This window comes from Mercurialis annua, linkage group LG3 (genome assembly GCF_937616625.2).
Source record: "Mercurialis annua linkage group LG3, ddMerAnnu1.2, whole genome shotgun sequence".
In the NCBI taxonomy this organism is placed as follows: domain Eukaryota; kingdom Viridiplantae; phylum Streptophyta; class Magnoliopsida; order Malpighiales; family Euphorbiaceae; genus Mercurialis; species Mercurialis annua.
Window position 1 is genome coordinate 25,958,405 of NC_065572.1, and position 72,089 is coordinate 26,030,493.

At 33.3% G+C, this 72,089-nt stretch overlaps 4 protein-coding genes across 6 annotated transcripts; all 4 read right to left on the bottom strand.

Annotated features, from left to right (window-relative positions):
- Positions 1 to 27,858: 27,858 nt before the first annotated feature.
- LOC126675125 (uncharacterized) lies at positions 27,859 to 33,355 on the bottom strand. Of its 3 annotated transcripts, XM_056105254.1 has the most exons (10): positions 33,331 to 33,355; positions 33,008 to 33,174; positions 32,827 to 32,891; positions 31,238 to 31,583; positions 29,883 to 30,127; positions 29,597 to 29,809; positions 29,038 to 29,130; positions 28,818 to 28,925; positions 28,408 to 28,739; positions 27,859 to 28,062 (listed from the first exon to the last, which is right to left on the bottom strand). In XM_056105254.1, coding segments are annotated over exons 4-10 (1,326 nt in total). In that variant the 5' UTR covers positions 31,572 to 31,583; positions 32,827 to 32,891; positions 33,008 to 33,174; positions 33,331 to 33,355; the 3' UTR covers positions 27,859 to 28,061. The 3 variants fall into 3 exon arrangements, with proteins under 3 accessions (XP_055961229.1, XP_050225674.1, XP_050225675.1); XM_050369717.2 differs by having other exon boundaries at positions 32,827 to 33,174; XM_050369718.2 differs by lacking the exon at positions 33,331 to 33,355 and having other exon boundaries at positions 32,827 to 33,305.
- A 12,077-nt stretch (positions 33,356 to 45,432) lies between these two features.
- LOC126675127 (uncharacterized) lies at positions 45,433 to 47,720 on the bottom strand. The gene is made up of 4 exons (XM_050369721.2): positions 47,579 to 47,720; positions 46,658 to 47,465; positions 46,441 to 46,524; positions 45,433 to 45,754 (listed from the first exon to the last, which is right to left on the bottom strand). The coding sequence occupies exons 2-4, from the start codon at positions 46,737 to 46,739 to the stop codon at positions 45,606 to 45,608; spliced, it is 315 nt and encodes a 104-aa protein (XP_050225678.1). The 5' UTR covers positions 46,740 to 47,465; positions 47,579 to 47,720; the 3' UTR covers positions 45,433 to 45,605.
- On the bottom strand, positions 46,781 to 49,127 carry LOC130014745 (uncharacterized). The gene is made up of 7 exons (XM_056105029.1): positions 48,815 to 49,127; positions 48,157 to 48,745; positions 47,753 to 48,064; positions 47,579 to 47,666; positions 47,192 to 47,465; positions 46,855 to 47,075; positions 46,781 to 46,807 (listed from the first exon to the last, which is right to left on the bottom strand). The coding sequence occupies exons 1-7, from the start codon at positions 49,125 to 49,127 to the stop codon at positions 46,781 to 46,783; spliced, it is 1,824 nt and encodes a 607-aa protein (XP_055961004.1).
- On the bottom strand, positions 47,734 to 57,329 carry LOC126675126 (uncharacterized). The gene is made up of 4 exons (XM_056105255.1): positions 57,121 to 57,329; positions 50,569 to 50,725; positions 48,157 to 50,419; positions 47,734 to 48,064 (listed from the first exon to the last, which is right to left on the bottom strand). Exon 3 carries the CDS (start codon positions 50,133 to 50,135, stop codon positions 49,176 to 49,178), a length of 960 nt encoding a protein of 319 aa, XP_055961230.1. The 5' UTR covers positions 50,136 to 50,419; positions 50,569 to 50,725; positions 57,121 to 57,329; the 3' UTR covers positions 47,734 to 48,064; positions 48,157 to 49,175.
- Positions 57,330 to 72,089: the final 14,760 nt, after the last annotated feature.

A 72,089-nucleotide genomic window follows, 5' to 3' on the forward strand; every position in this document is an offset into this window, starting at 1 on the left:
CCAAATGTTTTACCTTTTTAGCGATTTAAGCCAAACGTTACAAACATTATAAAACAAATCCAAGAGTTTCACTTTTTAAGAAATATAAGCCAAACGTCTACAAAAGTTACGAAACAAATCCAAGCGTTTCACCTTTTTAGCAATTTAAGCCAAACGTTTACAAACATTACGAAACAAATCCAAGCGTTTCACCTTTTTACCAATTTATGGCAAACGTATACAAACGTTACGAAACAAATCCAAATGTTTCACCTTTTTAGCGATTTGAGCCAAACGTTTACAAACGTTACGAAACAAATCCAAATGTTTCACCTTTTTAGCGATTTAAGCCAAACATTTACAAACGTTACGAAACAAATCCAAACGCTTCACCTTTTTAGCGAATTAAGCCAAACAATTACAAAATGTTAAGAAACAAATCCAAACGTTTCACCTTTTTAGCGATTTACGCCAAATGTTTACAAACGTTACGAAACAAATCCAAACGTTTCACCTTTTTAGGGATTTACGCAAAACGTTTACAAACGTTACGAAACAAATCCAAACGTTTCACCTTTTTAGCGATTTAAGCCAAACGTATACAAATGTTATAAAATAATTAGCGATTTACGCCAAACGTATACAAACGTTACGAAACAAATCCAAACGTTTCACCTTTTTAGTGATTTACGCCAAACATATACAAACATTACGAAACAAATCCAAACGTTTCACCTTTTTAGTGATTTAAGCCAAACGTTTACAAACGTTACGAAACAAATCCAAACGGTTCACCTTTTAAGCGATTTAAGCTAAACATTTGCAAACGTTACGAAACAAATCCAAATGCTTCACCTTTTTAGCGATTTAAGCCAAACGTTTACAAAATGTTACGAAACAAATATAAATGTTTCACCTATTTAGCGATTAAAGCCAAACGTTTACAAATATTACGAAACAAATCCAAACGTTTTACCTTTTTAGCGATTTAAGCCAAACGTTTACAAAGTTTAGGAAACAAATACAAACGTTTCACCTTTTTAGCAGTTTAAGCCAAACGTTTACAAGCGTTGCGAAACAAATCCAAGCGTTTAACCTTTTTAGCAATTCAAACGTTTACAAACTTTACGAAACAAATACAAGCGTTTCACCTTTTTAGCAATTTAAGCCAAACGTTTACAAACGCTACGAAACAAATCCAAATGTTTTACCTTTTTAGCGATTTAAGCCAAACGTTACAAACATTATAAAACAAATCCAAGAGTTTCACCTTTTAAGCAATTTAAGCCAAACGTCTACAAAAGTTACGAAACAAATCCAAGCGTTTCACCTTTTTTGCAATTTAAGCCAAACGTTTACAAACGTTACGAAACAAATCCAAGCGTTTCACCTTTTTACCAATTTATGGCAAACGTATACAAACGTTACGAAACAAATCCAAATGTTTCACCTTTTTAGCGATTTGAGCCAAACGTTTACAAACGTTACGAAACAAATCCAAATGTTTCACCTATTTAGCGATTTAAGCCAAACATTTACAAACGTTACGAAACAAATCCAAACAATTCACCTTTTTAGTGATTTAAGCCAAACGATTACAAAATGTTAAGAAACAAATCCAAACGTTTCACCTTTTTAGCGATTTAAGCCAAACGTATACAAATGTTATGAAATAATTAGCGATTTACGCCAAACGTATACAAACGTTACGAAACAAATCCAAACGTTTCACCTTTTTAGTGATTTACGCCAAACGTATACAAACATTGCGAAACAAATCCAAACGTTTCACCTTTTTAGTGATTTAAGCCAAACGTTTACAAACGTTACGAAACAAATCCAAACGGTTCACCTTTTAAGAGATTTAAGCTAAACATTTGCAAACGTTACGAAACAAATCCAAATGCTTCACCTTTTTAGCGATTTAAGCCAAACGTTTACAAAATGTTACGAAACAAATATAAATGTTTCACCTATTTAGCGATTAAAGCCAAACGTTTACAAACATTACGAAACAAATCCAAACGTTTTACCTTTTTAGCAATTTAAGCCAAACGTTTACAAAGTTTAGGAAACAAATACAAACGTTTCACCTTTTTAGCAGTTTAAGCCAAACGTTTACAAACGTTGCGAAACAAATCCAAGCGTTTAACCTTTTTAGCAATTCAAACGTTTACAAACTTTACGAAACAAATCCAAGCGTTTCACCTTTTTAGCAATTTAAGCCAAACGTTTACAAACGTTACGAAACAAATCCAAATGTTTTACCTTTTTAGCGATTTAAGCCAAACGTTACAAACATTATAAAACAAATCCAAGAGTTTCACCTTTTAAGCAATTTAAGCCAAACGTCTACAAAAGTTACGAAACAAATCCAAGCGTTTCACCTTTTTAGCAATTTAAGCCAAACGTTTACAAACGTTACGAAACAAATCCAAGCGTTTCATCTTTTTACCAATTTATGGCAAACGTAAACAAACGTTACGAAACAAATCCAAATGTTTCACCTTTTTAGCGATTTAAGCCAAACGTTTACAAACGTTACGAAACAAATCCAAATGTTTCACCTTTTTAGCGTTTTAAGCCAAACATTTACAAATGTTACGAAACAAATCCAAACGCTTCACCTTTTTAGCGATTTAAGCCAAACGATTACAAAATGTTAAGAAACAAATCCAAACGTTTCACCTTTTTAGCGATTTACGCCAAACGTTTACAAACGTTACGAAACAAATCCAAACGTTTCACCTTTTTAGCGATTTAAGCCAAACGTATACAAATGTTATGAAATAATTAGCGATTTACGCCAAACGTATACAAACGTTACGAAACAAATCCAAACGTTTCAAATTTTTAGTGATTTACGCCAAACGTATACAAACATTGCGAAACAAATCCAAACGTTTCACCTTTTTAGTGATTTAAGCCAAACGTTTACAAACGTTACGAAACAAATCCAAACGGTTCACCTTTTAAGAGATTTAAGCTAAACATTTGCAAACGTTACGAAACAAATCCAAATGCTTCACCTTTTTAGCGATTTAAGCCAAACGTTTACAAAATGTTACGAAACAAATATAAATGTTTCACCTATTTAGCGATTAAAGCCAAACGTTTACAAACATTACGAAACAAATCCAAACGTTTTACCTTTTTAGCAATTTAAGCCAAACGTTTACAAAGTTTAGGAAACAAATACAAACGTTTCACCTTTTTAGCAGTTTAAGCCAAACGTTTACAAACGTTGCGAAACAAATCCAAGCGTTTAACCTTTTTAGCAATTCAAACGTTTACAAACTTTACGAAACAAATCCAAGCGTTTCACCTTTTTAGCAATTTAAGCCAAACGTTTACAAACGTTACGAAACAAATCCAAATGTTTTACCTTTTTAGCGATTTAAGCCAAACGTTACAAACATTATAAAACAAATCCAAGAGTTTCACCTTTTAAGCAATTTAAGCCAAACGTCTACAAAAGTTACGAAACAAATCCAAGCGTTTCACCTTTTTAGCAATTTAAGCCAAACGTTTACAAACGTTACGAAACAAATCCAAGCGTTTCATCTTTTTACCAATTTATGGCAAACGTAAACAAACGTTACGAAACAAATCCAAATGTTTCACCTTTTTAGCGATTTAAGCCAAACGTTTACAAACGTTACGAAACAAATCCAAATGTTTCACCTTTTTAGCGTTTTAAGCCAAACATTTACAAATGTTACGAAACAAATCCAAACGCTTCACCTTTTTAGCGATTTAAGCCAAACGATTACAAAATGTTAAGAAACAAATCCAAACGTTTCACCTTTTTAGCGATTTACGCCAAACGTTTACAAACGTTACGAAACAAATCCAAACGTTTCACCTTTTTAGCGATTTAAGCCAAACGTATACAAATGTTATGAAATAATTAGCGATTTACGCCAAACGTATACAAACGTTACGAAACAAATCCAAACGTTTCACCTTTTTAGTGATTTACGCCAAACGTATACAAACATTGCGAAACAAATCCAAACGTTTCACCTTTTTAGTGATTTAAGCCAAACGTTTACAAACGTTACGAAACAAATCCAAACGGTTCACCTTTTTAGCGATTTAAGCTAAACATTTGCAAACGTTACGAAACAAATCCAAATGCTTCACCTTTTTAGCGATTTAAGCCAAACGTTTACAAAATGTTACTAAACAAATCCAAACGTTTCTCCTTTTTAGCAATTTAAGCCAAACGTTTACAAACATTACGAAACAAATCCAAACGTTTCGCCTTTTTACCGATTTAAGCCAAACGTTTACAAACGTTACGAAACAAATCCAAACGTTTCGCCTTTTTAGCGATTTACGCCAAACGTATACAAACGTTACGAAACAAATCCAAACGTTTCGCCTTTTTAGCGATTTTCGCCAAACGTATACAAACGTTACGAAACAAATCCAAACATTTCACCGTTTTAGCGATTTAAGCTAGCGATTTAAGCAAAACGTTTACAAATGTAACAAAACAAATCCAAATTTCACCTTTTTAGCGATTTAAGCCAAACATTTACAAACGTTACGAAACAAATCCAAACGCTTCACCTTTTTTGCGATTTAAGCCAAACGTGTACAAACTGTTACGAAACAAATCCAAACGTTTCGCCTTTTTTAGCAATTTAAGCCAAACGTTTACAAACGTTACGAAACAAATCCAAACGTTTCGCCTTTTTGGCGATTTAAGCCAAACGTTTACAAACGTTATGAAACAAAGCCAAATGTTTAAAACGTTACGAAACAAATCCAAACGTTTCACATTTTTAGCGATTTAAGCCAAACCTTTACACTAACTTATGTATATAGTACCGCGAGGCCAGTTCATACCAGGTACAGTAGCTAAAGCCAGCGAGGTTTTGAACAGTTAGTGTAAATATTTGTATATATATATATATATATATATATATTGTGTATATTTGCTTCTGTTGTGTCGTGGTATTTGTTTATTATTTGCGAAAAATTTATAGTGGTTTGAGGCTTGCTACGGGTTCCGGAGCTACCACTCCCGTTCCCCAGCGCCGGTTACTGCTCAATTCTTTTGGGTCGTGACAATGTTGGTATCATAGCAGTTGGTCCAGTTACCAATGCAAGTTTGTTTCAGTGTTTATTTGAGAGCAGTTAGTCCAGTTACCACTGCAAGTTTGTTTCAGTGTTTTGTCTGAGTGTCTGTTTGATTTGGGATATTCTGTCAGTAAGTAAACCTAGGAACTATTGCAGCAAAAGAGTCGGACCTTAGTTGCTTGTATTTGTTTGATATGTGTATTAGCAGTATGTGGCATAGCGCGCGAATCAGGGTTATTAAGCTAATAAGTTATTAGTATCTGCGTATACGAACGACTGAGGCAACTAAGTGTTTACTACTTGCGCTAGAATTACTAAATGGTTATTTTCTTGCGAACTACATGCAGTTGGATTAAATGCTAAATGATTACAGTATCTTATCAGTTAATATTGGGATTGCGTGTGGAAATGGGCTCAGATGCTCGCTTATGTTTGAAATTGTTTCTTTTCAACATGTCTGGACAGAACAAGAGCTCAGTCACATGTTGCTGAAGAACGGAATGAAGTAGGCGAACCATCTGGTGTCCATCAGAACAGATTCCACGCAGATATTAGAAGATCGCTAGAAATTTATCAGAATGGCTATATGTCTGTATCAGAGATTGGTAGTTCTTCTGGAGCCAGAGGTAGAACCCATTCGCCAGAAATAAAGTATAGTGAGGAAGAAGAGGATCATGAGGAAGATCCGGAGGGAGATCCGGAGGAGGATCCTGAAGAGGATCCAGAGGAGGACCCAGAAGAGAACCTAGAGGAAGAATTAGAAGAAGAGGATTTTGAGGAAGAGGAACTGTTAGATGAATCAGACATTGAAGAATACAAAAGTGAGCATTTCTTGTCTAGGGTGTGGAGATACCGCAATTTGAGAGAAGACGCAGAAATAGCAAACGATCAGGCACAAATAGCTATAAACCAAGTTAGGAGGCAGATGTTCTCCTTCTCTCCGAGGAATGCTAACAGTAGGGCTGTATTCTTCTGATTTTCTACGAATGGTTGAGGGAGTCCCCGATCTGAACGAAGATAACAGAACTATCAACCGTAGATACGTCAGAGGCTTAGGACCTGAGTATGGTGAGCTATATGAGTATGTAGGTGAACATTTTGGGACGCTTACTATGATGGCCCGTAGGATCGAGACTGACTGTCAGTGGGAGGGCGATCCCGTTCGACCCTTCTATTTTGGGCGTGAGTTTCATCCTAATTACGTCAACCCATCCTCTGGTATTAAGACTAACCCCCACTTTATGCATAGAGGCGGAGGCAACTCCGGTAGAAGAGTTAGGGGCTGACACACTGGCGTAGTCATTAGGGAACTTAGCGTTCCGCATCAGGCACCTCAAGGTATTAGCGATTTATATGCTTTGTGTATTTGTGTTTATGTGGTTGAATTACTGTATATATATTTTTGTTGCATTGCATAATAGAGTATAATAATTAGGATATACCTATAGGATAATACTTCAGATAGCGAAAAGCTATAGGAAGAGATGTCGCCGGTGACGTACCTAATAAAAGAACATATAAACATGATTTACGATAACAATCATATAATAAACAATACATAATACATTATCGCGAACGTGATTCCTATATTACGTTCTAGAAGTCGTAAAGGAAAAGATGGGCTACTAAAAAGGGAATCAATGTAGAACATCGGTACCTGCGTTTGTATATGACATGATACAGTGTATCGAAGCAGTGGATGTAGTGATTACAACAATAGGGAACTTTGACTCGAATTGAGTAATCGGAGATATGGAAAAAGAGGTGATATGACAGAAGAATAGTCAGGGAAAACGACAGTAGGTGACATCAATATAAAAATTTGAAATGTACTCAATAATAATAAAGAAAGCCGTTAATAGTCGCATAGTGTACAAACTGGGATAAACTTATGTTTTACGAAAAGTATGATTTTTTTTAAGATTTTTCAAAATAAAATTGTGCTCAGTCATCGTATATGACATCGCATAATCACGATAGGACTGCATAAAAGAATGATTTTCAAAATCTTAGATCATGCATCATATCTTTACAAAGATAAAGAAAATGCAATTTTGAGCAACCCTTTAGTGATGAGAGGTGTCATCACTCTGAGCTACAATTGTATGGACGATTTCAAATGATTTATGAAAAGTAGTTTAAAAAAGCTGGCCAGCCAAAGGATGTTTTGAAATCTTTGTGTTCAGTAAGTGAACTCAGATGTGAAACTCTGGATCGGATAATAAACGATTCTTAATAAATGAGGATAATACTTGTAAAAGAAATCCCAATAACGGAATTAAGCCATGTTAACGATTAATTATAACAAAGCTAACGAGGCTAAGGTAAAATGCAAATAAGGAGTTATCGCCGGAGAGCATACGCAGTCAAGGTGCGATGCATTGGCAATGCCTGAGGATACAATATATGTCCTCATGTTAGAACAAAGGATGAAATGACATAGAGTCATGTTAGACGAAAGAAAGGAAGTAAAGGATACGAAACGACGGAGAAGACGATCTTGTACGGTGTGAAGGTTCAAAGTTAGATGAATCAAGAGATAAACGATGTTATATGACTGATATCAAGTGAAGCTACTCACATCAGTATTAGAATTATGAGTGCGTTAACAGAAAGGGGAAAAGTAAAAGAGAAGAACCCAAGTATAAAGATAAAGACTACGTATATAGACATACGTATCAGTAAATGTAAGAATGGGGAAGAACATGGAAGAAAGTATGATAGAAAATGCATGTATTCCCGAAATCTAGCAAGATGATTAGAAAAGTGGAAAGTTCTAGAAATATATTAGAAGGATTGTCGGAATAGAACAGTAGTAATAAAGATGTTATAAACGGGGAGAAGACGTAATGGATATAATAAATAAACAATAAGACGATACTTCATTGCTATTGGACAAATAGGAGTGTACTATATATAGGAAGTCACGATGTCATCAGGACGAAAGTCGGTATTAATACAAAAAAGGCTAAATTCCTTAAGACAATTAAAGCTACGTTATAAGTATTAAAGAGGCATAAGGTGCATAGGATAACAAAATTGAAACTATTCACTAATTTGGGAATTACAAAGTCAAGTACAATCTAAATGTTCAGAATAATCGGAAGACATTTTAAGAAGTAGATGAAAGACATAATAAAGATAAACTAAGGAACGATCACCATTAGTGCTAAGATAATATTTTGAAGAGTGAAACTATTCGAAAGTAAAAAAGTAGAAGTATAAGATGAAAGAGAAAGTTGTTTATATAGTGAGAAGGAATTATGATAGAGGAAGTGATGAAAACCTATAGGATTGTCGGATTTAGGAAAACTTGAGTACAAAAGAAGATAAGTTATTAACGATCTATTAAATCAGTTAAAGATTAAAGGTAATGATGAAGTTACGCGAAAGTTAGTTAGTAATAAGAATTCTTAAGAAAGCTAGATGTTAAGAAACATATGAAATTCTTATGAGATCAACGTAAATAAGGAATCGTGAAGTAAAGGAAAGACAACTTTGACTGATAAGTCAATAAGAGACTCGAAACAATATTTAAAGGAGCAACTAGAGGGAAGTAAAGAGGATAAGAATACGGATAGTATCAGCAAATAAAAACAACTGTACAAGCTACACGATCGAAAGTAATGTGAAGCAGCACGTTTAAGGCAATGGTAAAGGCTGAAGGATCACGAACAACAACACAACACGAAGTTCACAGTAGCAAAAAGGAAGGGAAAAAGAAGACTAAAGGTAATAGAAGGTATATCGAACTTAACTTCTATAAGAAAGAGCGATTATGGTAGACGGAGTATAACCCAAAAAGGGATGATTAAAAGAAGCTAAATGTCTGAAAGTGAAAGAAAGAGAAGTAAGAAATAGAGTTAACAACTTAAGAAAGGAAGAAGATAAGGGAGGATGACAGTAAGGATATGGTCATAAACTTACAACTATATAAGCAAATGCTCATAAATGTATGAGTAAAGCAAATGTTTCATCAAGAGAGAAGTACTAAATCGATGAGATACTAATCAAAAGATTATACGACGCTAAGGATAATCTGAGGAAAGATCCTGACTAAAAGGGCAGTGATGCAAGGATTGCGATATCCAAGATACATCTAAGGTGACGCTACTTTGAGAAGATTCTCAGCTACGCGATGGCAAGGAGATACTATAAGCAGAATAGATAATCGATTAACAATAAGTACAAAATCACAGCTATAGGTGAAGAGCTAAGAGTTAAAGTAAAAGAAGAAACTATGACTGACGCGTAGTAATGGACGTCAAGAAAAGCATAAGTAAAATTTTAAAGTTTCAACAAGTCTTATGAAAATTCGAGGACGAATTTTTATAAGGGGGGAAGAATGTAATACCCCAAAAGATTAAATTATCTAATTGGACCACGTGTCCAGTTTTGAGTTGCCGGAATGGTAATATCGTAAAGATTTTTGAGGAATCAAGATAAATAAACTTCAAGTAGGTCAGTTTCGAGAAGTTAACGACGAGGTACTTAATATTATATCCTAGTTGGAAAGTAGGAATTGGAATTAAAGGAAAAATGTCAAGAAATATTCCAAAATGAAGTTCAGGGACTAATGTGATAATTTAACCACTATGTTTCGAAAATAGAAATTTATAGATTTTAACGGAAAAATATTTATATCGGATTCGCATTATTTATTGGATATAAATAATATGTATAGGGTGTAATTCAAGTGTTTAGTTAATTTAGTTATGGACTAAATTGTATAAAAGAAAAGTTTGAAATATAAGTTGTAACAAATAAACAAAACAAGGGTTAAAGAAGCACTTTAACCTTAATATATAAGGTTATGTTTATGAATAATGAAATCAGAAGAAGAAGAGAGAAAGGCTCCAGAAACTTCATTCACCGATCGAATATCGTCGTTTCGTCGCCGTTTCTCCGTTCGACGTCCGATTCGAGCGATTTTCGCGTCAATCTCTTCAGAATCTTGTCCTCTATCAATATCAAGCTTTGTTTTAAAGTAAAGCTTCGAGAATTTTGGTTAAAATTCGAAATATATGGCCGTTTTGGTGAATTTTGCGTATTAGGATTGAATTTGACGTTTTTGAGGTTATTTTGACGTTTTGGTGAAAACGGAGTTACGGGTTTTGAATAGGAAAGTGTTATAAGCATGACGGAATGGACGAAAAGCCCCGGAAATCGATTTTTTGGGGGCTGCACTCGGTGTGCGATCGCACACTACACTGTGCGGACGCACAGTGACCTTGTGCGCCGCATAGTGGGTCCATGGGGACCAAAATGGGATTTTAGCCCTAATTGAGCGGGATATCAATATTTTTGAATATTAGACACTAAAAACGATTAAGGACCCCGATAATTTAAAAGTAAAGTTTTAGCTCGACGTTTTCGATAATTAAAGATAACGAGAAACGTTAAGAGTGTTATATGATTTTCGAATACGAGAAATAGAGTTCGGTATATCGTGAATACAATAAAGGAATATCGAGTTCACGAATAATATTAAAAATGAAACTAAACCCTAGAAGTTGAAAGTACTATACGTAAAACACGCGATTCACGTCTAATTATTAAACGTTAATTATTATGTATCAGACGTGTAAGCGAGCAAAGAGGTCAGTAGACGTGGGATCGCGAGAGCATATCATTTCATCGATCACGTCATTGATTGGATTGCAGTTTTTGTGAGTTGCACTTTACTTTCGCGTATTATATATATATTAAAGTTATTTTACATAGATATGTATATTGTTTATACGCATCGCATGATATATGTTTCTATCGAATTTATATACGAGAGACCAGTATGCAATCCGAAGAAACTAGCTACCTATTGGATGTCAGTAGGCTGTGTGATCACCAGTATCGAGTCGGTAAAGCGTGTTTGCATTTGAGAAATGATATGATATATACATGTATGATATGATATGAATATGAATTTCGAAGTAGGATAATGAATTCGATATGAGCGAGTACTTGGCTATGGTGTAGTCTGGAGTCCCCGTATCTAGTGAGTTGGACTCACACTTTAGGATTAAGAATTGGGTCGCGATCGACGAGGCAGAGTGTGAATACTCCCGGGTCGGACCAATTGGATCAGTATGATATGATCATTCGAAAGTTGTGTCGCATGCTAGGATATTAGTTTCGGACGAATCAAATACATGTTTATATATATTACTTTTATATTATTGTTTTATTGTAATGCGATGCTATGTTTTATAATAATATCGTTAGTTAAAATGTAAACTCACTCAGTATTTTTCCAAAACTGACCCCTCACATTTGATGTCTTTCAGGTTCTTAGCATCTGGCCCTAGTTAGAAGACAGTTTTGGAATCCATAAGTCAGCTATATATGTATAGTCCTCAGACTTCTGTGAGTGATGCAGTAGTGGTGCAGTGTTGACAGAGTCGTAGCTTACACAGCAGTACATTTTGACTGTACATAACACTTGCTGTCTTGTTTATATTTTTGTAGGTTACATGTATTATATTTTGTTCACGGCACCAGATGCTGGTGATATGTCTAATACACTAACTTATGTATATAGTACCGCGAGGCCAGTTCGAACCAGGTAAGGTAGCAAAAGCCCGCGAGGTTTTGAACAGTTAGTGTAAATATTTGTATGTATATATATATATATATATATATTGTGTATATTTGCTTCCGTTGTGTTGTGGTATTTGTTTATTATTTGCGAAAAATTTATAGTGGTTTGAGGCTTGCTACGGGTTCCAGAGCTACCACTCCCGTTCCCTAGCGCCGGTTACGGCTCAATTATTTTGGGTCGTGACAGTCATAGTCCTTCAGTATCTCTAACCACCTCCTCTGTCTAAGATTCAACTCTCGCTGATCAAAGATGTACTTCAGACTCTTGTGATCAGTGAAAATCTCACAAGTAGCACCATACAAGTAATGCCTCCAAATATTTAGCGCAAAAACCACAGCTGCCAACTCTAAATCATGAGTAGGGTAATTTACCTTATGCATCTTCAACTGACGGGAAGCATAGGCAATCACATGTCCATGGTGCATCAGCACGCAACCCAAACCAATCCGAGACGCATCACAATACACTATGAAACCGTCAATGCCATAAGGCAATGCCAAAACAGGAGCTGTAGTCAAAATCTCCTTGAGATTCTCAAAGCTCGCCGCGCAATTGTCTGTCCACTCAAATTTAACACCCTTCTGTGTCAGTTTAGTCAACGGTGCAGATATTCGAGAAACATCTTGCACGTACCGACGGTAATAACCAACTAAACTAAGAAAACTCCTGATCTCGGTAATTGACCTCGGCCTCTGCTAATCCATAACCGCCTAAATCTTCTTTGGATAAACCTTGATCCCATCATTCGACACCACGTGTCCTATAAAGATAACCTGATCCAGCCAGAACTCACATTTTGAGAACTTAACATACAACTGATGATCACACAACGTCTGTAGTATAGTCCTCAAATGGTAAGCATGCTCCTCCTCACTTCGAGAATAGATCAAAATGTCATCAATGAAAACAATAACAAATTTATCCAGAAACGGCTTGAACACTCTGTTCATCATATCCATGAACACTGCTAGTGCGTTAGTCAGACCAAAGGACATAACCAGAAACTCAAAATGTCCATAACGCGTCCGAAAAGCAGTCTTAGGCACATCTACTTCACGAATCCAAAGTTGATGATACCCAGACCTCAAGTCAATCTTGGAAAAACATTTCGCACCCTGCAACTTGTCAAACAAATCATCGATGCGAGGAAGAGGATATTTGTTCTTGACAGTAGCCTTGTTCAACTGTCTGTAGTCAATACACAGTCGAACAGAACCGTCATTCTTCTTCACAAACAGAACTGGAGCACCCCATGGAGAAGTACTCGGTCTGATGAACCCACTACCCAACAACTCTTGTAACTGGTACTTCAACTCCTTCAACTCTACAAGAGCTATCCGTGTTAGTAGTATGTGCCCTAGGGCCATTTGATCATGTATATCTGTAGAACTAATCCCAATGGCAAAGATATATATGTTCTAATTGAACTAAGTGTCTCATCAACTAAGTGTTCATTTATTCCTTGCACCACGTCATTTGATGCACGCGCATCCTGAGGAGGAAGTGCAAACACTCTGGCATGACCCTGCGGCTGCTGCTTCGAACTCTGCCCCGTACCATAACTGTTGGAACCTCTGCCACCGTTACCACGGCCACCATAATCTCTGCCACCAGAACCACACGCTGAGAATATCCTATAGACGGAGTAAACACATGTCTCTATTGCTGGTAAGACGACTGCGCTACACTAGCACTAGACATCTGCTTCCTAGATGTCAGACACTCCCTGGAGAAATGACCCGGATGTCCACAAGTAAAACAAACTCCTGGAGCTAACTGGCACTGACCAAAATGCTTACGACTGCAATTCTGGCAGAATGGAAGGTTAGATCCTTCACTGTACCCGCGTCATGAACCACGGTTATTTCCACTGCTGCTAGAACTGTACGGAGCACTCCTAGCACTATGCCTCCCCTTGCTGTGCGTACGTCGACTCCCCCTATTAGCCTGAGAAGAACCCCTGTAATAGTTTACACTACCATGCTGCGTTGGGGCCTGCTGCCCCCTAGTAGGAAGATCACTCTTTCCCTTCTTTGCCTGGAAGGGGTCAGAAATCGTCCCAAACTGAATCAATGAGCTCTCTAGCCGACGAGCACTATCTACTACTCGAGAGAACTCCCTATCTGTCCCTATCAGCAAAGAGACAAAGTCCGAGCCTAAGCATCTAACATAACTGTCATTCACCCGCCCTTGATCACCCAGTAGATCTGTTGCGAAACGACCCAAACGAACAAACTCAGTAGTATAATATGTCACTGATCTACCCCCCTTAGTGAAATGTAGCAGCTTCTCTCTGAAGCTCTCAGTAATAGAGAAGGGTAGATAAAAGTCTCTGAACTTGACCACAAACTCAGCCCAAAGTTATCGTAGCCATCTCTGGTTTGATAGCATCGCGATACCAGTCCTTAGTTGGACCCTTCGGTGACATCCCCACAAGCATCACTGATTGACGATCAATAGCCTAAATCCTCTGACTGTTGTACTCAAACTCCTCCAAAAAGTCAAGAGAATCTCCACTGCCATCAAATGAAGTTGGAGTCAACTTCATGTAGCTCATCACCACCTCTTTGTCTGTCAGAACATGGTCGACACCAGCAAGTCCACCAATACCAGCTACAGCACTAGCCTGAGGTTGTGTTGCTGCGCTAACTGACCCAGTACCGTACATTGATTTTACAAAAGATCCTGATTTTTCTGCATCTTGACAATCCCAGCTAAGAAAGTAGTGAAGTCGAACGCCTGCATGTTCGGTGCCTGCTGCACATCTGGTACCTGTTGCACTCTTGGTGCCTGAACTCCTGCTGCAACACGTCCCCTACCTCTAGCTCTACCAGCACCAGCTCCTCTACCTCTACCAGCACCTTTACCTCGACCACGTCCAGCATTAGCCTGAACCGGTGCTACATTCTGATCGACTTCCATGGAAATCGCATTATCGGCCTCAGCGTCTTGCTCTGCCGGAGCACGAGCACGAGTACGAACAACGTTGTTCATATCCTAAGGATTGAACAAGAACAATTTAAATAACACATAAATTTCATACCCAAGTACGAAACAAAGCAATTAACAAATAAGATTTTCCGAGAAATCAGCAACATTACATGTTCACCCAAGTGAAATAACATTAACAATTATAAGCATCAAATCAACATAATATGACTGACTCGACGCAATCCTATTGGTGTAGGCAGAATGTTTTAAAATCTAAAGATGAAGTTTCAAGACAAGACATGAACCTATATCCGCAGTAGTTCCTAAAACACAACAATATTTAATAGAGTAAACACATAGCATGCAAATGGCCTTGGTTTGAAACCAAAGCTCTGATACCAAGATTGTCACGACCCATTTTCATGAATCGTGATCGGCGCTAGGGCATGGGTAATGTAGTACCAACACCTGTAGCCAGCCTTCCTTATATCATACAATTCAAATAAACATGCAGAAAACCAATGCTCGGGGGCAACCGAGACTTCAGCCTAGTTCTAGCAGTTTATGATATTCAACATGAAAGAAATCATGCTTATCCAATACTGAGTTATAATTAAGGCATAACATAAACCAGAGTAATAATGTAACATGCCAAGTGATAAATAATCCAGTCCAACCAATTCGACAAACAACTAGAATAAAATAAAGATGTCTAGTTACTAATACGGTCTAAGGATAAAACAGTTTCATAGTTTTACTAAAATAAATGGAACCTCCGCAGAAACAAGAAACGGAGATCAGCTAACTCACTCAAATCATAACCCTGAAAAAATTGGGAGAGCAACGGGGTCAGTATACTGACATGAGTTTATACCACTATTTACATTTATTAAGTGGAAAACCATTAAAAATGATTAAGACATTTAATAACGATATTAAGATTAATAGTTGGAACCCTAATCCACAATTACTAACTATAACCATAATCCAATAGGTCTAGTCCCGACAGCTGAGCTACACCGAGTTACCACTGACCGCACTTAGTCCATATCCAGAGTCCCGAGAGCTGAGCTACACCGAGTTACTCTACTGGTCCCGAGAGCTATGCTCACACCGAGTTACAACATTTACACAAATACCTTACCCAGATCAATACCGGTGCGCACGCAGTCCTAATGATGCCCATTAGGTTGCATGTTCCAACTAAGAGCCATAATATAAATACAGTTCAAAATATACGTACAATATATATTTAATATTAAAATAACCATATACTTAATAAAGCGGTAAATAGTAAGTACAAACTCACTGCTTGCTAATCCACGTGATAAACTGGCAAGCAACTACTCCGGGTTCGTCTCCTAAGCACGAAACGTCGACGGGTCTAAACAATAAATAATTATTAAAAACTGACCCTAACTCTAGAGAGTACTAGACACAACATAGGACTATCACAAATAACATGTCGAAATAAAACAAATCCAGAGCAACACAAACTACCCAAAATACCTAATAGGTAATAACGCACAATCAATACAAGTTTATTGAGTTCTTGTTTTAAAAATCCAATTTATAAATATTATTTAATAAACTTTAAATAATAAAAAATTTCCAAATAGTGGGTTAGTCGAGTTACCAATAACTACCAAACTAATCTCACTTGTCGGGTGACCCAAGTCTAACCCGACTCAAAATGTTTATCAAATATAAACCCGAGTTTATATTTATTAAGATAACTTGATAAAATAATAAACCGTTAAAACAGAACTCAATAGCTTCGAATTCAAGTAACCCGAGTTACAAACCAAACATTTAATTAATTAATTAAATTTAAAAACGTTCAAGGGCTAAATTGTAATTTAGCCAATTTCATGCCAAATTGATATTCGAAATTAAATATAATTATTTTTGTTTATAATTCAAAATAAAATATAAAGTTACTAACCATCAACTTAATCAAATAAGTTTTAAAAATCATTCAATGGCTAAATTGTAATTTAGCCAATTTTCTTGATATTTGAAAACAAATATAATTACCCGAGTAATTATATTAACTTAAGTTTGTAAAAACACTTATCGTTTACAATTTACCAATTTATAAATTAAAGCGAAAGTGAAAGTTATTATCAACCAAAATCAATAGTTAAAAACTAGAAGGATTCATTTTGATTTAGCGAAAATAATTTTATGACCACAATGTCCATTTAGCCATCATCTTCATTTTAAACAAACAACTCCCTCCATTACACCAAGAAGTTACAGCAGCAACATTTAACCTTAAGCAGGAAGATTCAAACAACAAAGCAACATTAATCATCGAGAAACGACAACCTAGAAGCTAAAACAAACCCTTAAGCATGATCCTAGGCATTATGTTTGATCTACACAACAACCACATAATGAACAAGAAACTGCAGAATTTATAGTGTGAATTCGACAAATCAAAACGGCGACAAACGGATAGATTTATCACAACACTATCAATTTATTTATGAATCACAACATTCCTAAAGATCTAACATCATGAAATATAACAAGATCAAAGCAAATCGAAAAAGAATGGATCGACAGTAATAAAAAAGCATGAAACAGTTTACATGAACAAACAATACGGTAAAACGACGGCGATTGAAACGATATTGATTGCGTACTGTTTTGCGAAAACCAAATTGGGATACATAGAGACGTGAGTCTAGAATATTTGGAACGAAACGGAATTGGTTTCGATCTACAAACGAACAAGAACGATCCAAATTACGGAAAGTCGTTTAAAAGCTAAAACTGAAATCAATGAAGACCAAACTTACGGATAGAACACCAAGGTTTTGGAGAGGATTGGCAGCGATTTATCTCATAAAATTCACGAGTTTATGACGGCTAGGGTTGATGAATATGTGAAGAATGAAATTAGGCTTAGAATTGAATTAAATAGGATGAACGAAATTAACATGTGCAACAAAAATAGGCGGTATGTGGTGCAGCTGCTGGTCTCGAACGAGACAAGCTATGTTGCACTGGTCTCGTTCTAGACTTAAGGGTCTCCAACAAGACCAGTATCCTATCAATGATTTCGTTCGAGACCAAAGGTCTCGAACGAGACCGGATGCATTCAGCACAGGTCTCGTTCGAGACCTGTGCTGGGTCGAGAGGGGGAATTGGCTTTGGGCCAATTCCCTTGGATCTAAGGTAACCAATTTCTCTTGGGCCCAAAAAATAAGGAGACCAACCCAACTAGAGTCCAATCCTGATTACAAGTTACTCAAACAAAAAATCAAGTCACGAATTCACAAGTGACCCGTAATTAATACCGGGAACTCATAACAATAAAAATAAAAAATTTACGGGATATTTCAGAAACAAAACCAAACGTTTAAAACGTTACGAAACAAAACCAAGCGTTTCACCTTTATAGCAATTTAAGCTAAACGTTTACAAACGTTACGAAACAAATCCAAGCGTTTCACCTTTTTAGAAATTTAGGCCAAATGTTTACTAAAGTTCCGAAACAAATCCAAGCGTTTCACCTTTTTAGCAATTTAAGCCAAATGTTTACTAACGTTCCGAAACAAATCCAAGCGTTTCACCTTTTTAGCAATTCAAGCTAAATGTTTACAAACGTTCCGAAACAAATCCAAGCGTTTCACCTCTTTAGCAATTCAAGCCCAACGTTTACAAACGTTACGAAACAAATCCAAGCGTTTCACCTTTTTAGCAATTTAATCTAAACATTTACAAACGTTACGAAACAAATCCAAACGTTTCACCTTTTTAGCAATTTAAGCCAAACATTTACAAACGTTACAAAACAAATCCAAACATTACCCCATTTTAGCGATTTAAGCCAAACGTTTAAAACGTTACGAAATAAATCCAAACGTTTCACCTTTTTAGCGATTTATGCCAAATGTTTACAAACGTTATGAAACAAATCAAAAGGTTTCACCTTTTTAGCGATTTAAGCCAAACGTTTACAAACGTTATGCAACAAATCTGAACATTTCACATTTTTAGCAATGTAAGCCAAACGTTTACAAACGTTACGAAACAAAACCAATCCTTTCACCTTTTTAGCAATTTAAGCCAAATGCTTACAAACGTTATACAACAAATCCAAATGTTTAGAAACATTACGAAACAAATCCAAACGTTTCACCTTTTTAGCAATTTAAGCCAAACGTTTACAAACGTTACGAAACAAATCCAAACGTTTCACATTTTTAGCGATTTAAGCTAAACGTTTACACAGGTTATGAAACAAATCCAAATGTTTCACCTTTTTAGCAATTCAAGCCAAACATTGACAAACGTTACGAAACAAATCCAAGTGTTTCAACTTTTTAGTAATTTCAGCAAAACGTTTACAAACGCTACGAAACAAATCCAAGCATTTCTCCTTTTTAGCAATTTAAGCCAAATGTTTCGCCTTTTTAGCGATTTACACAAAGCGTATGCAAATGATACGAAACAAATCCAAGCGTTTCTCCTTTTTAGCAATTTAAGCCAAACGTTTCGCCTTTTTAGCGATTTACACCAAACGTATGCAAACGTTATGAAACAAATCAAAATGTTTCACCTTTTTAGCGATTTATGCCATAAGTGGTATTGGTCACGATTATTATTAGAGACAGGGCAGGGCTGGACATGAGGTATCGCTCGGTAAAACCCTAGTCTATAATACCGATTCGTGATGGTTTTCGAAAAGTAATTCAAATATTAATGATAAAGTTAAAAAGGTTTTCTGAAAATGTTTTATATAATATAATATATTTAATTTGCAAAAAAAATTCATAGTGGTTTTAGGCTTGCTACGGGTTCCGGAGCTACCACTCCCGTTCCCTAGCGCCGGTCTCGGCTCAATAATTTGGGTCGTGACAATTGTGGTATCAGAGCAGTTGGTCCAGTTACCTCGGCTAATATGTGATTTCAAACAGTTGGTTCAGGATACGACTGTTTTGTGTGTGAGTCTACCTAGGAACTACTGCAGCACATAGGGATTCGAGTCATGTCTTGATCAGTCTTCGTTTGATTTTAAGATTTTAATTCTCCTTCCTACGATCTGAGTCTGTTAGTATGATCGATATGATTGTTAGACGATATACGTATGCGAAAGTATTCTGCTTACGTAAGAATGATCGATATATTAAATGATCGTTGCGTATGATCATGTACGAGGTGGACAGTCGACATTATGCAACGCGATGACGAGGCTAGTGAAACGTGGATCTAGAGAAATGGAAGAATTTCCCGAGTTACAGAGTTCAAGGTTTAGAGAACTTACAAGGTGAAAGATTCGTGATTTATAAAGATTAACTATTTTAATGATTTTGAAAGTATGATTGTGCCTAGATTCGATATAGTAATATACTATTGCCATGACATGAATAGAATTGCATCACTACATACACATTAAATGAAAAGAATAGAAACTGAATTCATACATTAGTAGGACATGCATCATATGCATTATGCTCAGATAAGGGGTAAGTTATGGCAACTTTTTGGGGATGAGAGACGTCATCACCCTAGTGCACAATTATACTAAAGCTTAAAGAATTTAAACATGAATTTTGTAAAAGAATTAGTTTCTTTGGATTTCAAAGATTTCGAAATGGTTGCAACTATAATTGTTTTAATGTGAGTAGACCTAGACTGGAACTCTGTAACGAAGGGGAAATGTTTGAGATCTACCTACAAGCAACTCTCGAAGGTACAAAGAACGTGTACGAGAACACGAGCAAGAAGTTATATCTCGAAAAGACACGAAGATAGTCACAGGTCTGGGATCTATTATGAGATAGAATGATAAGATGGGCTTGAATGGTTAAGTATAATCCAGTGACCAGTGGACTAGGATGCCGTTATCTTTGAACGAAGAGATTAAAACTTTATGTTATGAGAGGATAGAAGTGCGAAAACTGATAGTTGAATATAGTAATCGATCTATAGCTTAAACCTTAGATACAGAAGCCAATCTCTATGTATGGATGATGCAAGTTTTACGCGATATCAGAAGATTGTTAAACCAACATATCTTTGATTGAACCGTTGGATCGGTTTAATATCGGAGTACAATATTCCTAAGAAGGTTGAATAGGAGTTGACCGTTGCGATCGTCGAACAGAGGACTAAGCGACAGCTTCATAAGACTATTCATAGGAGACTTGTACGGCTGAAAATAACCAACCTAGCCAACATACTACGAGAGTATAAAAAATAAAGACGTAAGATATGTATCAGATGTGGATGGAATGACATATAGGATTGATAAAGTTAAAAGATAGATCGTATATTGCGTAGACTATGTTAAAGAAGTTGGAAATTTGTGTAACGAGCTTTGCGGTTGGGCATTTTGACCAACAAATTAAAAGATAAGGACATGTACACGAAGTATAAGGTCACGAAATGAAGATAAGAAAGATGAAGTACGAAGAGTATAGTACGATAGCTATGCGATGTTGATGATGACGCTCAAAAGAAGACGAGGACGTTACATGTAGAAAAATAACATACGACTCATGATGAGGACTATATCAGACGTACACAAATCAAAAGTTCTATACATTAGGACTGGCGGAAGAATCAAAGTAAGTTAACACTTAGGATACATAATATATTATGAACGAAGATACCCGGATAAGGATATTACGATAAGCGAAGAAAGCAAGATATATAATGTATAAAAGGAAATTAAGTTATGATAGAAGTAAAAGAGAAAGGAAGATACAAGAGCCAATAAAGATAAAAGATCCTGATGTTTGATACGAGAAGTGACGAAGAATGTTACAATGGATTAAGCACATGAGTGTAGTAATATCTCCCATTGGATATAATCAAGTAAGTGGATAGAAAGATATATAATAAATGAGTTAAAGAAGAAGAATGAATAGTTAATATTAGAATACCGCGAGTGAAGTCGTAATTTAAGGACGTTGATTGAAGTTCAAGGTATACTAGTTTGAATACAAAAGAGGACATCATACCAACGGGTGAAATGATGAGTTTGACATCATGTAGTTTCAAGATTAAGCGTTACATCAACTGTATCTAGATTAGAATGGCTAATGATGATATCAATCATTTTGAAGTATGGCCAAGAGTTTATTAACGATTTATAAGTAATTAGGATAAGAAAAAAAAGATACGTGGGACGTTAATGATTGATATTTTAATTTTCAAGAGATAGATGGAATAAAATCAAACATTCTAATGGCAGCGATGTTTATTTAGGATTCAAAATGTCTCGCAAGACTTCTAGGACGAATCAAGGCGATTAAATAGACAAATGACTGATATAAGGAAAAGATACAAAAAGTGTTATAAGGATCAAGTATAAGATTCAACACGGATTTTACTTGAAGAATCAAGAAATTTTAAAGGAATGCGATAATAGGATATAGAAATTAGTCTCATTGACATAACGAATGTCAGTAATGGATGCATCCCATAAATACAAGTAGATATTAATGTATTGGATGTTAAATTGATCTAGAGAAAATAATGTTTCACATTTTCATTAATAATTGGAAATATAACAACGAAAAGTAGAATGCGAGAACGACGACAAAGGAGTATGCGCGAGAAATTACGAAAGTTACAAGAGAGATAGTACTAATGCATCAAATTAAAATATATGAAAGGAAGTAATGAGTTGTTATAAGAATGAGTCGTAAATAAAAGTATTTATAAAGAGTTCGAGTACAAGGAAAAGTACAAGAAGAAAACGAAGGGTTATTATAAAAGTTTATAAACGTCATTTTTACGATTTCAAGCGTAAGCTATCTACGGATTCATAAACCAACGTGAAGTGAATGGTTTTTACAAAGGACGTATAATAGAAAAGAGGCAAAGTACCTATCGAAAGTAATAGAGAGATGAATAGCCAGATTAACTAATTAAGTCTAATACCTTCTTGGAACCAAAGAGCTAACGAAGGATCGAACCAGGATTATTCAAGAATCTATAAGAACAGTAATGACATGAGAGTATAACAACGTGAGGATTAAGATCAGATTAACATTAAGTGTCATTAGATAATGAATGTCTAGTGAAAATAATAAGTCACTAAGACAGAAAGCTATTGAAAGAACATGAAAGAACAATGATACTACGAGAGGTAGATCAAAGTAACATGAAGAATGGTTGTAGCTATTGACAAGGATGGGCTACAAAACTAATCTACGAATTTGGAAATTGGATATAAAATCTTAAATGAAGGAAAAGTGACACTAACTAGAAAAAGGAATGAAGTCAAAGGATCGAGAAATAAGATACGCCAGGGAAGATAAATGCTAAACATATCAAGTAATGCCAAGAGTCCATTCAACTTCATGAGATTAGGAAATCATGAAGTGTGAAAAGGAAATATGGTTTTAGACGATACAAGTTTAGGAAAACATATACAGACAGCACAATAAAGACAAACGTTCAAAAGAGATTTGACTTATGATACAAGATCATGAAGTCAATAAGTTAACCAAGCAGAGTGTCGACAAGAAACAAGGACATAACATCATTTCATTCTATGATCAACTAGAGTGAAGTTATATATTATAATAAGATACATAACAATAAGAGAAAGGATATAAGAGTAAGATTACTAGGAATATATGAGAAATAATTACTTTGGAAAAGTAATTTATGTAATGCAAACAAGGAACCTTGCTACATGCAAGCAAGAGAAAAAAAAACCCGTCAAGAAGCGACGACACACATGATTTCAAAGAACATGAGGAGTTATAAAGATGGAAATTTGTAGTATGCACAAGAAATGAAGTCGCCAAAACTTGCGAGTAAAGTAGTAAGAGAATAAAGAACAAGATTGTCAGTAATTCCAGTAAAAAGAGCGACTGCGGTACGCCATAAGCAGGGCACTTACTTTCAGTAAGTGAATTGAACCACACAAAGAAGAGAATCTACCATAAGAAATCTAAAAAGGATTAGTGGTAGTCGTGTCCAAACGACGTCAAATATATGGAAAAGGAGTAAGCGTGCAATGCAACGGATGACATAACATTTGAACACATGTTTGCTAACAACAGTTCATTAGAATGGCCAGCCAAAGGCAAGCGATTCCGAGGAAGATGTATCTAATCCTTCTCGAGTGATTCAACCGCAAGCGGTGGAGATGACCAAAGAGCTATCGTATGAAGAAAAACCAGTAAAGATTATCTGTGTGAGAGTATGAAAGCTGCGGATAAAGAAGGTATATATGGTAAGAGTTCATTGGAAAAGTTAGTCCGTAAGAAGAGTATACGTGAGCAACATAAGAAGATATGAGGCAAAAATATTCGTATTAGTTTACCTTAGATACGTGGCAAAAGTTTTAAATTCGAGGAGGAATTTATTTTGAAGAAGGGGTGAATGTAATACCCCTAAATGTTTTAGAATAATTAAGTTGTGCCACATGTTGTGAATTCCGATAAATTAAATTAAGAAGAATTTAATTTAATTATATCGGAATAATAGAATAATAGATATTGAGCGGATTAGCGGAAATTAAGGAAATAACTTTGAAAATTAATATAAAATAAATTATAATAATTATTTCGCCAGAGTCCGCGAAATATTTTATTATATTTATGATAAAAGTCTCGAGTCAATCGGAGACTGTTTCAAATTTTGACACGGATACGTTTTGGACTAAATTGTAACTTTTGAAAAGTTCAAGAACCAAAATTTAAATTAGCCAGTTAAGCCCGAGAATAGCGATCAAAAGATTATTGATGTAAAATAATAATTTTAGAATCGTATTATTTATTTGGATATAAATAATACGTACGTAATTGAGTAAAGTAAATAATTAACCGTTTGTTTAAATTAGAAAGTTTAAAAGAGAATTGGTTTAAGTTAAATAAATGAAGGATTAAAAGAATAATTTAACCAAACATATATAAGAAAGGAAATGAAGAAAGAAAGATCCAGAACTCATTACCATCATCAGCTCTCATTTTCAACTCCCGTTGGTTTTGAACGGTTCGTCGCTCGATCTCCGTTTCTCGTCCGTTTCCGACGTTCTATAGCTCAAAACGATCGTATTTCAGTGACGAATCACGGTAAAATTGACGTTTTATTGTTTGGGTGGATGAATTTCACTGTACATCGAGTTAAAGTTTTAGGCCACGGAACGATTATATGTTTTTAAACGATATTAGAATTGAATTATAGCGTTTTGAATATAGATTAAGCATTTTGGATGCGTTAGGATCGTTTTTACATCGAAAACACGTCGGAAACGGAGCCGGGGTGAAAACCCGCGGCTGTGCGCTGCACAGTCCAACTGTGCGAACGCACAGCATACTGTGCGAACGCACAGTCATGCACTGTGCGAACGCACAGTGAGACGTGCGCTCCCACAGTGTTTGGCCGATCGATACGTTTTGAAGAATTTGCCCGTTTTTGCGTAAAATTATGGGAATTGATTAGTTTATCGACTAATAATCAATTAGTTCGAATTATTTAACCTAACGAGGTTAAAAGAGAATTTATTTAAAAGGGATATTTGAACCGTATACGAGTTAGATATCTTTTATCGGAATATACACGTGAGAGGCACAATAATCGATAAGAGTAATGCGTCGTGTCTCGAGTCTATAATCAATCCTAGAATGGGATTCTGATGTGAGTCAATTATTTTGAAATAGTTTTAGATCCGGCAAGGCAAAGAGCCGCTAGACCAGGAGCTCGGGAACCTAGACGTTTCTGAGCACCAGAGTATTTTTGGAATAAGCGGTCACTGTGAGTTTATACAAGTTTACTTTTAAAGTATTTATGCAAGCAATGATTTTATATTGCTTTATGTTTGATTTGCATGTTTATAGTACGAAAATCTATATATGAATTGCATATACGCTTGATTTGAAACCAGTATTGATCCGATGGAACGTGCTACCTATTGAGCGGCAATAGGACTGCGTGATCACAAGTTTTAATTTGATATAGCTATGAATACGATAAAGAATACGAATTTCGAAGTTGGATATACGAATGCGGTACGAGGGTGAACTCGGTTATAGTGTAACCTGAGCCCCGTATCTAGTAGGTTGGACCTACCAGTGGGTTGGACCCACCATTGGAATAAAGAGATTTTTCGCGACTGACGTGGTTGAGTGTGAATCCTCCCGGGCCAGACTATTGGATAAGTTTTCTTCTGAGTACATATGTTTAGCATGTTCGAGGATTAGGGTTTCAATCGGATCTTATACTTGGCTGCATATAATTGAATATTGTTTTATTTTTTATTTGAATACTTATTAGTAAACTTATGAACTCACTCAGTATATTCCCATATACTGGCCCCTCACAGTCTTTCCTTTCAGGTGAAAACATTGTAAAGGATGGATTTCCATTTCTTGTTCTGGAAGTCTACAGTAGTTGAAGTATGTGTCAAAGGATGTATCACTTCATAGCGCTGTAGTAGCCCGTAGACGTCTGTTTGTGAATAATTTTGAAGTCAAAAGGTATATATATATTTAATTTTAAAGAATGATGTTTACTTCCGTTTGATTTCTTTAATCAATTTCCATAAGTGGTATTGGTCACGATTATGATTAGAGACAGGGCAGGGCTGGACATGAGGTGTCGCTCGGTAAAATCCTAATCTATAATAACGATTTGCGATGTTTTTCGAAAAGTAATTCAAATATTAATGATAAAGTTAAAAAGGTTTTCTGAAAATGTTTTATATAATATAATATATTTAATTCGCGAAAAAAAATTCATAGTTGTTTTAGGCTTGCTATGGGTTCCGGAGCTATCACTCTCGTTCCCTAGCGCCGGTCTTGGCTCATTAATTTGGGTCGTGACACGTACAGTATATATTTAATATTAAAAGAGGAAATCACACGCCTTACGTTTTTTTCCTCTTCTTTGCAAACTTACTCTATTAAAGTTTGTGTTGTCAAGCGTACATAATCTTGACTTTTTCTTTTTATAAATACGCTTTTTCTTGATCACTTGGTTACATGTTTCTATTTCTTGTCCATGTGTAAACTTCTATTTTTTAATTTGACATTTTTTTTTTGGATGTCCAAAAATTAACACAGGTAATCATTAAATTACTAACTTCAAAAAGTTGCCACTAATTGCAAAAAATACATAAATTTACCATTAATTTCTTAATTTGATATTTTTACTTTTGAATTGTTTTTCACTTATTTTTAATAACTTTTCAATTTCTCATATTTTATATTTATTTGGTGAATTTTTTAATATATAACTTTTTTATATTATTGAAATATTATTTTTAGTTGTATATGAATAATAAGGTTGTATTTTAAAGACATATATTTAATCTTCATCTAATAGTTGATTCCATCTTCTTCGATTACTTTTATTTTTATTTTATTATTAATTTAGAAAAATACTTTTATTTTTATTTTATTATTGATTTTGAATTTTTCCTGATTGTTCTTTAGTTTTTCTCTATTTTTTTCTGTTTCTCTTTCTTTTCTTTTTAGTTGGTCATAAATGTTTTATTAATTTATTTTAAAATTAATAATTTTTGGGATGGATTATTTTTATTAGGAGAAGTGATAAGAAGAGGGATATATTTACTACTCATTCCGTCCATTTTCATGAAAAAATTTAGCTTATTGTGATGAAAAAATTCATCACTTTAGAACCAAATTTTGTCACAAATGGTATATTGTGACAAATTATATTTGTCACCGAGTTCGTAAAAACAACCTCGTCTCAATAACGTTATTATGACAAAATAATAGTTTGTCACTATAAATTTAATATTGTGATAATTTTTTTTTGTCATATTATATATGTATTATGACGATTAATTTTATCACAATTGATAAAATTTTATCATAATAAATATTAATTTTTCATAACAAATATCCTATTTTTAGTGACAAAATCTAATTACTTGACAAAATATTTTTATCACAATTTTAGTCGTGACAAAGTTATTTATGTCATTATAATAATTGTAATAAAATTAATTTTATAATAATTAAAAAACTGTGATAAATTTATTTAGTCACAATAAAATTATTATAATTTTTATGATGTAACTAATTTGTCACTAGACAAACTAAAATAATGATAAAAAACATTTTGTCACTGTTTTATAATTCGCATAATTTTATTTTGATAAAAAAAGTTTGTCACAAATGTCTATTTTGATAAAAATTATTTTGTCATCATTTATACGATTATAATAATTATGACCAAATTTTATAATAAAAATTTGGTATAATTCTACATTATTTCAGTTTTATCTATAATAGAATATTCAATTCAGTACCATATTGCTGAAATAATATAAAACACTAAATCGATAAAAATCACAATGTAACTCATAAATGTATAAGTCTTTAATATTCTAAAATAATAATTATTCAAATAAACATAAAATTTGCTAACAATAAAAATAACTTAAATAAACATTATATTTGATATAGAAGAAGATGCCCATTTTGTTGCTATTTCTTTGTGAAGCCATTAACTTCAATCTGCAATCAAAAATAAAATTAAATATTTATTTGCCCATAGACTATGAAGTTAACAGTATTTGATGAGCTTATAAATTTAATTAATTAGTTGATGCGTTTTTAACTGTAACTGCTCTGCAATTTATAATATGGGCTCATGCATCCTTCAAGGTATCGCGCCAAAAAACAAAAAAAGAAGTCAATTTTATGGTCCTTGTATTCAAACTTTTCAATATCATAATGAAGAATGATTAGTAGTAGACCACTTTCATGACACTGATGATATTCCATGAGAGTTAAAACTTACTGAATGCGAGGATTTTGATTCTAATCTAATTCTATATATTTAAAAGAGCTGTAACGTACCAATCAATTGAAGTTTCACCGCCATGTTGTTCATCTATGAGTTTTTGAACAAGAAGCATGAGTTTGTTTTGCGATTGAGTAAGCTTATCAATCGTCGCTTGTTGACCTTGAATTTGAGCATTTAATTCATTTGCTCGTTTTTCGGACTCAGACTTTTCAGTATGTAAACGAACTTCAAACTCTAACTCTCTGGTTGTTATCCTTTTAGTCCCATATCCAAGTCCACGAGGATAACCGGAGTTTGGTTTATCCAATACTTTTTCAAGAATTTTTTTTCCATCTACGCCAACGCCTCCCTCAAGTGCTTGTGAACGAATAACTTCCATTTGTATCTAAGTATTGTCGTATATTTTAGTAAAATTATATAAGATGTCATTTAGATAATTTTATATATAAAAAAAACATCTTACGTATTTTTCTTCAGCTTGTGGGTGAATCCATGAACCATCTCTTTTACGATGTGCTTGAGAATAGAGTCTCATTTCAGGCGGTTCTTCATCTATAGCTTCAGATGTTTCCTATAAAATATATATATATAATAAATTCATTTCAAAAACTCAAAAAGATGATAAATTTAAATACATATTAAAAAGTATATTACATTTAAAATATAAATTAAATTCTCCATACCATTTCATACAAGCGTTGGCAGTAGGACTTTGACCCCGAAGTGTGCGGAACATCCAAATTTTTTCGATTAAGAACATTTGCAGCACTTTGAGCCTATTACGATTTTGAAAATTAATATTTATCTAATAATTGAAATTCTAAGACTTAAAATAAAAGAAATATCATATTAATACAAATAATTTATTGATATAAAAAAATTAACTCCTAGAAGTTTTGTTATAGATTCTAATGGTTGGTTTAAAGGGATAGGCTAATTACTTGCACTTAGTTGGCTGCTATTCGTATCATTTTTCACCCAAATCCAAATAAATAAGTTCATAATGGAATAAGTTAAACAGATTAGTTGTCACTAAAACCAAATAATGATGCAACTGTTACGAATGATGATCAATTATAGGTTGGACATCATTCAGCCAGGCTGATAACAAACACATCCCATTTGGCTCGTGCATTTTAATTAAATTTTACTTGCAAGTAATAGTAGTTCATACACAGTGCATGTTAATTAACTTATTTCTAACACAAAGATGAGAGTCAATAAAATAAAATAAATTATTACCTTAAATCTTTCGTTTTCAACAAAGTGCTCACAAAGTTTCTTCCAATCGTCTATTTTAACATCTTCTGGTGGATTCTTTTCAGCTGCATCTCGAGTAGGAAATCCTTTATAGTGCAAGTGGCAACGATACTTATAATTTAAAAATTGTCTAGCCATCATCCCATATACAACTTTTTTGGCATGTAAATCACTTAAATCAACCTCAAATTCATTCTACGAATAGAAAGAACAAATTATCACTATACAAGTGTATAAAAACAGTTATGATATAAAATAATTTATGTACCTGAAGAGTTGTAATCATGGCTTTTTTGTTTTCTTCAGTTACATCAGACCAATAAAATACACCTAGCGGTGCCATTAATCGAGTGAGAACATCAATTTCCATTTTGAACGTTTTTTCCGAAGGACCTACTGGTAAATTATTCCTTTTTGTGATCATAACTCCACCAATTTTGGAACCATCCTTGGTTCGTCTTTTAACTTCAAACCCTCTCGCTTTCCCTCGACCCTTCCTCTTAGAAAGGATATCTAAGAAATAAAATGGCAAAAAAATTTAACATATCTTAAATCAATTGACAATTACATTCACTTTGAGTATGAGTTGGGCAGAGGTGATTTGTCTTTCTGGCATGATCCCTGGTGTGATGGTAAAGCTTTAGTGGATAGATTCCCCAATCTGTCCATCAGTGATTCTGATGTACCAAAGCATTCGAAAGTTTATGATGTTTGGAGAAGAAATGCTTGGACCCTTCCTGATCCCCTGGATGACCAAACTGAGGAAGCCTGGAAGTTGGTGAGGGATAATTTTAATGTTTCTGCTGACAGAGAAGACAAGATTTGTTGGAACCTTGGTGTTACAGGTATGTTCACTATCAAAACTACCTGGGAGCATTTTAGAATCAAAGGCCCTAGAGTTAGTTGGTGGAAAACCCTGTGGAGTCCAGGACATATACCTAAAAATAGCTTCATTGCTTGGATTGCTATTCACCAGAAACTTAGAACTAAAGATAAATTGAAGCAATGGGGAATAGTTGATAATGATTTATGTGGGTTGTGCAAGTTAGAGAAAGAAACGAATGAGCACTTGTTCTTCAATTGCTCTGTGTCTGCTGTTGTTTTCAAGAAAATTCTGCATTCTTGTATGATTAACAGAGAGGCGCTTCAGTGGAGGAGGGAGTGGTCCTGGTTTGGAAGAAGATCTAATGGAAAAAGTTGGCTTGCAAAGGTGAGAAGAGTAGCCTTTATCAGCTCCATCTACCATATTTGGAAAGGGAGGAATAAGGCAGTTTTTGAAGACAAAGTGGTGAAGGAAAATGAAATTGTTGCTAGTATCAGGAATGAGGTTCTGCTGAAGATGTTCTCTTACAGATCCAATTCCCAGAGATTCTTGCAGTTGTATCAGAACTGGCAGAGGATGAATTGACTATAGTATTCTGTTTGAGTCTTTAGGCTTGTTTGGCTGTTGTGGGTTTTAGTATTGGCCTTTGTGACTTTGGCCTTTGGCCTGTTAACTTTGTAGCTCGTGGATTTTGTGCTTAATATAATCTCTTGGTGCATTTACCAAAAAAATTGACAATTACATATAATAAAATAATTTAATGTATAATATTAAAAGTATTGAATAGAAAATCAACTAACCATCGTCAATATTTGTTTCTTCCAATACCATGGATTCATCTTGAGCAATCGGATTTATCGTAGGATTTAATGCTTCAGCAGCTGCTGAGTCAATACGGCTGTGAGTTTCAACACTTCTTTGGTTCACAATAGATGTCACTGGAACGGGATAAGGCTGAGACTGAGCGATCACTCGAGCAGAAGTTCGGTTCACTACGGTAGCCTGAGATTGATCTTCTGTTTCAAATATAGGTGAACTAACACTCGTTGGTTTCAATTGTGATTTTGCTTTGGCAGTTTTTTGTAAGTTGTTTAAGGAAATCACCCTCTTTTTAATACCAGCCCCAGGTCCCATCTTTTATGGAATCTGTTGACAAAAAGATACATAAATCAATCTATTCTTTCTTGATCTTCAATGTCTCTTTGATTTTGCCGTCCTTAACTTAAAATTTTAGATAAAAGATGATATGGAGAAGAAACTGAAAGAGGAGAGTTTTATGGTTATAGTACGTGAGTTGAGTTTTAAAAGAACGTGGGTGATGAATATTGTCAGTTTTAAAAGAGATAAAGATTAAATTAGGAGGAAAATAGAATTTTAAAATTGGAGGGCATATTATTAATTAATTCTTTTTAATTACAGACTAATGTTTTAAATATTATTTTCGGATTTTCCCACCATTTAACATCTGAAAATCTCTTGGCACCAAAAGAAGAAGGAAAGGAAATTGATGATGAGAAAGAAAAGATATCAAACACAGCCCAGGCACTTTTTAAAATACAAAAATATACTTAATTCAAATACGTAAATTACGTACAAAGTGGTTCACTATGTTTATGTGTCACTTTTTAATGACCATATCAGTAAAATAGTAACATATTATCTGTTTAAACATCCATTAGATTCATAGTGCAGGTTTTATATTTTATCATACGGACATTTTAATTCAATTATTACTAGGTCAACGTACCGCAATGCACGGTTGTGATTAAATAATTTTATAAATTATTCATGTTTTCTTTTTAATTTTTAATTTTGATATATAAAATATTATTTTAAATATATATAAATTAATTTAATGTTATTTATTTAAATTTAAATTACTTCAATATATAACTTAAATCAAATTAGGGTTTAGGGTTTAGAGTTTAGGTTTTAGGGTTTTGTGTTTTAGGGTTTAGGGTTTTAGGGTTTTAAGGTTTAGGGTTTAGTGTTTAAATTACCAATTTATTATATCAATCTAACATTATAATTTATTAATATAATTAAATTTATTTATTAATTTAACAAAAAAACTAAACATATTAAATGCTTGTTAACATTTTTGATATATTTAGCTTTTAAAAATTATTAATTGAAAGAGATTATTTAAACACTACTCTATTTTTAAAAGTAACAACAACTATATATCTTTTATGATTCTTTAAATATAAATTTATTATTAATTAATTTATATTTCAAAAACAAATTCATAATATATAAATATTAATAAAAATAAAACTATATACTTAAATAATTAATTAATTTATTTTATGTGTCTATGTATTATAAAAAATTTCAACTAGGTTTTTTGTCTTAAAAAATAATAATTGAAAAGCAAAATGATACTTACAATTTCAAAAACACACCTTCAAGTCTTCCCTTAAGCTTGTTGTTAGACCATACGTCTTTACTTTCCTAATTTTGATATAAACAATCAACTGGTATTAATCCGTAAATAATGGCTTTCAAATGTTTTCTCAGCGTTTTTATGAAGAAAACTGAAAAATATATAATAGACGATCGTCTGTCACCTGCAACTTTTATTCAAATCTTTTGGTCCCTTAGACGAGTTACCAGACGAGCAACAAACGACTCGTCTAGAGAGACAGACGATCGTCTGTTTGCTTACATTCAAATGGTTTTGGAGCCGCTGAAAGTAGATGGTCATCTGGAAAAATAGACGCTCGTCTGTCTGTATCTGCAACACATTTAATGAAGAAAGAGATGATCTCCAACTGGAAAATTGACCTCATGTTTCAAAGAGCATTGCCTAGTCATATAAAAAGATGGATATATTGTTTCTAATCTATAGGGTTTGGTTTAAGACAATTAAATTTATTAAACGATTTGTTACCTCACTTTCAAACGATTTGATATCTCAGTTTCAATTCGTTAAACGATTTGATTCCCCAAATTAACAAACGGGTCTTCCAGTTAGCAGAATTAAAATTGTAGGACCATTAAATAGATTTTTGAAACATAAACTACCAAACTATTAATTATGATATATCTCATAAACTATTAGAATCAAATGCATAAAGGCCAAAAATTAAATTTCGAATTTTTGCACTGTTTATTGTATGAAAAAGTTGAAAACGGATTTTTTAAAAATAACATTACTTTTACAATCATAAAAAACCAGATGATAAATTATATAATTAACATAATATATTTTTTTGGTAGGCTTTTTTATTATTTTATTTGAGATTAATCCAATTACAAAGCTATTTGAGAAACAAATTTTATTGTATGGAGCAAACCGATAAAAAGTAACTAATTAACCAAACTAAAAATATAACCCATTTAATATGAGTAAAATAAGAGAAACATAAATAAATCAAGAAGCTACATGAATTTCTTTATATGGATTCCCCAAAGCAACAACATTTCCAAGCCTTGAAAGAGCAACCTGATATGAGCTCTGTTCCTTCACATTTTTAAAACATATCTGTTGACCCATAAATTTTTGGCTCATAAAATAAATTGGGCTTAATATTATTAGACTTTTAAATATATTTAATAATTTAAAAATTAAATAAAGTCTAAATAATATTAAATAAATTATTTTGGGTAAGTCAACAAATCATACTTACCTAATATTAAAGAATATGTTATTTTTGTCTATTAGTTAAGTGAATATATTATTTAACTAATTAGAATAAAATTAATATTCTTTCCAAGTATAGAGATATGTGCATAAATACATATTCTCTACACTCCTATAAATAGGAGTTCTCTCACAACACAAAAAAGACAAGACATCACTCTCAAGTCGTGGAAACTCTGCAAACAAAGCGATAAAGAAGCTCTGCATAATTTCTACAAAAAGACATAAATAATTCTCTAGCCGCCGGAGTTCTGCAAACAAAGCAACATAGAAACTCTGCATAATTTCTTCAAGCGACTGCACACATCACTCTCAAGTCGTGGAAACTCTGCAAACAAAGCGATAAAGAAGCTCTGCATAATTTCTACAAGTGACTATATCAAATCAAGACTTCATATTCGAATCTTCATACGTTGTGTTCATCACCCGTCAAAGATCCAACCAAACGACTGCATATCAAATCAAGTCTCCATATTCGAATCTTCATACGGCGTGTTCATCACTCGTCAACGATTCAACTATTTCCTTCACCAAATTGAAGGAGATTCTACAACGGATTCAAGAACAAGCTTCATAAGCCCTTGATCCACAAATATTGAAGGAAAGCATCAAAGGATTTAATTTCTACACGTGTAGAAATTACCCCATAGAGATTGTACTCCGCTATTTGATTAAATTCAATAAATTGACATTTGTTCATATTTTCTTGCGTCTCAATTTCAGGACAAGAAATTCGTGTTAACAAATTTCTGGCACGCCCAGTGGGACATCTCTACCTTTCATCTCTTTCCTTCGCAAATTCAAAGAAACAACAACCAAGATCCATGACTTCTCGAAACAACAACTACGGTCGCCAATCCAAGGCACCAGTGCGTTTTATCGTCCGAAATACTACTGATGCTAGCCCTGGAGCGATAATCAAGGACAGATTGGTTGAGGATATTTATGCCCGCACTCTTCCCCTTCTTCAAAAGATGTTCGTTTTCCAACCATCGGATGAAGAAGCTCCATCTCCAACTCAATCTCCACCAAAGAAAAAAGGAGATCCTAAGTCGCCATCAAGCAAGGATTCTCCAACCACTCCATATACGCCAACATCGCCAAAAGGTTCTTCTAATGTTATGAGCGTTATGATGACTAGCACTACTTCTTTGGAAGAGCAAGTTGCTAAGATGAGTAAAGTGTTGGAAGCTCTTGCTGATTCCATTAAAGAAAAGGATGAGCAAATCTCCTTTTTGATGAAAAAGGTGGACAATTTAACTGATAAGGCGGTTGTCGTTTCTAAAACTCCACAATCACAAGAAGGGGATGATATTGCGAATATCTTTGCCCCTACTACCATGAATGGTTCTTCTTCTAGTGATGCTTCAAAAGATCCGCAGATTTCAATCACCAATGGTTCTATTCATGGAGACCAATTGAAGAATCTCATCAAGGAGGCTGTCAAAGATCAAGTTGAGAGTGGTACACAACCATCATATTCATATGCCAAACCCTATTCTCATAGGATTGACCTCAAGAAGATGCCCACGAGCTATCAACCTCCAAAGTTTCAACAGTTTGATGGCAAAGGCAACCCAAGACAACATGTAGCTCATTTTGTTGAGACATGCAACAATGCTGGTACTTATGGTGACTTGATGGTCAAGCAATTTGTTCGCTCCTTGAAAGGAAATGCTTTTGATTGGTACACGGACTTAGAGTCTGGCACTATTGATAGTTGGGAACAGTTGGAACGTGAGTTTCTAAATCGCTTCTATAGTACTCGTCGAATTGTTAGCATGATAGAGCTAACAAGTACACGTCAATGGAAAGATGAGGCCGTTATTGACTACATTCATAGATGGAGAAACTTGAGCCTTAACTGCAAAGATCGTCTTTCGGAAGCATCCGCTTTAGATATGTGCATTCAAGGCATGCACTTTCAATTGCTCTATATTCTGCAAGGTATCAAACCTCGAAGCTTCGAGGAGTTGGAAACTCGTGCACATGACATGGAGCTAACTATCGCCGCTGCGGGAACTCAAGGTTCAATGATAGAAGATCCCCAAAAGGGAAAAGAAAGACAAGAGGCTCGTAAAGTGGGCAAAACATCAACCAAGGTTGAAGGGAAACACTCCATGGTTGTTACCACAACACCCTTCAAATTCACCAAGCATGAAAAGAAACAAGAAGGAAAGCCTCCTACCTTCAACCGCCAAGAAGTAAAGAAGAGTACTTTAAAGGAGCGACAAGAAAAAGTTTACCCTTTCAATGACTCTGACGTTTCTAAAATGTTGGATGACTTGCTTGAGGCTAATCTCATCCAATTGCCGGAAATGAAGCGTCCTGAAGAGGCTGACAAAGTGAATGACCCAAACTATTGCAAGTATCATCGACTTATTAGTCATCCGCTCCAAAAGTGTTTTGTCTTAAAAGATAAAATTATGCGACTGCATGAAAGGGGTGATGTAGTGTTTGATGAAGATGCTGCAACTTCTAACGTAACCACAATTATGAACGAGAGTTCCTACGTTGTAGCTTTAAAGTTTGGAGATTTTGAACCTGTCAAAGCATGGATACAGTCTTCCCCTAGTGAATATGCATCTCATTCTCTACAAGTATCAAGTGACAACTCACACCTTACTGGGGGCATCAACATTCAAGACGGAGAGATTGAAGACAATTCTGATGAAGGATGGACTCTTGTTACTCATCGGAAAGGAAGAAAGAAGAAGGTAGTTGTGCCTAAAGCGGCTCAAATTAGGTCTAAGATGATAAAGACTAAAACTGTTAAAAGATCAATCTCTTCAAAAGTAGTGAAAGAAAAGTTGATTTTGACAAAGAATGAAGGCGACATCACACAAAAGCCAAGAGTGCCCATAACTCTCAAAGAGTTTTTGCCAAAGAAATTGCTACAATTCGATGAAGGTTTTCCATGCTACCATGTTGACGAAGAAGATCATGATGACATAGAAGAAGAGGCAAAATCTGAGGGTAAAGAACTCGCTTTTAATCCTTGCACGGCCAAGATATGCTTTACCGACGAGGACTTATTTCTTGGTTCTAAGCCTCATAACCGTCCATTATTTGTTCAAGGTTTTATTCTAAAACAAATGGTCAATAGAATCTTGATAGACGATGGATCTGCTGTCAATATCTTGCCTCTAAAGACCATGAAAGAGTTAGGCATACCCATAGATGATCTTTTCAAGAGTCGTTTGGTAATTCAAGGCTTTAATCAAGGAGGTCAAAAGACTCTTGGAAAGATTAGGCTTGCAATGACAATGGATGATATGGAGTCAAATGCATTATTCCATGTGATTGATGCAAGGACTACTTACAAAATGTTGTTAGGAAGGCCGTGGATACATGAGAATGGTGTAGTTTCATCCACACTTCATCAATGTTTTAAGTATTGCCGAGATGGACAAGTGAAAAGGATAGATGCTGATTCTAAACCTTTTACAATGGTAGAGTCTTACTTCGCCGATGCAAAATTTTATAATGACTCGTCTACAAATGACGATGAATCTTGTAAAGAAGCATATGTCAAAGAAGATTATGGAAAGGAAGTTGATATCCCTGCATGCACATCTTCTCCACCTGTTTGTGCGCCTCATGAAGCATTCAAGAAGGGGGTACAAGCGCCGAATGCACATGAAGTAGAAAAGATGATCAAAGGCCTGAAAGATTTAACTCTCCCAGTTACAGGTTTAGCATCTTCTAGTGTTTGCAAGCTTCCCTCAGAAGAAGCTCCAAAGCCATCACAACCTTCTATAATAAAGCATGGTGTTCTGCCGACTAAAAGAGCGAATGGATTTGATCCAAACGCTTATAAATTGTTGTCTAAAGCAGGGTATGGACAAAAGAATACCTTTCTCCTAGGAAAGGAAGAAACATGTGATGACTATGAAAATGAAGGAAGTATGAAGAAACCTCAAAGGGTGTGGAAAGAGAAAAGCCAACCTATAGGTTCTAAGGCTGGTCTTGGATACAATACTTGTCAGCCATTGCGCCTGAAAATTCGCAAGGAAAATGCACAACATATCACCATTGAAGAAATTGAAGAGCAACAAGACAATGAAGTGTCTACATCGAGAACTTCAGTTTTTAATCGCCTCGGTAGTCCTCCCAATTTTGTATCTGTTTTTGACAGGATTGGAGAACAAAACGATGTCAATCCGCGAGTTCAGAGAACTTCAGTGCACAAAAGGCTTGGAGTTTCAAATAAGTGGAAGTCTAAAGAAAATAAAAACTATGTCGTTGATTCGAAAGACATATGCAGCAAGTTTCCATCCCGCATGAAAAGGTGCACTGAGTGGGTAGTATCAACAAGTGATGTGCTAAAGGGAAAACAACATACGGTAGTAATCACTTGTCAGATGCCTCATTCAACTTTGAGAAATGAAGAAATGAAGAATGCAACTGTCAACCATGTCACTATGGTAGAAGTAAATGATGATGAAGCACAACAAAAATTGGAGTGTTATCAAGCTAGAATGTCAAAGGCCTTTAACAAGAAGGTGCGCCCGCGCTCTTTTCAACTTGGAGATTTAGTTCTTCCAATAAGAAGACCCATAATCATCTCATACCGAATGGGAAACAAGTTCCTTTCAAATTGGGATGGCCCTTATGTTGTTCAAGAAGTCTACTCCAATGGCGCATACAAGATTGTTGATCAAAATGGACTGCGTGTTGAACCTATCAACGAAAAGTTCTTGGAAAATCACTATGCTTGAAGCTCGGCGACGCTCCTGGCCCGCATGAGCTAAAACTGTGCACGGCTCTCCCCTAAAAAAAAATTGTACTTGAACTACGTTTGACTTGATCTTTCGCGAGAAAGTACGTAGGCAGCTTGAATCACACCAAGTTCAGTCATAACAAAAAAAAATCAATCAAAAAAAAAAAATTCTAAAGTCTTGAACTACGTTTGACTTGATCTTTCGCAAGAAAGTACGTAGGCAGCTTGAATCATATCAAGTTCAGTCACAACCAAAAAAAGTTCATTCAAATAAAGAAAAAAAAAATTTTGTTCAAAACACTCCAATATATTAAAAGACATGTGCATTGATAAGATAAATATAAAAGAGAGGATATGAAGAAGGAAATATAAGTCTTATTAAATGATCAAAGGAGTCTTATTACATAAACATAAGACAAAATAAAGGAAATGCATCAAATGACAAAAACAAAAGAATAAGATCTAAGGTGACCATTGAAAATGGTTAAAATCATCAAAGTTTGCTTCCAATAAGCTTTCAAGCTCTTGTAGCTTAGCTTCATCATTTGGATCATGAACTGAAGCAACCTCAACATGGGAAATCTCATCACGGGTCTTCGAAGAATTTTCTTGATTATCTTGAATCTTCTTCTCGACCACCTCTAAGGACGACTCGAGCTTTTTCAGTTCCTCTTTGGCTTCATCAATCCTGGTTTGCAAAGTGGAACGATCATTGGCAGCTTCATTCTCAACTTCGATAAAAGCATCCAGTTTTCCTTGAAGCCTCTCAAGTTCTTTATCTCGAACAATCACTGACATGCTAGAATGAAGTTCAGATTTCTTCTTGTTTACTTCTCTAATATTTTGAAGAAGACTATTGAGGCGTTCTTTTAGAATCGATGTGTCAAGACTCTCATACTTCTTCATCATATCAAGAAAAGTAGATATAGCTTCGGCCATTGAAGGAATCTCTGATAAAGGCGTAGTAATGAGTCTTTTTTGTAGCGCTTCCCAAGATAAAGTGGCTACTTGACGTTCAAAGCAAAGAAACATGTCAGCACCACATAGTTGAGTCTTCTCAAAAGCGTTACGCTTATCCTTTGGTGCGACCTCCTTTTGTTGTTCCAAAGCATTCTCCTCTAAAGGAGTAGTGTTATCAACTAGAATCGCATGTGAGGGTTGTATGAAGTTTGTGTGATGACCATCTTCTAATGCTCTAGCCACCAACTTGAAAGATTCAGAGCTGAGTGCTGTGTCTTCTATGTCTCCATATTCTTCACAATTGCTTTCAAAGTTTAGATCATGGAGATCGAGCTTCAACATAGAAAAAGAAGAGGTGATGAGTAAAATGGTAAATAAAAAAAAGTTTATAAAGACAAAGTTAAATTATAAACATTACCAATTTGTCGCATTGCGGAAATGAACCACTTGGGATGCTACCAAAATCCTTAGGATCCCCAGGAATCCACAACTTAGTCTTCTTTTGCCTATTCCAATGCCGGTCAGAGTCATCTTGATCAGTTCCTTCGAAATCCAGACGGTCTTGATCCATGTCCTTGATGCCATCCTCAAATGTATGAGTAGAATCATTATTCTTTGAAGGAGTCTTCTTTTCTGCTCGACTTCCAGAAGAAACTTCATAAGCCCTTGCTTGTGTTGTGCGCTTCTTTGTTGCTCCTATCGGTGCACAAGTAGACGCAACATCAATAATTTCATTGGTGGCGGCTTCAGAAATCTTCTCTCCTGCATTCTTGGTTTTCAATTTGATGACTAGCCTTGATTCTTTTACTGGTGTCTTTAGCCATTTTCTAGACCACCAATCAAAGTAATCTTTGGTGACAAAAGTTTTCCCATCATCAAAAACCATAGGAAGTTTTATTCTTGCTAGAGTCAAAGATCTAGTGCAAGATTGCCAAAGACGAACTATTTGATCCAAATTCAAGCCCTCCAAGTGTTGTTTAAGATCACCGGGAATGTCTTGGAAAAATCCGAATTGTCTGCTGAATCGATGAGGACTGTATGGTTCATATATGTAGACATGATTAAGGCGTGCAACCAAATAACTCGATCTAAGACTAGCAAGGTACTCCCAATAACCAAGGGACAAGTCTTTATCATCAGTTAATGTCGTTCTTTTTGTTGAAGGATTGAAAGAAGGAATAATGAGCTGCGACGGATTTCTAAATAGAGCAAGGGCAGCTGAATCTTCAAAAGTACGAGCCATTCTCTCACCAGCATAAGAGGTCATCAAGGGAACTCGTTCGCGATTGGAACTAAAATGCGTCTCAAATCGATGAGCAAGCCATCCATAAACATAATGAGTGGGAAAAGAAACTGCACAAGTCTTGAAGTCAGATGCAGTCGAAATTCCTCGCAGACCATGATAAATACTTGCTAGAACTGGAACTGCCAAGCAAAAACGACGAGAAGTTGCCATCATACTTGCAACTTTGAAAGTACTTGGGCGAATTAAACCTGCGTCTTTTCCGGGAAGCACAAATTTACAAAGCCAACAAGATATGAAGGCGGCCAAGTAAACTTCTTCTCGGTCACTAACCTTGACGTGAAGATTAGAGAATGGCTTGTACCATCCTTTTGCCCGACGTTGGCATTTGTCAATAACACCAGAAGGATTATAGGTCTCCCTTGGTCTTGCACTCCTCTTCTTGTTATCTCTTTTTGGAGGCTCTCTATATCTTGAAGGGCCACAAAACCAACATTTGATCCAATCGCTGATGGTCATCTCGTAATGGTTACCCATTTTCTTGCAGCCTTTATGAAAAGCGAGAAATAAGAACTTGCAGCTTATGGGTAGAGAAGGCTTGCCATCACGATCAATCCCATTTAATTTATTTGCAGATGTGATGACTTCATCATAAAAGGAACCATCTATCGAAAGACCGCCAAACATCTTCAAGTCCCACAAAGAGATAGATTCTTCTCCTTTAGCTGTACAAAGTGTGTTTGTAGAAGAATCCCAATGCTCACAAAATCCACGCATGACATTCTCCTTGAAATCATAAGTGAAGAGTGAAGCAAAGATAGGCGCATATAGATGAGATGAAGTCAAATTGTGCTCGTTGCTTGCTAATACATCCTCCGCCCATTCCCAATAGCATTCGGTGTAAGTAGCTCCAACGAATAATGAAGAAGATGACCCCCATGATAGCTCTCCATTTTGGATGCGATGCCTTAGAAGTGGTAACACGTCATGTGAAGATGAAGTCTTATGAAGAGAAGATTGTAGCAATGTGACCCTTGAAGATTTGATGATAGCATTGTCGCAACCATAAGTGTCTCGCGCCGTCTCTAGACTCCAAGAAGAAAGATGAAGACCATCATTTGAAGAAGACCAAGTGGGGGCATGACGACCAATGACGGGAGTGTAGACCGCAAGTGTAGTACCCTCCTCCACGTTTGAAGCTTCATCGTCTAAGATATGAAGATTTGTCGAGGTAGAAGATGCAGTCTCCTTGAAGATGACCATTTTGAAGAATAAAGTGCAGCTTTTACCGTAAAATGAAGAGTGCGCCAAATATGAAGACTAATGAAGGGTTCAAAATTTGTAGCTCACAATGACAACAACGATTCTACACTGAAGCTTCATTTAAAAAAAAACGTGAAAAAAAAGAAGACACATTAGAATTTACACAGCAGTCATAATTTTGAAATATGACATTTTGTTCCTACTGTAATAATATCAATTGTCAAAATTATGAAAATTATTGAGATAAAAAAAATCAAAGCTCAACCAAACAAAAATATCGCACATTAATCTCAATTTTGATTTCTGCTAATCATTCACCTAAAAGTGTCAACTACCTCGGAATTATATCCAACGAATACCCAGTTCTTCTAATTGAAAGACCCACGATTTGTTGTGCTTTTGTGTTACAGGTAGCAGTGCACAATACAAAAGTAAATTACAAATATAAAAAGTGGTGTTTAACAAATGGCTTAATACATCATTTGACCCCTAAACTATACACTTTTATTCTCTGAGACTCTTAAACTAATTTGATATTCTATTGGACCTTTTAACTTTATTTTTTGTTCTATTTAACCCGTCAATTGTAATTTTTTTGCCGATCTGACCTTTTTCATCCAACGTGGCAAAAACGCGTGTTTTCAAACGCGTTGAAGCGCGTGAAGGATAATTAAAATGCATAATTTGTTCTATTGAACCCACGAACTACACTATTTTGTTCTATTTGACCCCTGAACTTATTTTATTTTCCTATTGCACCTTCAAACTTTTAATTTTTACCCATTAACCTTCTCAAAAATACAATTATTTAACTTTTATCCATTTAATCTTCTAGAAAAATAAAAAAATATTGAAATTTAGTCAAATAATTACATAATATAACTTCTTGTACATGTAAATATTTGTTTACATTTCAATAATGATAAAAGAAGTTTTGTCTGTTTAACGATATTATAAAATATATAAATTTACTATACTGTGATAATATTAAAAAAAAGACTGATTTTTTTAAAAAATTATAATTTTTAGTGTATTTCACGAATTTCCAATTATAAAAATTTTAATACACCAGTTTTTAATTTTTTGCAATTTCAAACTTTTCAAATCAATTCTGAATTTTTAAAATTTGCGTTAAAATTGGAAAACACGCTAAATTTCATGACTTTTAAAGCCTTAAATGATTTTTTCAAATAATATGTAAAGTACATCATTTTTTATTTTAAATTAAAAAAAAATATTTAGACTTAATATATTTTTTGACCTCTAACCTTACCTTTTTATTTCCTATGACCTCTAAACTATTTTAGTGTTCCATTGGACCTCTTAACTACTTTTTTTATTCTATTTAACCCCATGTCAGCAAAGCCATGTCAGCAATTTTATCCACGTCATCGCGCATGGTGTGCACATTCCGAATGAGGGGTTAAATAGAACAAAAAAAAGAGTTAAGAGGTCCAAAAGAATACGAAATTAGTTTAGAGGTCGCAGAGAATAAAATGGTATAGTTTAGGGGTCAAATGATGTATTAAGCCTTTAACAAATTCTTTATGGATATGAAGTCAAATGTTCACCATATAACATGCATTCCATCAAAAGAAAAGGATGACATCACCGATGCACATATTGGACAAAGAAAAAAAAAAGACCTGTATGTAATAATGTCCGTATGGAATGGTATGTGGTTCTCTTTGAAATTTGAAGCACACTGGATATTAAAATGCTCTTTGCTTTTAATATGTTACGAATGGAGTTGAAGATATTTAGGGTTTTGTTTTAAGACCTCTATTTATAGACATACATTATTCATGAAGCGATTTGAAGAAATTTCTCAAAAGTGGAAAGATTTAAATTAGAACTATTTCTTTTGAAGCTCTTCCTAAATTGGACATCGCTGAGTATTTCCTTTCAAAAAAAAAGAAGTCTTCTTGAATAGGAATTATTATTTGTCCATGACAAATAAGGAGAATACAAAATTATTCAGCAAAATAATTTTTGATACATCTTCTAATTGGTTTTCACGTGGCTATCAAGTTTCATTATTACCATTTGAGATACATGTTAAAAAATATTGCTTCATGTACATATCAAACTGGCGTGGTTATTCAAATTATTCATAAATTAATTTATTAAAGTATTAAATACTTTTAATAATTTAATTCAATTTCGAGACATGGTCGCTAAAAAAAAAGAAAAAAAAACGCGAACAAGTCTCGAGGGGGCATTTGTTGACCCATAAATTTTTGGCTCATAAAATAAATTGGGCTTAGTATTATTAGACTTTCAAATATATTTAATAATTTAAAATTAGTTATTAAATAAAGTCTAAATAATATTAAATAAATTATTTTGGGTAAGTCAACAAATCATACTTACCTAATATTAAAGAATATGTTATTTTTGTCTATTAGTTAAGTGAATATATTATTTAATTAATTAGAATAAAATTAATATTCTTTCCAAGTATAGAGATATGTGCATAAATACATATTCTCTACACTCCTATAAATAGGAGTTCCCTCACAACACAAAAAAGACAAGACATCACTCTCAAGTCGTGGAAACTCTGCAAACAAAGCGATAAAGAAGCTCTGCATAATTTCTACAAAAAGACATAAATAATTCTCTAGCCGCCGGAGTTCTGCAAACAAAGCAACATAGAAGCTCTGCATAATTTCTTCAAGCGACTACACACATCACTCTCAAGTCGTGGAAACTCTGCAAACAAAGCGATAAAGAAGCTCTGCATAATTTCTACAAGTGACTACATCAAATCAAGACTCCATATTCGAATCTTCATACGTTGTGTTCATCACCCGTCAAAGATCCAACCAAACGACTGCATATCAAATCAAGTCTCCATATTCGAATCTTCATACGGCGTGTTCATCACTCGTCAACGATTCAACTATTTCCTTCACCAAATTGAAGGAGATTCTACAACGGATTCAAGAACAAGCTTCATAAGCCCTTGATCCACAAATATTGAAGGAAAGCATCAAAGGATTTAATTTCTACACGTGTAGAAATTACCCCATAGAGATTGTACTCCGCTATTTGATTAAATTCAATAAATTGACATTTGTTCATATTTTCTTGCGTCTCAATTTCAGGACAAGAAATTCGTGTTAACAATATCACCCAACAAAAACGAACAAAATGATGCCTGCCCAAACTTAATGAATCATTAAAATTATGATTTTAATACAATTTAATAAAATAAAAATCATTGAAATCTTTGAGTCAATTGACACCTTAAGAGGAGATTGCACAAATTAACAAAATTTACCACTGTTCTATTTTCTATTGCAGGAGTCAACAAGAACTTGAAACAGTCTAACAATGACTCCATATAAATATGGTGCCATCCAATCTCTTCTTCAATACCAATTGCTTATCGTGTTCATTATCATCAGACTTCGGAATCAAACTCATTTCATCCTCATTTCTTATCTCATACTCTGGCCACAATTCATTGCTTGTAACTGCATGAGAACACCAAGTCCTATTCAAAGAGAAATTTTGGAAATTTTGTATCATGCATATAATATAATAAATAAATCATGGTCCTAACATGTTGTACATGAGTGTAAACAAGTCATGTCATTCTCATCAAACACTTGCTAATCTATTATCTCTACTCCGAGGGCATTGTTGAGTACTCCTCAACATTCACCAAGTGCTTGAAAAAATATCAGTACGAGTATTTATAATGTAATACAAAAATTAATTTTTACGAGATGGTAGTTGTTTCTTTCTCTAGTGTTGCCCCCCCTCCCTAATAACCCTTTTTTGACTTTAGTTGAAGTGTGAATTGGTCACATAGATGACTTCCAATTGAAAAATAAATATTTGTGAGTTTTGTGATGGCTGGCAGGTCTAAGGATCAGTATTTGGTTTGAGCATTTATTTTTATATTATCTTTAATATTACATAATTATTGTCAGGAAAAATACATCTTTGATGCACCTAGATCATTTTAAATGGATAAAAGGCGTGAAAAAAGAGATAGTTATTGCAATTATGACAGGTTGAAGCATTCAGAAAAAGGAAACATACTTCCTTTGAAGCTTATGGAGAAACAACCAAACAAATAAGTTATAGTATCCTACCATGAGTATGACCGACTCCTATAAAAAAAAGTTCTTCCATTAACAGATTATGTAGTTACCTTGTTGAGAGAAGAGACGCAGCAGCAACAATGATTTTAGCGACCAAAAGTACAGCAACACATAAGCCAAATCGCATTGATACACTACAAAGTACAGCAAAAACATTACAAAACCTCAGTTACAAGCTACAAAATAGTACTAACAACACAGCACCACAAATAATTAGTATAGAAACAATAGCATATGAAAGTTAATATAAAACTCTAGTTGCATTACCTTTTTTAAAAACACTATTCGTCATCTTCATCTTCATCTTCATCTTCATCTTCATCATCATTTTCATCACTATCATCATCATAATTAATCATAGTATCATCCTCTTCATCACTAGAACCTTTGTTATAATGCTCTTCCACTGAATTTGACCTTTGAATTTGAAGCACATCACTAGCATCAACTTCATCTGGAAGTACATCGATATGGTGCAAAGATTCTAAATCTTCACCATCAACTTGTTCAACTTCATGAAGATAATCAGTCTCATATTGTTGATAAGGCTCATCATTTAATACTGAATCTTCATTGTATGATTCTTTCTTCTCTGGGACATCATATATATTCCTAGGATATGATTTTTGCATAATTTTCCAAGGACCCCCATTTTTCATATCATTGACATAGAAAACTTGATGTACTTGAGATATTAACACAAAAGGATCATTTTTGTACCATTTACGGCTCGTGTTAATGGTATGTAAATTACCATATGTTTTAATCCCATTTTTTTATCCCCAACATCCCACCAATCACATTTAAACAAAAAAACATGATTTCCATGAATATATTGTAGGTCAATTATATCTGTTAGCACACCAAAAAAATCAATTTCTTTCAAATTATGCTCTCCCTTAACTGAAACCCCACTATTTTGAGTCCGGCGGAAACTATCACGTTCAGTTGTGTGAAATCTAACTCCATTCGCAATTATACCACTATACCTAGTAACTCGTATATCAGGACCTAAACCCAACACATATAAATGATCTGTCGTTGTGATCAAACCATCGACACATAAGCGGCCAACCTGGAAAATTAATGTAATTGTGAAATCAAGTTCAATTTTGAGTATTTTTATTTTGATAAATAGAGAGAACAAACTTTTTAAACTCATATTTAATTTTAGAGTATAAAACTTACATACTGCTTGAACCAAGAGGAAAATCCCTCCTGATGTCTTTTTCGCACATCAATAAGACTTGTCTTTTCTAATTCTTCAATGTGCATACTGTTAAAGAGTTAGAAAATTAGATAAAAATGCAAAATTAAGGTATTTAATTTCAGAGATTTTTTTTTAAAAAAAAAGTAACTTACTTGAGATATTCCTCTATATTCTCGCAGTTATTAAGCACGTACCATAATATCTTTTCAAAATCGGAATGGGATAATTTTTCGTACATTACAGCCCCTAAAGGCCTTGCATTATGGGCAAATACAGAAAAACCATCATGCACCCCTACTTGCATAGCCATATCATAGTTTCTCTCAACTCGATTGTATCTTGTCTCAACTCCATGAAAATATAATGAGCAAAAGTTCAAGCATTCCTTAGTGATATATGGTTCAGCAATTGAACCCTCTGGTCGAGCTAAATTACGTACAAAATTTTTCAAAGTCCCTAAGAATCTGTGCAACAAATTGAAAATTATAAATATATATATATATGCTTAATGCTGCAGCAAAAAAATAAATAAATAAAATATTACATCTCAACTAACCTCTCAATAAAGTACATCCACCGATAATGAACTGGTCCTCCTAATTCAACTTCACGTGGTAGATGAATTGCAAGATGCATCATAATTACAAAAAATGACGGAGGATATATCATCTCAAGCTTGCATAATATCAAAACGATATCACTCTGCAACTTTTTGATTGTGGATTTTATTAAAGTCTTTGAACACAATTCCTTAAAAAAAGAACTCAACTCTGATAATGCAATGTACACCTCACTACGTAAAGACCCACAAATTGCTGCTGGAAGTAATCGTTGCATGAATACCTGATAATCATGGCTTTTCATTCCCAAAATTTTACAATCTTCAACATTTACACATCGAGAAAGGTTTGAAGTATATCCGTCTGGCAACTTTATTGATTTCATCCATTCACAAAACTTTCTCCTCTCTAGCGTCGGTAATGTATAACAAGCAAGAGGCATTAGAAATTTATTACCTTTTGGCTGTAAATGTAACTCTTTTCTTATACCCATAGCTTTTAAATCCATCCGAGCCTTAATATTATCCTTTGATTTTCCATCAATATTCATCGATGTCCCCAAGATATTTTCACATATATTCTTCTCTATATGCATTACATCTAAATTATGACGTAATTTTAATGTTTTCTAGTAAGGCAATTCAAAGAATATACTTCTTTTTGTCCAATTGAGCTCTTGTGGACTGCGTACACGCTTTTTTCTATTAGGTGTCTTCCCAAATACCAAATCTTTTGGAACAAATTCAAATTGTCTTAGAACTTCATCTCCTGTCAATTCTTCAAGCTTCGACCTGCGCTCGAGTTTTCCATCAAATTTCTTATTTTTTCTCCAAGAATGTTGAGAATGTAAGTATCTATGATGACCCATATAACATTGCTTCCTTCCATTTTTCAAAGTTAGCAAACAAGTCCACTTATTACACACAGGGCATGCTAATTTTCCTTTTGTGCTCCATCCAGATAACATTCCATACGCTGGAAAATCATTTATTGTCCATAACAATGCAGCATGCAATTAAATTTTTTTACCGCTATATGCATCATATGTTGGCACACCAGTCTCCCATAATTCTTTTAACTCATCAATTAATGGTCTTAAGTATACATCTATATTATTTCCGGGAGATTCCTTACCTGGGATAAGCAAAGATAACATCAAAAAATTCTCCTTCATGCATTTCCATGGTGGTAAATTATATGGCGTCACAATCACAGGCCACATGCTATAATTTGTGCTCATATTTCCAAAAGGGTTAAATCCATCACTAGCAAGACCAAGGCGCACGTTACGAGCATCTTTAGCAAACCAATCATGTTGATTGTCAAAATCTTTCCATTCCATAGCATCAGCTGGATGTCTAATCATCTCATCATCTACACGTTTCTCCTTATGCCACCTCATATCTTCACCAATATCTTTAGACATAAACAATCTCTGAAGTCTAGGTACTAAGGGAAAGTGCCTAAGAACTTTTTGAGCAATCTTCTTGTGTTTTCCCAACCCTGATTTCCATCTAGGAGCCTTACAAGCTGGATTAGGACACCTATCAAGATTTTCATTTTCCTTCCAAAATAGTACACAATCATTTATACAAGCATCAATCTTTACATAACCAAGACCTAGATCGCGCATCAATTTTTTCATCTCATAATTTGAGCTTGGAAGAGTTTCACCCTTTGGCAGTGCATCCTTAAACAACTCCAAATTCATAGTAAATGATTTATTACTAGAATTAGTAAGTGCTTTAATATTAATCATCTTAAGAAGAAAAGATAGCTTCGAATATTGACTACCAGGGTATAGTTCACAGTGAGAATCATTCCACAATTTAGCAAATTTTTCTACCTCTTCTTCTGGCATGTTATTATCTTGATTAGTATGTGTCTCTTCCATATCAATTTCCATAACAGTAGCATTACACATATCATCTAACATTTCTGAAACATCATTAAAATTATTCTCGACTTCATTCATGGAATTATTATCCAAACTAGCAAGATTATCAACTATGTCAGGTTGAAAAGGCTCACCATGATACACCCAATGTGTGTAGTTCTAAAAAATTCCATGTTGAAATAAGTCCCTCTTCACTTCGAGTAATGGCTTCCAGTAACAATTGCTACAATGTTTGCATGGACATCGAACTCTCCCATTCAAATCAGCAAAATCTTTTGCAACATTCAGAAAATCTCGAACCCCCTGAATATACTCTGGACCAAATCGATACAATTTCATCCAACTTTTGTCTGATGATGTCCCTTTGATTCCAAAAGAAAAAAATTAGACAAAATCATGTGTTATTTTTGACATAGTAAAATAAAAATAAAAAATGAATAATAAAATTAAACATATACACATTTAAAGACATAAAGAAAATTTATCAGTACAAAAAATAATTTGAACTTACCCATTATGAAAATAAAGATCCTTAACTATTTTGGAGATGCTATACCACTTTTGATGTGGTAAGCTCTTACGTTCTTCCTTCTTATTTTAATCGTGGGCTACTTCTATTCTTTTTTGTTGCAGTTATATGATAATCTGTAGCTCCTTCAATTCTGAAACTGATTAAACCAACAATTTTCAGAAAGTAAAGACAAAAACGCATTTAAAAATAAAAAGTCACAGTTATCAGCTTGTTAAAATGAAAATGAAACTTATTTAAACCAAGACACCATAAATAATTAAAGATCTAGCCAAAATCTATACCTAGACAGCCGAATTTATATGATCACAAAGTTAATAGAATTAGATTTTTCATAACTTAGTTTAACTAATTAAATACTAAAACATAAAATAAGATGCATTTATGTTTATTCACGTTTTAATATAATATAATGTTTTCTTATAGCTGATCATAACAGCAGAAAACTACAAATATTGCTCTACATATGTTTGTAGCAATAGCAATTATGCACAATCAGTAAATTAAAAAATTATCTGCCAAATAAGTGAAAATGTCAGTCTAAAAAACTATACTCATGTGTAGTCTTACGAATCTCCAAAATTTTAAACAAAGATAAAAAGCAAGAAAAGATAAAAATTCAATTGAGTAATGAATATATGTTATGTGTCTGTTGTAACATTGATACCGATTGTTGAATCTTTGGTACCAATTGTCGTGATCGGTTCTTGACCGGATTGGTATGCGCAGCGGAATCGAAACCATTCGGTAGATATTTAATTATGGATTTGATCAACAAACAATAATATAACAAAATAATAAATAACACAAGAGATTTACGTGGTTCTGCTTTAAAGCGTACATCCACGGGTGAAAGATTCGAGCCATCCACTAATCATCAAAAGGAGTACAAAATTTGTGGAGAATCACCAAATAGAGAACATCTCTAGTAAATATGCCCTTAGAAGAAAAACCCACAAAGTGTTTCTCTCTCTACAAGAAGTACCCAAAAGGGTAAGAATTAACTTATATTCCTCACATCACACACACCCCCTTTTCCCCTTATTCACATCAATGTCTACATTGTGTGTTCGGTTTTTGGTGTCTTCTAAAAGGTGAATAAGGTAGTGTATATATAGTGAATAAATAGTCTATATGGAATCAGGAATATTAATCCTAATTGGATTTATACTTCCTAGTTAGCCAATGATAACAAAGTTATCATTCTTCTAAGCACTTCATTAATAGAGTCCTAATACAAATAGGAATCAGAATTCTAGGCATATTCCAACAATCTCCACCTTGACTTGAATTCTCCAATAAACTGTGATTACTGTTGTGCTCCACCTTCTCCATTTAAGTCCAAACTGAACTTATTCCAAAAGAGGTTCTTTGAGGAGGACCATACAAGTTTCAAGAACGTCTTGAACTTGCTGAAACCAAAATGACTGAAGATTTACTATCTTCGGGTGTATCAATCAAAATTTCACGAAGCTTTGAATTTTGTTGGTCTTAAAACTGATACCAGAAACAAACGTCATTAGTAGCCTATAATGATTAAATCAAAAAAGAAATGTTGAGGTCGTAGCATATCCCTTAATCTTCATAAGTCGACCAACCCAATGAGCATACATCACAAGTGCAGCATCCAATCTCACTTCATCGCCAAATAACCCATAAAACTCATAGTTTTATATATTGAGATACCAGACATGTGCATATAGAAATCATGTTGAACATTCATTATTGCTCTAACCGTCTCATTATGCATCTTGCCCTTGACTGAACCAATATCCCAAAATTCTGCATGTATTGACCGTTACCCATAACTACACTCCACTATCAACTCAGTTGTAGACGGAAAACCAATCGAAATTGGCACATATGTGATATGAACAACCTGAATCTGCATAAATTTTGGATAAAAATATTCTACCTATCTCCAAACAAATTGGCTTATGAGCGATTCAATAGTGACGCCGTTTCAAATTACAAACGTTGTAATCCATCTTGTGTCTAAGATTGCTACTTATTCAAAACAAAATCTCTTTTGCAATATCATGATTTTATCAAAATCTGATTATGCCCAAACGAACTCTTCATTTAACAAACTCTTAAAAGCAATTTTTATATTACTAATAGAATTTTATGAGTGTATAAAGAGATTACCCCAATCATTCATCTTACAAAGGCTCTATAAAATCCTAAAAAAGTTGTGTGTTTAGAAAAGTCATACCTTTTTCTTTTTAGTTTAAAGTAGCATATTAATCTTCATCAAAAAAATCTCCTTAAGAATTTTAATACCCAAGTCTGTCTTCAATTGACGACTTTCGGCACTTCCAAATTTGGTGGCTTCTCTATCTCCAAATAATCTTATTTGTGTCAAGTAATTGCGCCTTGCGAAATCCTCCAAATAATACTTTGCCATCATAATCATAATCCAAAATTGAATCTGAAAACCAAATTGGCTCCGATACCAATTGTTGTAACATTGATACCGATTGTTGAATCTTTGGTACCAATTGTCGTGACCGGTTCTTGTCCGGATTGGTATGCGCAGCGGAATCGAAACCATTGGTAGGTATTTAATTATGGATTTGATCAACAAATAACAATATAGCAAAATAATAAATAACACAAGAGATTTACGTGGTTCTGTTTTAAAGCGTACATCCATGGGCGAAAGATTCGAGCCATCCACTAATCATCAAAAGGAGTACAAAATTGGTGGAGAATCACCAAATAGAGAACATCTATAGTAAATATGCCCTTAGAAGAAAAACCCACAAAGTGTTTCTCTCTGTACAAGAAGCAACCCGAAAGGGTAAGAATTAACTTATATTCCTTACATCACACACACCCCCTTTTCCCCTTATTCACATCAATGACTACATTGTGTGTTCGCTTTTTGGTGTCTTCTAAAAGGTGAATAAGGTAGTGTATATATAGTGAATAAATAGTCTATATGGCATTAGGAATATTAATCCTAATTGGATTTATACTTCCTAGTTAGCCAATGATAACAAAGTTATCTTTCTCCCAAACACTTCATTAATAGAGTCCTAATACAAATAGGAATTGTAACATTGATACCGATTGTTGAATCTTTGGTACCAATTGTCGTGACCGGTTCTTGTCCGGATTGGTATGCGCAGCGGAATCGAAACCATTGGTAGGTATTTAATTATGGATTTGATCAACAAACAATAATATAGCAAAATAATAAATAACACAAGAGATTTACGTGGTTCTGCATTAAAGCGTACTTCCACGGGTGAAAGATTCGAGCAATCCACTAATCATCAAAAGGAGTACAAAATTGATGGAGAATCACCAAATAGAGAACACCTCTAGTAAATATGCCCTTAGAAGAAAAACCCACAAAGTGTTTCTCTCTCTACAAGAAGTACCCAAAAGGGTAAGAATTAACTTATATTCCTCACATCACACACACCCCCTTTTCCCCTTATTCACATCAATGTCTACATTGTGTGTTCGGTTTTTGGTGTCTTCTAAAAGGTGAATAAGGTAGTGTATATATAGTGAATAAATAGTCTATATGGAATTAGGAATATTAATCCTAATTGGATTTATACTTCCTAGTTAGCCAATGATAACAAAGTTATCCTTTTTCTAAGCACTTCATTAATAGAGTCCTAATACAAATAGGAATTAGAATTCTAGGCATATTCCAACAATCTCCACCTTGACTTGAATTCTCCAATAAACTGTGATTACTGTTGTGCTCCACCTTCTCCATTTAAGTCCAAACTGAACTTATTCCAAAAGAGGTTCTTTGAGGAGGACCATACAAGTTTCAAGAACGTCTTGAACTTGCTGAAACCAAAATGACTGAAGATTTACTATCTTCGGGTATATCAATCAAAATTTCACGAAGCTTCGAATTTTGTTGGTCTTAAAACTGATACCAGAAACAAACGTCATTAGTAGCCTATAATGATTAAATCAAAAAACAAATGTTGAGGTCGTAGCATATCCCTTAATCTTCATAAGTCGACAAACCCAATGAGCATACATCACAAGTGCAGCATCCAATCGCACTTCATCGCCAAATAACCCATAAAACTCGTAGTTTTATATATTGAGATACCAGACATGTGCATATAGAAATCATGTTGAACATTCATTATTGCTCTAACCGTCTCATTATGCATCTTGCCCTTGACTGAACCAATATCCCAAAATTCTGCATGTATTAACCGTTACCCATAACTACACTCCACTATCAACTCAGTTGTAGACGGAAAACCAATCGAAATTGGCACATATGTGATATGAACAACCTGAATCTGCATAAATTTTGGATAAAAATATTCTGCCTATCTCCAAACAAATTGGCTTATGAGCGATTCAATAGTGACGCCGTTTCAAATTACAAACGTTGTAATCCATCTTGTGTCTAAGATTGCTACTTATTCAAAACAAAATATCTTTTGTAATATCATGATTTTATCAAAATCTGATTATGCCCAAACGAACTCTTCATTTAACAAACTCTTAAAAGCAATTTTTATATTACTAATAGAATTTTATGAGAGTATAAAGAGATTACCCCAATCATTCATCTTACAAAGGCTCTATAAAATCCTCAACTAGTTGTGTGTTTAGAAAAGTCATACCTTTTTCTTTGTAGTTTAAAGTAGCATATTAATCTCCATCACAAAAATCTCCTTAAGAATTTTAATAACCAAGTCTGTCTTCAATTGACGACTTTCGGCACTTCCAAATTTGGTGGCTTCTCTATCTCCAAATAATCTTATTTATGTCAAGTAATTGCGCCTTGCGAAATCCTCCAAATAATACTTTGCCATCATAATCATAATCCAAAATTGAATCTGAAAACCAAATTGGCTCTGATACCAATTGTTGTAACATTGATACCGATTGTTGAATCTTTGGTACCAATTGTCGTGACCGGTTCTTGACCGGATTGTTATGCGCAGCGGAATCGAAACCATTCGGTAGGTATTTAATTATGGATTTGATCAACAAACAATAATATAACAAAATAATAAAATAATAAATAACACAAGAGATTTACGTGGTTCTGCTTTAAAGCGTACATCCACGGGTGAAAGATTCGAGCCATCCACTAATCATCAAAAGGAGTACAAAATTGGTGGAGAATCACCAAATAGAGAACATCTTTAGTAAATATGCCCTTAAAAGAAAAACCCACAAAGTGTTTCTCTTTCTACAAGAAATACCCAAAAGGGTAAGAATTAACTTATATTCCTCACATCACACACACCCCATTTTCCCCTTATTCACATCAATGTCTACATTGTGTGTTCGGTTTTTTGGTGTCTTCTAAAAGGTGAATAAGGTAGTGTATATATAGTAAATAAATAGTCTATATGGCATTAGGAATATTAATCCTAATTGGATTTATACTTCCTAGTTAGCCAATGATAACAAAGTTATCCTTCTTCTAAGCACTTCATTAATAGAGTCCTAATACAAATAGAAATTAGAATTCCAGGCATATTCCAACAGTGTCCTATACAAATTACTAGAGATACGTATGGCATCCAAATCAATATCAATATTTTTAGACGAAAAATGTACAAAATTAACCAATGAGCTATAACTCAAATGGTATAAACGCTAGGCAGCAAACTGGTAGGTCGTGGGTTCAATTCCTCACACAAGCGCTCCCCCTTCCCAATAATCAAAAAAAAAAAATTGTACAAAATTAAGGTAATAACTTTTTCATTACAGCCAATTAAATGTCAGAAATGTTTTGTAACAAAATGAAATAAAAGGATTTTAGGGTGGGAAATATGATAAATTTTGATTGAGGACTGAGTGAAAATACCTCTCTGATTGAAATTGATTCAGGGACAACACTTTATGCATACAAATGAAATGCATTTCGTTATATAATAAGAAATTACCAATAAAAAAATGTCAATGGAAAAGTCAAACACATCACCAATATTCTCAACTGTAAGAAATTGTGTTGTTGAATTGAGTTTGAGTTTTGTTTTGAGTGTTTGATTTTGTAATTTGAATGTCTTTTTTCGGATTGTTTGCAGGGATCGTCGAAAAATGGTTTAATCGGTGAGGTTTCGATTGATCTTGCTAGTTATGCTGAATCTACTAAATAAAATATTTGTAGTCACATGAAAGTATTCTAGCAAAGCCGCTTGGGTTCCTTTCATAATAGCACGCCCATAAATTTTTATTACCACTTGTTTGGCCAAATTTAACCCAAGATTTATATGAAGCATGCCAATTTTGAATTTCAGCTGTTCTTGCACTAGAGTATAACTTAGAATTCTTCCAAAATTGAACAAAGACCCAGTAGATCATAACGAGATTTCATGGCTGTCATTAAAATTTAAAGAAACCCATTAGCAAATTAATTGTTTCCCAAATTTGTGAACATAAGAGATGCTATTTTCATGAGAAATGAGGTGCTCGATACAGAGTTTCACTCTATTTCTCGTTTCAGAAAAAATAAATGACATAGCTTAATGAGCTATTTTTTCTTAACAAATAATGATTATGCTTCTGGTAAAGTTTTCTTACCTTGATTCTTGAGCTCTGGATTGATGCGGCAACAGTGCTGGAAGTTCAGCGGCGGCGGAAGAACTCGAGGAGCAGTGTCGGATTTAGAAGTGCAACGGGAAGAATGGGCAGGTCGATCGGAAGCGGCAGCGGTAGAATTGTTTATGTTGGCGGCTTGAATCTCAGGTTGGTCGACAGAAATAGTAGCAAAAGAGGTTCTCCTATATGATTTTAGGTTAAGTAATTTTTTGTATAATAAATTTTAAAAGTATATCAATCCCTTTTCATTAAATTAAACAGTAGCATTAAAAATAATTGATACCAACAGAAATTATTTTTCAAATAAAAGTATAATGTAATTGAAGTAAAATATCTAATAAATAACTAAATATCTAATTATTTTATATTTTATATTTAACTATTTTTATTATAAATCAAATGAAAGGTATCACATAATAAAGTATAAATTTAAAAATGTAAAACAAGTTTTTATTAACCAATTGCTCCTAATTCTTAAATTCAAATTTTAAAAATTAAAAATAATATTCAAAATGGTTAAAGGTTTGTTTATATTTTTAGAAAGAAAAAAATTAACAATAAAAATTTATTTTTTTACCAAAAACTAAAATCAATAAATTATTAACCACTATGCTATCCACTATCGATATAATCTATCTATTGTTAAGGGAAACTCTTTATCACAAATAATAATATTTCATTTTAGTAATGAAAATATTTGATAAAATTAAAAATTAAAACAATTTTATATATTTTTTTGTCACGATAAAATTTTATGTAGTGATAAAATATATTTTGTCATTACAAACATTTTTATGAGTATGTAGTGACAAACAAAAATTTGTAATAAAAAATTTATCACAAAAAAAATAAAACAATCTTTAGTGACAAAAAAAATCTGACAAAATATTAATTATCACAATATTGTCTCTTTTTTTGTTATTGCTACAAATAAAAAATTCGTCATAATAAACTTACATATTATGACAAAAAATATTTTATCACTAAGTTTTTTGTCACAATTTAATGAATTTCTTGTAGTATCAGTTGTCACTTTAGACTATATTGGTAAGATTAAAAAATTGCTTCTTTTATATTAAATTACAAACATAAAGACTAGTATAACCCTATTTATAAACTCCACCATTAAAAAAATTAGTTTTAAAAATAGAATTATTAACTCACTATTAAATGATTTAACTTTAAAAATTGAACTATCATTTAATTAAGTAATTTAATAAAATGGTCAAATTTGGAATACTATTGTAAAATTCACATAAAAATCTGAAAGTGACAACTATTGATTGATAAAAATATTGGTTTAAAGACAAAACTAAAAATAAATGGAGGGAGTAATAAATTTAACTTCTATCGCAATTTTATTTGCTCTTTGATTATTTTGTAGTTGCTATATAGTTGCTTTTTGGTTTCTCTTTTCTTACTTTTTAATTTTTTTTAATTGCTCCTTAATTAATTTTTAATAGCTTTATGGTTATTTTTAATTGTCTTTTATTGCTCGCTCTTTAGTTGTTTAACTACTATATATTTAATTGTTTTTTTATTTTTTTTAGTCTATTATTGGTTGCTCTTTAATTGCTTATTGATTATTTTCCAGTTGTTGATGTTTTAATTATTTTATTTTATTTATTTTAGTTGCTCTTAAGTTATTAATTGCAGTTTTTTATGAATAAATACATTACGTCTTCCATAGGTTTTTGATAATTAAAATAACTAAATAAATATATTTAACTTTATTTGTCAAACTCGATTCATAAAGTAATAAAATTTACATCCAACTTATATATATAATAATTTAATCTGTTATACAACTTAATAATTTAGTTATTGACTGTATTAAAGTTAATTAAAAAACATAAAAAATTAAATATTAAAAAATTTATTTAACAATATTTACAATGATTAAATTATATAAAAATTATGAATTTTATTAAAATTTAAAAATAAATCTTATTTGATATTGTATAGAAAACGTATTATGAATATATATATATATATATATATATATATATATATATATATATATATATATATATATATATATATATATATATATATATATTCACATACATACATACATATATATGTTTGTATAAACTACAATGTTTAAATTAGGCTAATGTCGATAATTTTAATTGGCTAAATATAATAAATAATAAATAAATGGTTAAAAATTTATAATTAGATCAAAAAAAATTAAAAGGATATAAAAATATTATGTTTTTCAACTTTAAAATGATGCTCATGATTAAGGTTTTTTTGAGTGAAATATTGAAAAGAATGTAATTACAATAATTTATGAAAAAAAAATGACACAGGCAACAAAAAATCTACCAACGAGCAATCAAAGAGCAACAAATTTAAAAAATTTAAAATCTTATAAAAAATAGTCATCCTTCTTTAAAAATTGAAGATAATATAATTATTTTCTTATGATCTTGTTGCACACATGTATAATATAAATGAGGTGTACACATTTTAAAAATATTATTTAGATTATTTATATTTTCATATTTCATAAAGAATATTTATTAAATAAATTAAATGATATTTAAAAATAAAAAATATAAGAAAAACTATATTATTGATAAGTGTAAAATTAGATAAGAGGTATCAATATATAATGATTTTAAAAAAATAATGATAAATATTAAATAAAGAAAAATAAAAAAATTTAGACTAGAAAGGGTTTTGATACAAAGTAAAAAAACAAGTGTTCACATATAAAAATAAATAAATATTTAAAGATAGATAAATGTCTTAGCATATAAATAAATTTGTTAAATATTTGACTTAAAATTAAATATTTTCATTTTAATAACAACAATAAACATAATAAATTTAAAATGTTTCTTAATGATTAATTTTTTTTATTATTCATTTGTTTTAAATTTTTATATAGTTATTGTTCAAATTGAAAAATTAATTTGGAGTAGTTAGATTTTTAGAAATGGAGAAAAATATGAAAATTAGAAAAAAATGATCGAACCAATTTTTTTTCAAAAACAAAGTTTCACGACAAAAAACATAAAATTTAAAATAAATCACGTTTGCAGTTAATTAAGAAAGAAAATTCATATAATATAAACATAATATTACATAATATTCTTAATGATGGTGAAACAATAACTGTTGTTAATTTGTTTTATGGATATAATATGTGAAATATGGTCTCTAGAAATAATAACAAGTGTCAGGTATCTTCTCTTTAATAAGCGTGCAAATGCAAACAAAAAAGAAAATAAAGCGTATATTTGCTATCTTTTTAGTGGTAGAGTATTTTTGGAAAGGCATAACCCGAATCAGGTATTTATACATTTAACCCATATTAAAATAACAATTTACTTAATAAAGCGGTAAGTAGTAAGTACAAACTCATTGCTTGCTAATCCACGTGATAAACTGACAAGCAACTACTCTTGATTCGTCTCCGAAGCATGAACAGTCGACGGGTCTAAACAATATAAATAATTATTAAAAACAGACCCTAACTCTAGAGAGTACTAGACACTACATAGGACTAGCACAAATAACATGTCGGAATAAAACAATCTAGAGCAACACAAAATACCCAATAGGTAATAATGCACAATCAATACAGGTTTATTGAGTTCTTGTTTTAAAAATGCAATTTATAAATATTATTTAACAAATTTTAAATATTAAATAATTTCCAAATAGTGGGTTAGTCGAGTTACCAATAACTACCAAACTAACCTCACTTGTCGGGTGATCCAAGTCTAATCCGACTCAAAACGTTTATCAAATATAAACCCGAGTTTATATTTATTAAGATAACTTGATAAAATAATAAACCATTAAAATAGAACTCAATTACTTCGAATTCAAGTAACCCGAGTTAAAAACCAAAAATTTAATTAATTAATTAAGTTTAAAAATGTTCAAGGGCTAAATTGTAATTTAGCCAATTTCATGCCAAATTGATATTCGAAATTAAATATAATTATTTTTGTTTATAATTCAAAACGAAATATAAAGTTACTAACCTACAACTTAATCAAATAAGTTTTAAATATCATTCAATTTTTCTTGATATTTGAAAACAAATATAATTACCCGAGTAATTATATTAAATTAAGTTTGTAAAAACACTTATCGTTTATAATTTACCAATTTATAAATTAAAGCAAGATTGAAAGTTATTATCAACCAAAATCAATAGTTAAAAACTAGAAGGATTCATTTTGATTTAGCCAAAATAATTTGATGATCACAATGGCCATTTAGCCATCATCTTCATTTTAAACAAACAACTCCCACCATTACACCAAGAAGTTACAGCATCAACATTAAACCTTATGCATGAAGATTCAAACAATAAAGCAACATTAATAATCGAGAAGAGACAACCTAGAAGCTAAAGCAAACCCTTAAGCATGATCATAGGCATTATGTTTGATCTACACAGCAACCACATAACGAACAAGAAACCGCATAATTTATAGCGTGGATTCGACAAATCTAAACGTCGACAAACGGATAGATTTATCACAACACTATCAATTTGTTTATGAATCACAACATTCCTAAAGATCTAACATCATGAAATATAACAAGATCAAAGAAAATCGAAAAGGAATGCATCAGAAGTAATAAGAAAGTATGAAACAGTTTACATGAACAAACAATATGGTAAAACGATGGCGATTGAAACGATATTGATTGCATACCGTTTTGCAAAAACCGAATTGGGAAACGTAGAGACGTAAGTCTAGAATCTTTGGAACGAAACGGAATTGGTTTCGATCTACAAACGAACAAGAACGATCCAAATTACGGAAAGTCGTTTAAAAGCTAAAACGGAAAACAATGAAGAATGAACTTACTGATATAACACCAAGATTTTGGAGAGGATTGGCAGCGATTTATCTAAGAAAATTCACGAGTATATGACGGCTAGGGTTGATGAATATGTGAAGAATGAAATTAGGTTTAGAATTAAATTAAATAGGATGAACGTAATTAACAAGTGCAGCAAAAATAGGAGGTATGTGGTGCAGCTGCTGGTCTCGAACGAGACCAGCATCCTATCAATGGTCTCGTTCGAGATCGGATGCATTCAGCACAGGTCTCATTCAAGACCTGTGCTGGGTCGAGAGAGGGAATTGGCTTTGGGCCAATTCCCTTGGGCCGAAGGTAACCAATTTCTCTTGCGCCCAAAAAATAAAGAGACCAACCCAACTAGAGTCCAATCCTGATTACAAGTTACTCAAACAAAAAATCAAGTCACGAATTCACAAGCGACCCGTAATTAATACCGGGAACACATAACAATAAAAATAAAAAATTTATGGGATATTACAAAAACCAAACCGAACGTTTAAAACGTTACGAATCAAATCAAAATGTTTCACATTTTTAGCGATTTAGGCCAAACCTTTACAAACATTACAAAACAAAACCAAGCGTTTCACCTTTTTAGCAAATTAAGCCAAACTTTTACAAACGTTACGAAAAAAATCCAAGTGTTTCACCTTTTTAGCAATTTTAAGCCAAATGTTTACTAACGGTCCCAAACAAATCCAAGCGTTTCTCCTTTTTAGTAATGCAAGCCAAATGTTTACAAACGTTACAAAACAAATCCAAGCGTTTCCCTTTTTAGCAATTTAAGCCAAACATTTACAAACGTTACGAAACAAATCCAAACGTTTCACCTTTTTAGCAATTTAAGCCTAATGTTTAGAAACGTTACGAAACAAAACCAAATGTTTCACCTTTTTAGCAAATTAAGCCAAATGTTTACAAAAGTTACGAAACAAATCCAAACGTTACCCCATTTTAGCTATTTAAGCCAAACGTTTTTAAACATTACGAAACAAATCCAAACGTTTCACCTTTTTAGTGATTTATGGCAAACTTTTACAAACGTTACGAAAAAAATCCAAACGTTTCATCTTTTTAGAGATTGAAGCCAAACGTTTACTAACGTTACGAAACAAATCCAAACGTTTTCCATTTTTAGCAATCTAAGCCAAACGTTTACAAACGTTACGAAACAAATCCAAATGTTTACAAACGTTATGAAATAAATCCAAACGTTTCGTCTTTTTAGCGATTTAAGCCAAACGTTTACAAACGTTACGAAACACATCCAAATGTTTAAAACGTTACGAAACGAATCCAAACGTTTCACCTTTTTAGCGATCTAATCCTAACGTTAACAAATGTTACGAAACAAATCCAAACGTTTCACCTTTTTAGCAATTTAAGCCAAATGTTTACAAAGGTTATGAAACAAAATCCAAACGTTTAACCTTTTTAGCAATTTAAGCCAAACGTTTACAAACGTTACGAAACAAATCCAAGCGTTTCACCTTTTTAGCAATTTAAGCCAAACGTTTACAAATGTTACGAAATTTCAAATGTTTTGCCTTTTTAACGATTTGAGCCAAATGTTTACAAACGTTACGAAAAAAATCCAAATGATTCCCCTTTTTAGCGATTTAAGCCAAACGTTACAAACGTTACGAAACAAAACCAAACGTTTAAAACGTTACGAAACAAATCCAAACGTTTCACATTTTTAGCAATTTAAGCCAAACCCTTACAAACGTTACGAAACAAAACAAAGTGTTTCACCTTTTTTGCAATTTAAGACAAACGTTTACAAACTTTCCGAAACAAATTCAAGCGTTTCACCTTTTTAGGAATTTAAGCCAAACGTTTACCAACATTACGAAACAAATCCAAGCATTTTTCTTTTTAGCAATTTAAGCCAAACGTTTACGAACGTTACGAAACAAATCCAAACGTTTCACCTTTTTTAGCGATTTAAACCAAACGTTTGCAAAATGTTACGAAACAAATCAAAACGTTTCGCCTTTTTTGCAATTTAGGCCAAATGTTTACAAACATTTCGAAACAAATCCAAACGTTTCACCTTTTTAGTGATTTAAGCCGAACGTTTACAAACGTTACGAAACAAATCCGAATGTTTTGCCCTTTTAGCAATTTAAGCCAAACGTTTCGAAACAAATCCAAACAATTCACCTTTTAACCCAAACCATTTACAAAGGTTATGAAACAAATCCAGATGTTTCACCTATTTAGCAATCTAAGCAAAACGTTTACAAACATTACGAAACAAATCCAAGCGTTTCACCGTTTTAGCAATATAAGCCAAACGTTTACAAACATTACGAAACAAATCCAAGCGGTTCACCTTTTGAGAAATTAAAGCCAAAAGTTTACAAACATTACGAAACAAATCCAAACGTTTAACCTTTTTAGCGATTTAAGACAAATGTTTACAAACGTTACACCTTTTTTACAATTTAAGCCGATCATTTACAAACGTTACGAAACAAATCCAAACGTTTCACCTTCTTAGCGATTTAAGCCAAACATTTACAAAATGTTACGAAACAAATCCAAACGTTTCGCCTTTTTAGGAATTTAAGCCAAACGTTTACAAATGTTACAAAACAAATCTAAACGTTTAACCTTTTTAGCAATTTAAGACAAATGTTTACAAACGTTTCACCTTTTTAACAATATAAGTCAAACATTTACAAACGTTACGAAACAAATCCAAACGTTTCGCCTTCTTAGCGATTTAAGCCAAACGCTTACAAAATGTTACGAAACAAATCCAAACGTTTCGCCTTTTTAGAAATTTAAGCCAAACGTTTACCAATGTTACGAAACAAATCCAAACGTTTTCCCTTTTTAGCGATTTAAGTCAAAGGTTTACAAAAAGTTACGAAAAAAATCAAAACGTTTCGCCTTTTTTGCAATTTAGACCAAACGTTTCGAAACAAATCCAAACGTTTCACCTTTTTAGTGACTTAAGCCGAACGTTTACAAACGTTACGAAACAAATCCAAATATTTAGCCTTTTTAGCAATTTAAGCCAAACGTTTACAAACGTTTAGAAACAAATCCAAACTTTCACCTTTTAACCCACACCGTTTACAAAGGTTATGAAACAAATCAAAATGTTTCACCTATTTAGCAATCAAAGCGAAACGTTTACAAACATTACGAAACAAATCCAAGCGTTTCACCTTTCTAGCAATATAAGCCAACGTTTACAAACATTACGAAACAAATTTAAGCGTTTCACCTTTTGAGAAATTTAAGCCAAAAGTTTACAAACGTGACGAAACAAATCCAAACGTTTCACCTTTATAGCGATTTAAGCCAAATGTTTACAAACGTTACGAAACAAATCCAAACGTTTAACCTTTTTAGCGATTTAAGCCAAATGTTTACAAACGTTTCACCTTTTTAACAATTTAAGCCAAACATTTACAAATGTTACGAAACAAATCCAAACATTTCACCTTCTTAGGGATTGAAGCCAAACGTTCACAAAATGATACGAAACAAATCCAAACGTTTCGCCTTTTTAGCAATTTAAGCCAAACGTTTACAAATGTTTCAAAACAAATTAAAACGTTTCACCTTTTTAGCGATTTAAGCCAAACGTTTACAAACGTTACGAAATGAAACCAAACGTTTAAAACTTACGAAACAAATCCAAACGTTTCACATTTTTAGCGATTTAAGCCAAACCTTTACAAACATCACGAAACAAAACCAAGCGTTTAACCTTTTTAAAAATTTAAGCAAAACATTTACAAACATTACGAAACAAATCTAAACGTTTCACCTTTTTAGCAATTTAAGCCAAACGTTTACAAACGTTACGAAATTTCAAACATTTCACCTTTTTAACGATTTGAGCCAGAAGTTTAAAAACGTTACGAAAGAAATCCAAACGTTTCACATTTTTAGCGATATAAAGAAAACGTTTACAAACATTACGAAATAAATCCAAATGCTTCACCTTTTTAGCGATTTAAGCGAAACGTTATCAAACGTTACGGAACAAATCCAAACGTTTCACCTTTTCAGCAATTTAAGCCAGATGTTTACAAACGTTATGAAACAAATCCAAACGTTTAATATTTTTACCGATTTAAGCCAAACGTTTACTTACTTTACGAAACAAATCCAAATGTTTAACCTTTTTAGGGATTTAAGCCAAACGTTTACAAAGGTTACGAAACAAATCCAAACGTGTAACCTTTTTAGCAAATTAAGCAAAACGTTTACAAACATTGCGAAACAAATCCAAACATTTCCCCTTTTTAGCGATTTAAGCAAAACATTTAGAAAGGTTACGAAACAAATCCAAACGTTTCACATTTTTAGCGATTTAAGCAAAACCCTTACAAACGTTACTAAACAAAACCAAGCGTTTCACCTTTTTAGCAAATTAAGCCAAACTTTTACAAACGTTACGAAAAAAATCCAAGTGTTTCACCTTTTTAGCAATTTTAAGCCAAATGTTTACTAACGGTCCCAAACAAATCCAAGCGTTTCTCCTTTTTAGTAATGCAAGCCAAATGTTTACAAACGTTACAAAACAAATCCAAGCGTTTCCCTTTTTAGCAATTTAAGCCAAACATTTACAAACGTTACGAAACAAATCCAAACGTTTCACCTTTTTAGCAATTTAAGCCTAATGTTTAGAAACGTTACGAAACAAAACCAAATGTTTCACCTTTTTAGCAAATTAAGCCAAATGTTTACAAAAGTTACGAAACAAATCCAAACGTTACCCCATTTTAGCTATTTAAGCCAAACGTTTTTAAACGTTACGAAACAAATCCAAACGTTTCACCTTTTTAGTGATTTATGGCAAACGTTTACAAACGTTACGAAAAAAATCCAAACGTTTCATCTTTTTAGAGATTGAAGCCAAACGTTTACTAACGTTACGAAACAAATCCAAACGTTTTCCATTTTTAGCAATCTAAGCCAAACGTTTACAAACATTACGAAATAAAACGAAGCCTTTCACCTTTTTAGCAATTTAAGACAAACGTTTAAAACGTTACCAAACAAATCTAAGCGTTTCCACCTTTTTAGCAATTTAATCCAAACGTTTACAAACATTACGAAACAAATCCAAACGTTTCACCTTGTTAGCAATTTAAGCCAAATGTTTACAAACGTTACAAAACAAATCCAAGCGTTTCCCTTTTTAGCAATTTAAGCCAAACATTTACAAACGTTACGAAACAAATCCAAACGTTTCACCTTTTTAGCAATTTAAGCCTAATGTTTAGAAACGTTACGAAACAAAACCAAATGTTTCACCTTTTTAGCAAATTAAGCCAAATGTTTACAAAAGTTACGAAACAAATCCAAACGTTACCCCATTTTAGCTATTTAAGCCAAACGTTTTTAAACGTTACGAAACAAATCCAAACGTTTCACCTTTTTAGTGATTTATGGCAAACGTTTACAAACGTTACGAAAAAAATCCAAACGTTTTACATTTTTAGCGATTTAAGCAAAACCCTTACAAACGTTACTAAACAAAACCAAGCGTTTCACCTTTTTAGCAATTTAAGCCAAACGTTTACAAACCTTACGAAACAAATCCAAGCGTATAACCTTTTTAGCAATTAAAGCCAAACGTTTACAAACTTTCGGAAACAAATTCAAGCGTTTCACCTTTTTAGCAATTTATGCCAAACGTTTACAAAAGTTATGAAACAAATTCAAGCGTTTCACCTTTTTAGCAATTTACGCCAAATGTTTACAAACGTTACGAAACAAATCCAAACATTTCACATTTTTAGCGATTTAAGTCGAACGTTACAAACGTTACGAAACAAATCCAAACGTTTCGCCTTTTTGGCAATTTAAGCCAAACGTTTACAAACGTTTCGAAACAAATCCAAACGTTTCATCTTTTAACCCCAACCGTTTACAAAGGTTATAAAATAAGTCCAAATGTTTCACCTATTTATCAATCAAAGCCAAACGATTGCAAACGTTACGAAATTTCAAAAGTTTCACCTTTTTAGCGATTTGAGCCAAACGTTTACAAACGTTACGAAAGAAATCCAAACGTTTCTCGTTTTTAGCGATATAAGCCAAACTTTTACAAACGTTACAAAACACATCCAAACGTTTCGCTTTTTTAGCAATTTTAGCCAAATGTTTACAAACGTTATGAAATAAATCCAAACGGTTCGTCTTTTTAGCGATTTAAGCCAAACATTTACAAAAGTTACGAATTAAAACCATTTTAAAACCCAAAGTTTCACCTTTTTAGCGATTTAAGCCGAACGTTTACAAACATTACGAAACAAACCCAAACGTTTAACCTTTTTTGCAATTAAAGCAAAATGTTTTCAAACGTTAGGGAACAAATCCTAACGTTTCAACTATTTAGCGATTTAAGCCAAACGTTTACAAACGTTACGAAACAAATCAAAACGTTTCATATTTTTTGCGATTTGAGCCGAACATTTACAAACGTTACGAAATAAAACCAAACATTTAAATTGTTACGAAACAAATCCAAACAATTCACCTTTTTAGCAATTTAAGCCAAACGTTTAAAAACGCTACGAAACAAATCCAAGCGTTTCACCTTTTTAGAAATTTAAGCCAAACGTTTACAAACGTTACGAAATTTCAAATGTTTCACCTTTTTAGCTATTTGAGCCAAACGTTTACAAACGTTACGAAACAAATTCAAACGTTTCACGTTTTTAGCGATATAAGCCAAACGTTTACAAACGTTACGAAACACATCCAAACGTTTCGCCATTTTTGCGATTTAAGCCAAATGTTTACAAACGTTATAAAATAAATCCAAACGTTTGTTCTTTTTAGCGATTTAAGCCAAACGTTTACAAACGTTACGAAACACATCCAAACGTTTAAAACGTTATGAAACAAATTCAAACGTTTCACCTTTTTACCGATCTAAGCCTAACGTTAACAAATGTTACGAAACAAATCCAAACGTTTCACCTTTTTAGCGATTTAAGCAAAATGTTTACAAAGGTTATGAAACAAAATCCAAACGTTTAACCTTCTTAGCAATTTAAGCCAAACGTTTACAAACGTTACGAAACAAATCCTAGCGTTTCACCTTTTTAGCAATTTAAGCCAAACGTTTACAAATGTTATGAAATTTCAAATGTTTAGCCTTTTTAACGATTTGAGCCAAACGTTTACAAACGTTACGAAAAAAATCCAAATGATTCCCCTTTTTAGCGATTTAAGCCAAACGTTTACAAACGTTACGAAACAAAACCAAACATTTAAAACATTACGAAACAAATCCAAACGTTTCACATTTTTAGCAATTTAAGCCAAACCTTTACAAACGTTACGAAACAAAACAAAGTGTTTCACCTTTTTAGCAATTTAAGCCAAACGTTTACAAACGTTACGAAATAAAACCAAACATTTAAATTTTTACGAAACAAATCCAAACGTTTCACCTTTTTAGCAATTTAAGCCAAACGTTTAAAAACGCTACGAAACAAATCCAAGCGTTTCACCTTTTTAGAAATTTAAGCGTAACGTTTACAAACGTTACGAAATTTCAAACGTTTCCCCTTTTTAGCGATTTGAGCCAAACGTTTACAAACGTTACGAAACAAATTCAAACGTTTCACGTTTTTAGCGATATCAGCCAAACGTTTACAAACGTTACGAAACACATCCAAACGTTTCGCCATTTTAGCGATTTAAGCCAAATGTTTACAAACGTTATGAAATAAATCCAAACGTTTCGTCTTTTTAGCGATTTAAGCCAAACGTTTACAAACGTTACGAAACACATCCAAATGTTTAAAACGTTACGAAACGAATCCAAACGTTTCACCTTTTTAGCGATCTAATCCTAACGTTAACAAATGTTACGAAACAAATCCAAACGTTTCACCTTTTTAGCAATTTAAGCCAAATGTTTACAAAGGTTATGAAACAAAATCCAAACGTTTAACCTTTTTAGCAATTTAAGCCAAACGTTTACAAACGTTACGAAACAAATCCAAGCGTTTCACCTTTTTAGCAATTTAAGCCAAACGTTTACAAATGTTACGAAATTTCAAATGTTTTGCCTTTTTAACGATTTGAGCCAAATGTTTACAAACGTTACGAAAAAAATCCAAATGATTCCCCTTTTTAGCGATTTAAGCCAAACGTTACAAACGTTACGAAACAAAACCAAACGTTTAAAACGTTACGAAACAAATCCAAACGTTTCACATTTTTAGCAATTTAAGCCAAACCCTTACAAACGTTACGAAACAAAACAAAGTGTTTCACCTTTTTTGCAATTTAAGACAAACGTTTACAAACTTTCCGAAACAAATTCAAGCGTTTCACCTTTTTAGGAATTTAAGCCAAACGTTTACCAACATTACGAAACAAATCCAAGCATTTTTCTTTTTAGCAATTTAAGCCAAACGTTTACGAACGTTACGAAACAAATCCAAACGTTTCACCTTTTTTAGCGATTTAAACCAAACGTTTGCAAAATGTTACGAAACAAATCAAAACGTTTCGCCTTTTTTGCAATTTAGGCCAAATGTTTACAAACATTTCGAAACAAATCCAAACGTTTCACCTTTTTAGTGATTTAAGCCGAACGTTTACAAACGTTACGAAACAAATCCGAATGTTTTGCCCTTTTAGCAATTTAAGCCAAACGTTTCGAAACAAATCCAAACAATTCACCTTTTAACCCAAACCATTTACAAAGGTTATGAAACAAATCCAGATGTTTCACCTATTTAGCAATCTAAGCAAAACGTTTACAAACATTACGAAACAAATCCAAGCGTTTCACCGTTTTAGCAATATAAGCCAAACGTTTACAAACATTACGAAACAAATCCAAGCGGTTCACCTTTTGAGAAATTAAAGCCAAAAGTTTACAAACATTACGAAACAAATCCAAACGTTTAACCTTTTTAGCGATTTAAGACAAATGTTTACAAACGTTACACCTTTTTTACAATTTAAGCCGATCATTTACAAACGTTACGAAACAAATCCAAACGTTTCACCTTCTTAGCGATTTAAGCCAAACATTTACAAAATGTTACGAAACAAATCCAAACGTTTCGCCTTTTTAGGAATTTAAGCCAAACGTTTACAAATGTTACAAAACAAATCTAAACGTTTAACCTTTTTAGCAATTTAAGACAAATGTTTACAAACGTTTCACCTTTTTAACAATATAAGTCAAACATTTACAAACGTTACGAAACAAATCCAAACGTTTCGCCTTCTTAGCGATTTAAGCCAAACGCTTACAAAATGTTACGAAACAAATCCAAACGTTTCGCCTTTTTAGAAATTTAAGCCAAACGTTTACCAATGTTACGAAACAAATCCAAACGTTTTCCCTTTTTAGCGATTTAAGTCAAAGGTTTACAAAAAGTTACGAAAAAAATCAAAACGTTTCGCCTTTTTTGCAATTTAGACCAAACGTTTCGAAACAAATCCAAACGTTTCACCTTTTTAGTGACTTAAGCCGAACGTTTACAAACGTTACGAAACAAATCCAAATATTTAGCCTTTTTAGCAATTTAAGCCAAACGTTTACAAACGTTTAGAAACAAATCCAAACTTTCACCTTTTAACCCACACCGTTTACAAAGGTTATGAAACAAATCAAAATGTTTCACCTATTTAGCAATCAAAGCGAAACGTTTACAAACATTACGAAACAAATCCAAGCGTTTCACCTTTCTAGCAATATAAGCCAACGTTTACAAACATTACGAAACAAATTTAAGCGTTTCACCTTTTGAGAAATTTAAGCCAAAAGTTTACAAACGTGACGAAACAAATCCAAACGTTTCACCTTTATAGCGATTTAAGCCAAATGTTTACAAACGTTACGAAACAAATCCAAACGTTTAACCTTTTTAGCGATTTAAGCCAAATGTTTACAAACGTTTCACCTTTTTAACAATTTAAGCCAAACATTTACAAATGTTACGAAACAAATCCAAACATTTCACCTTCTTAGGGATTGAAGCCAAACGTTCACAAAATGATACGAAACAAATCCAAACGTTTCGCCTTTTTAGCAATTTAAGCCAAACGTTTACAAATGTTTCAAAACAAATTCAAACGTTTCACCTTTTTAGCGATTT

Coding starts and splice junctions, on each gene's coding strand:
- LOC126675125 (XM_056105254.1), bottom strand. CDS start 31,571: ATGGGACCTGGGGCTGGTATTAAAAAGAGGGTGATTTCCTTAAACAAC. Junction 28,926..29,037: donor GCCAACGCTTGTATGAAATG/GTATGGAGAATT, acceptor TATATTTTATAG/GAAACATCTGAAGCTATAGA. Junction 28,740..28,817: donor CACAAGCTGAAGAAAAATAC/GTAAGATGTTTT, acceptor GACAATACTTAG/ATACAAATGGAAGTTATTCG.
- LOC126675126 (XM_056105255.1), bottom strand. CDS start 50,135: ATGAATGAAGTCGAGAATAATTTTAATGATGTTTCAGAAATGTTAGAT.
- LOC130014745 (XM_056105029.1), bottom strand. CDS start 49,127: ATGTTATCTGGATGGAGCACAAAAGGAAAATTAGCATGCCCTGTGTGT. Junction 47,076..47,191: donor TCATGTTTTTTTGTTTAAAT/GTGATTGGTGGG, acceptor TAATATCTCAAG/TACATCAAGTTTTCTATGTC. Junction 46,808..46,854: donor AATCTTTGCACCATATCGAT/GTACTTCCAGAT, acceptor TCAAATTCAAAG/GTCAAATTCAGTGGAAGAGC.
- LOC126675127 (XM_050369721.2), bottom strand. CDS start 46,739: ATGATGATGATAGTGATGAAAATGATGATGAAGATGAAGATGAAGATG. Junction 46,525..46,657: donor GAATAGTGTTTTTAAAAAAG/GTAATGCAACTA, acceptor TGTACTTTGTAG/TGTATCAATGCGATTTGGCT. Junction 45,755..46,440: donor GCGTCTCTTCTCTCAACAAG/GTAACTACATAA, acceptor GTTCTCATGCAG/TTACAAGCAATGAATTGTGG.